The 72,089-nt window shown below is 36.3% G+C and overlaps 4 protein-coding genes across 6 annotated transcripts; 1 reads left to right on the top strand and 3 right to left on the bottom strand.

Annotated features, from left to right (window-relative positions):
• Positions 1-39,973: 39,973 nt before the first annotated feature.
• On the top strand, positions 39,974-43,609 carry LOC113308566 (GDSL esterase/lipase 7-like). Of its 3 annotated transcripts, XR_003339907.1 has the most exons (6): positions 39,974-40,223; positions 40,730-41,088; positions 41,339-41,642; positions 41,933-42,291; positions 42,542-42,854; positions 43,156-43,609. XR_003339907.1 is itself a non-coding variant. In XM_026557029.1 (5 exons), exons 3-5 carry the CDS (start codon positions 41,941-41,943, stop codon positions 43,305-43,307), a joined length of 816 nt encoding a protein of 271 aa, XP_026412814.1. In that variant the 5' UTR covers positions 39,977-41,088; positions 41,339-41,642; positions 41,933-41,940; the 3' UTR covers positions 43,308-43,609. The 3 variants fall into 3 exon arrangements, 2 of the variants coding, with proteins under 2 accessions (XP_026412815.1, XP_026412814.1); XM_026557029.1 differs by having other exon boundaries at positions 39,977-41,088; XM_026557030.1 differs by lacking the exon at positions 41,339-41,642 and having other exon boundaries at positions 39,975-41,088.
• Positions 43,610-44,714: 1,105 nt separating this feature from the next.
• On the bottom strand, positions 44,715-47,955 carry LOC113308871 (traB domain-containing protein-like). Its single transcript, XM_026557319.1, has 7 exons — positions 47,193-47,955; positions 46,800-46,832; positions 46,367-46,552; positions 46,189-46,251; positions 45,967-46,098; positions 45,533-45,778; positions 44,715-44,958 (listed from the first exon to the last, which is right to left on the bottom strand). The coding sequence occupies exons 1-6, from the start codon at positions 47,379-47,381 to the stop codon at positions 45,701-45,703; spliced, it is 681 nt and encodes a 226-aa protein (XP_026413104.1). The 5' UTR covers positions 47,382-47,955; the 3' UTR covers positions 44,715-44,958; positions 45,533-45,700.
• Positions 47,956-48,797: 842 nt separating this feature from the next.
• LOC113310434 lies at positions 48,798-52,762 on the bottom strand. Its single transcript, XM_026559122.1, has 4 exons — positions 51,806-52,762; positions 50,507-50,790; positions 50,179-50,406; positions 48,798-50,075 (listed from the first exon to the last, which is right to left on the bottom strand). Exons 1-4 carry the CDS (start codon positions 52,254-52,256, stop codon positions 49,554-49,556), a joined length of 1,485 nt encoding a protein of 494 aa, XP_026414907.1. The 5' UTR covers positions 52,257-52,762; the 3' UTR covers positions 48,798-49,553.
• A 1,450-nt stretch (positions 52,763-54,212) lies between these two features.
• On the bottom strand, positions 54,213-56,424 carry LOC113314204 (protein POLYCHOME-like). The gene is made up of 2 exons (XM_026562984.1): positions 55,862-56,424; positions 54,213-54,927 (listed from the first exon to the last, which is right to left on the bottom strand). The coding sequence occupies exons 1-2, from the start codon at positions 56,258-56,260 to the stop codon at positions 54,541-54,543; spliced, it is 786 nt and encodes a 261-aa protein (XP_026418769.1). The 5' UTR covers positions 56,261-56,424; the 3' UTR covers positions 54,213-54,540.
• Between the last annotated feature and the right edge of the window lie 15,665 nt (positions 56,425-72,089).

The following is a 72,089-nucleotide window of genomic DNA, read 5'->3' as shown; positions in this document are numbered from 1 at the left end:
AAATACCCAGAATGGATAGCGAATATGGTTATTGTCCCAAAGAAAAACAAAGGAATCAGGATTTTCATAGATTTCACTGATTTAAACAAAGCTTGCCCCAAAGATAGTTTTCCGTTACCAGATATTCCTCAAATGGTGGAATCCGCAGCGGGAAATGATAGAGTATCGTCTTTAGATGGGTACAAAGGGTATAACCAAATCCCTCTCGCTGAACAAGATCAAGAACATACTGCTTTCTTTGCCCCTAGAGGTTTATATTGTTACACGAAAATGCCATTTGGTTTGCAAAATGCGGGAGCGACCTACCAAAGAATGGTAGAGAAGGTGTTCGCAAAATGGATACACAAAACATTAAAAGTATACGTGTATGACATGTTAGTAAAGAGTAAAGAAGCTAAAGACCATGTACAAGCCCTGAGGGAGATTTTTGAACAAATGCGGCAGTATAACATTAAATTGAATCCTGAGAAGTGTACTATTGGAGTTGCATCGGGAAAAATTTTAGGCTACATTGTATCAAAGGAAGGAATACAGGTTGATCCAGAAAAAGTGCAAGCAGTTCGTGACATGCCAACACCAGCAACAATAAAAGATGTACAGAAGTTGAATGGGCTTCTAGCTTCGCTGGGGAGATTCATTTCGCGATCATCAGACAAATGCAAATATTTTTTCGATATACTCAAGAAGGGTGCGAAATTTAAATGGACTGATGAATGTGAAAAAGCTTTTCAGGGGATAAAAGAACATCTTATGAATACAACTATTTTACAAAAAGCAGAATCAGGAGAAGAATTATTGATCTATCTTGCGACGATGTCGCCTGCATTAAGTGCTGTGTTATTGCGAGTAGACGCAGGAGTGGAGAAACCCATTTATTACATTAGCAAAACTTTTAATACTGCCGAGAAGAATTACTCAAAGATTGAGAAGTTAATCTTAGCATTAGTTTATGCATCGATTAAGCTCCGCATATATTTTCAGGCGCATAAGATAAAGGTATTAACAAAAGTACCAATTGAATCAGTGATAAGAATTCTAAAAGATCAGGAAGAGTGGAGAGATGGAATGCACAAGTAGGCCACTTTGATATTAAATATGAAATTTTGTCTTCACCAAAGTCACAAGTTGTTGCAGATTTCTTGGCAGAATTTCCTTTAGAAGAACATGAAGCAGTAGAAGAAATGATGGATATAGAAGAAGAACACGGAGATCCAAAAGATTTACTAACAGAACCAAATAGATGGGAGATATTGGTAGATGGATCATCAAATGGAGAAGGAAATGGAGTTGGAATTTTTTTAATTTCTCCAGAAGGAATAAAGATGGATTTTTCATTCAGATTGGAATTTGCATCCACTAATAATGAAACGGAATATGAAGCTGTGATACATGCCTTAAAATTCACAATAGAAATGAAACTAGGAAATTCCAGGATCACTAGTGATTCGCAACTAGTTATTCGCCAAATAAAGGGAGAGTATAATACAAATGAACTATCCTTGAAGAAATACAAGAAGCTCGTTGAAGAATTGTCAGCGAAAATCCCAAAAATAAAATGGAGGCACATTTCAAGAAAAGATAACAGACTCGCAGACGCATTTGCTTTCATCTCAAGCATGATGACAGATCCAACTGCGAGATGCATAAAAATACAAACACTTCTGTCACCATCAATCAATAAAGAAGAAGAAGAAGAAGTGGACGTGATGATAATAGACAATGAAGAAGAAGAACAAACGAACAATATCGCAGACTGGAGAATGGAACTTCATGCATATTTGGCGAAAGGAGAAACACCAAGAAATAGATTGGAAACACACAAATTAAAAAGCCGTGCAACGAATTAAGAATTAAGAGATGGGTTGCTATACCGAAAATCCTTTAATGGACCATCACTCAGATGTTTGACACGAGAGGAAGGAGAAAAAGTGCTAAAAATGTTACATAGTGGGGATGCTGGCAATCATAGCGGGGGAAGATCTTTGGCACATAGAGCAAAAATGCAAGGTTATTACTGGCCATACATGCACGAATATGCCAAACAAATATCAAGACGTTGCGAAGATTGTCAGCGGCATGGAAAGAAAATACATGCACCTGGAGCACCACTATCATCTTCAACCAGTGTGTGGCCTTTTGGAAAGTGGGGTTTATATATTGTGGGACCATTTTTACCAGGTTCTGGACAAAGAAGATATTTAATAGTTGCAACAGATTATTTCACAAAATGGACAGAAGTGAAGGCAGTACAACATATTCGCGATAAAGATATCTTTACATTCATATTCGAAAATATCATTTGCAGATTCGGAATTCCTGCTCAGTTGGTATCTGATAATGGGAAACCGTTTGAAGGACAGAATATAGAAATGCTACTTAATGCATTCAAGATAAAATGTGGAAAGTCTATTCCTTTGTATCCACAAGCTAATGGGCAGGTAGAAGCAACAAACAAAACAATTGCAGATATATTAAAGAGGAAACTGGAAGGACATCACAGAGCATGGTGCGAACAGGTACACAATGCAGTATGGGCTTATAATACAACTAGAAGAGAAGCTACTGGAATGTCACCTTTTTGTTTAACATACGGAGTTGAAGCGGTGTTACCAACAGAAGTTGTTATTCCAACAACAAAAAGAGAAGCTTGGGAGAAAAATCTTAGTGCGGGTTTGATCTTAAATAAACTTGATAAATTAGAAGAAAGAAGAGAAAAAACTTTACAACATATGGAGAATTATCAGCAAAGATTAGCCCGAGAATATAATAAACGTGTCAAAGTACGCGAATTCCAACCAGGAGATTTAGTTCTGCGAGAGACACCAATATATCAGCGAGAAAATGGTGGAAAATTAGCGAAAAAATGGGATGGACCTTACATCATTAAGGAGATAGTTGGAACATGAGCTTATAGATTAATGGATCCAGAAGGCAGAGATGTTGGTCATAGACTTGATAGACCATGGAACAGGTTGTACTTAAAAAGATATTATCAGTAAGAAGCTTTGAGAAGTTATGGATTCTAAAAGAATAATTGCAAGAGTTTTCATATCAAAACAAGACCATGATGTGCGAAATTTTCGCAGAGATAATCACAGAACAATGACATAAAAGAAAGGGGCGAACCTTTATGGCGTACACCCTAGTTCGCGAATAAAATTTTGCAAGAGGCAAATGTAAGACCTAAAGTACGTCATATTAGGGGGTACCTGTTGCATGGCTCAGGAAAAGGCTACACCGACACCGGAACCTTAGTCATGGAGATTTGGGGTCAATAAAGCCCATCCGGGAGAGGCACCTTGGATTCTCAGCTTAAGCATATGACTTGGGTTGGGCGACTAAGGTAATAGGGACTCTCTCAAGGAGTGCATATATGATCAAGGCGTCGAGGTACACGGTTGAGTCAAGAGTGCCAGGGACGTTTGAAGCGTACCTTGCCATTCTTGACAAGTCTTGGCTTATACTGCACTCGGCCCGAAGAAAACCCCACTTAGGGTGCAGTCTCGTAACCATAATCCCTATAGTTAAAAGGGATAAGAGGCTGCGAAAACAACTGGTTGTCGTTAAGACTGGATGGAGGAGCTAACCTTGTATGGTAGAAGTACGCCTCCTTGAAGGGGCAACCAGGGGGAAGATAAGGGCGGCACCCTCCATTAGGGAGCTGATAAGTGTCTTAAGACGCAAATGTCATGAGGATTTATATTCGCAAGAGTATTAAGGCTTGTCATATTTGTGCAACAATCCTGAAGAGGCAATAATACAAAGAAAAATATAAGACGAGGTCAATGGGTTTTCGCATGAAAGTGCGAAGACGTCCTGCGATTTCGTCGCAAGACGGCAATGTCATGGGGCTTTATTTTCGCAAGAATATTTAGGCCTGTCATATTGTCGCAACATTCCTGAAGAGGCCATAATACAAAAGAAAAAGTTAAGGCAAGATCAATGGGTTTTTGCATGAAAGTGCAAGGACGTCCTGCGATTTTGTCGCAATGACAAGAGGTGGCATAATAAGACCTTTAATTAGGAAGGCAAAATAAGACCACATGATAAAACAAAATGTTTAAAATTATTCTTAACAGATTATTTTTTGCAAGAAAGATAATGAGAGGCAAGTATGGGAATCAATAAACAATAAGCATTATCTTTCTCATCAGCAAAATACTAAAAGGAAAAATTGATTCCAAAGTTGGTTGAAGAATATTATTCGCAAAAGTGATAAAAGTAAGACAATTCAAGAAGATAATTCGCCAATTTTCTCAATATCGCAAGCCTCTCCTTCATTTCGGTTCTGATCTTCGCCTTGACTAGCACCTTGATTATCGCCAGCAATTACCTCTTCAAGAGAGATTTCTTTCTCATTTTGACTAACACCAGCAGATGCTTCCTTAGAAGGAATTTCTTCTTCACCTTCCAAGAGATCATCCTCTTCCCCACTTTCATAATCATAATCACTATCAGCAGGACGAGGAACTTCATCATCATCTACTTCCAAAGGTTCAATTGCTGTAGGAGGAAGAGATTTGGACAATAAAATATCATTTACAAGGACTTCAGCCCGGAGATGAACTTGACGAAGAAGAGCTCTCTGATGATTCCTATCTTGAATATCCTTAAAATAAGCAAGATAATCAAGTCGTCTTTCTGCTGGGTCGCGAGAACCAGTAAGGGAAGAGACGAGCAATGCATTTTCTTTGCGAATTTTGGCATATTTAGCCTCCAAAATAGAAATGGAGGAATGAAGATTCTTCTCAGACTCTGCGAAAGGTAGAATACAAAATTTAAATAAGATGAAGAACTCAGAAAAATATGACAAAGAAAAGATAGTTAAGGCAGTCAAAATATTATGACTACCTTCCTTTTGCGAAATAAGGTGTTGAACCAAGGACAGACAACTATTCTCCCAACGGTCCATTGCGTCATCAAATTTATCTCCAACTAAACCTTTAAGTCGAGACTGAAGGTTTTTCTCTTTAGAAATAAGAAAGGCATTTTTCTTCGCAAGAGAAGAATAAGATTCTTCTAATTTGGAATATTATTATTTAAGTTGATTCGCCTTTACACTTAAAGCTATTCTACCTTGAATAAGTGTATCTCTTTCAGCGATAGATGACTCTGTTACTTCTTTAAGTTCATTTCTCAAAGAGCGAAGAGATTTCTCTTGGTCATCACATACTTTCTGAAGAATGCTAAGTTGTTGCGAAGATATCGCTATCTTGTTTAAACAAGTTCGCTTCTCTTGAGATAAGGTTTTATTCTCATCTGATAAAGTTTTCATCCCTAAATTAGCTTTAGTTAAAGAATAAGAAAGGCGAGATACTTCATTACTTAATAAATCTTGTCTCTGAACTAATTGGGTATTTTCATTGGTAAGATTATTTATATGATCAAGAGAATATGAATAGAGGTTATCTAATTGGTTATATTGATCCATCAAAATTTCTTTATCAACACGGGCTTCTTCAACAACAGATTCAAATTGATATCTCTCCATTATTCGTTTCTGATTTAAGGCTTAACACGCGAAAGAGGGATTTCAAGGATAATTAAATATGGGAAGGATAAAACCATTAAAAAGGAAAATTGAAGACATGGGTAAGAAAATCATACCTCTCAATTCATCATTCTTCTTGCGAAGATTGTCACGATCCAACAAAACATTCTGTAGCTTTTGATTTTCGAGACGAAGAGCATTACACTCTTTTTGCAAAGCTGACTGCGAAGCAGCTCTGTCAGAACCTAAATGCTTACTCAGAATTTCGCAAACATTAGACTTGATATGATCAATAGAAGACTTCTTTCCATCATCCAGGACTTCAGATAAAACTTTGAAAGCAATATCTATTCCTTCCACGGTTTCTTTCGAAAGAGGAAGAGACTCAGGTAGATAATTGGCAGTGATAGAAGGTTGAGAAACATTCTCAATAGGAAGAGAAGAAGATTCATTCATAGAAGGATCAACAAGGGGGTTTCAATCATTGAAAGGTCAGTTGAAGAAATGAAGTCTGGGGCAGCTTTTTCGCGAATGAGAGATAAAGGTTTATCTTGCGAAGATGTCGCAGGAGATTTAGAAGAGATGAGTAAGTGGAACGGAACGGAAGTTGGAACAGTTTTAATGTGGCGAGATTTCTTGAGAGGTTTATTGACATCCTTATCACCCTGCGATTACAATCCAGATAAGAAACAGAGGCAACAACATTGTTATTAGAAAAGGATAGTGTTTCTTACTACCTTCTCATTCGCAGATTTTCTTTTATGCGCAACAACTTTATACTGCGATTTGGGAATATTAGGGTTCTGAACTGTAAATTTAGTATTGGAGGCGCTTTTGCTGAAATAACAAGAGTATGGGAATCACATAAACAACATCAAATAAGGCAATAAACAAGATCAATTTCAGCAAAACCCATAAAGAAGAAAAAAGAAAACTAACCTTGATGAATCCATGGAAAACAGTAGCAGGAAGATTATTTTGAAGAAAATTACGAACGATGAAGATCTGTAGAAGAAATAGTATAAAGATGAAGAAGAACTTAAAAAGATTGAAGAAGAAAGAAGAAAAATTGCAATAACGGATTCGAAGAAGAACGATGAAGTTGCAGAGAAAATAAAAAGAAAGAAAAAGAGAGTGAGAAAGAATATATATAGAGGGAATTTTTCCTCGAGAAGATAAACACGATTAATACGGAAAAATATAAACGGTTAAAAAACAACGGTTACAAAAGACGTGTCAAGAAACAGATGGAAGAAAGAGTACGTGTGATAAATGCAGAATATGAAGAAATGAACAGCTGCGGCATTTCTCACATCATTCTCTACTTCGCAGAAAAGATATGAGAAGAGGCAAGATGTAGGATCAGAATCTCGCAACAGTGATATCTTAGCGAAATTATCAACAACACAACACAACAACGTCGCAGAACAATTTCAGAAATGATATAATAAACGACGTCACCTAAAATCATGAGAAAGATGTGATGGTCCTGCGAAAATTAGAGAGTTTATGAGATTAACATTTGTAAGGTTGCGAGAATGTCGCAAGCCATATTCGAAAATAAAGGACATATTAGCTGTCATCCACTATGTACTTCCCTATAAATAGTCGTTCAGTTGTAAAGGAAAGGGAGAGATCTTTTTGAGTAAGAAACGAGTAAATAGGAGAGAGAAAGTATAGAGCAGAGGTCATTCTTGATTCCTTTATCTTTTCTTGTAAGAACATTCAAAGATTGATCAATAAAATTAAGAGTGTAAATCTAAAAATGAGTTGAGTAATAATGAAATCATATGAGGGGTGTAGTGTAGGATTTCCTGCAACTACACTTGTATAGATCTTCGTCGTTGTATGATGAATCGCCATGAAGTGCTTGAGCTCAACTACACTTTTCTATCCTATTCCGAGACTTAGCTATGTAGGCTAGAAATCAAGACTTATAGTTTTGATCACTAATATTGACAAACATGCTTGAGATAGCAACGCATGCGAGGTCGACCGAGCTATGCTCTAACAATCTCCCCCTTTGTCAATTTTAGTGACAAAACTATCAATACATATGGAATACAAAAAAGATAAACTTTAGTGGCTCCTGTTCCATAGTCTAATCTTCAACGTTCCCTGAAATCTTCGTCCTTTCAAGTACTCCAATGATCCTAAAGGTTGTAAGTTTAGCATCACCGTTGTTGAAGATCCGTAGCTATAACAATGAGAGAAATCGATATTCTCGATCATTATTATACAGTGTCATAGTATTATTATGTAATATCAAAGTCCAATTGTATCACGACTTTAACAATAATACTACGGTGATATGTATCACTCCTCCTTAGTCAATACTCCATCTCGATCATGGAAACCACTCCCCCTTACACAATGATCCGAAAACCATATGTATTTGTAGTGTGAACTACATTATTTCTCCCCCTTTTGTCAATAAAATTGGCAAAGGTTCAAGAACGAGATCATAATGAAATTTCCACAAGAGATATTTCATAGACTAAAAGAAAAATACATACCAACTTAATTTAGATGCAATCATAAAGCCGAAGTAAATGCATTCATCAAGGAGTTTTAAGATACAAGATAACCCCTACAAAATTCCACAGCCGCACACCCCGTAAGATATTACCATTAAGCACAAGTTCAAAAGAACTCTCCCCCATTAGATGTCATTCCCGAAAGAACAACAAGAGCGACCTTAATTAAGAAAGAAAAAAAGGATTTTGAAAATGGACACTAAAAACCATAGAAATGATTTTCTATATCCAAAACTCAACCAAATTAATCACAAGTAAACCCATGATTAACTCAGTTGGAATATGCAACTAAATCAAACCACAAAAGTGATCAATTTAATTGAAGGTGCTCAACATAAGTAAACTTACGAAGCTACAACTAAGGTAATCATACGGAGATGACTAGCTTAATCGTTCACATACTCAACATAAGGAAAACCTTACGGAATATACGACTACATCAACCAATAGAACATGATTAGTATAGTCGTTCATATACTCAACACAAGAATTTGTGGAATATATGAAAACTCAATTAAACTAATTACAACAGAACTTATAATTAATCTAATTGGAATACTAACAACCAAACTAATTACAAAAGTAATCAATTTAATTGTCAAAAGATTTTGCTTGACAAAAGAAGACTTTCGGAGAAAATAACTAAATAACCAGCCTGGTTGATTAATTTAGTTCCTAATGCTCGACATGTAGCATCTTATGGAACAACCAACAAAGCCAAGGTAAATCGACTTAGTTGTAAGGTTCTCAACATAAGACACACAATGGAGCCTTCACGGTAAAACATAATAAAATGGATCAATGAATATCAATACCGTGGATAACATACAAGGATCTATTCTATTTTCCATCATAACGACATAATAGACTTTATCCTTGTCGAACAAAAGATTTTATCCTATTTTCCATCAAATACATGATTGCATAGGCATAACTTTTGTATATGTCAAAAGTCCATTCGTCCTTTCATCAATACGAATACCGATTCATGAACGACTTTACTTTTGACTGCAATATGGGACCTTCAAGTTCACGGACGCAAACAATACCTATCCCATAAAAATATTGCAATATGACAAACCATTAAAATACTGCAATAAACATCATCCTCCAAATATTTTTAGAATCTAATACCAATAAACCTAAAAAATAAACATAAGAAGATGAAAACAAAAATAGCTATGTGTAGTCACAATCATCGCTATTCAAAGCACTAATTATCCTTCCAACTAATCCAAAAAGAAGACATCCTAGGCGACAATGCCTTTGAGAAATTCAGCATCATTCCCGAACTCCTTGTTGTCAACAGCCATTGGAACATACGGTTCACGAAGATAAGAGTTTATATCAACGAAATGTCTTGGATGATTATGTCGTACCAGGGCTCTCTGAATATCTAAGGACTTTGACACAAAAGCCTTTATTTCATGAATCTCCTTTCTTACTTCCTTCAACTCATCAAGAACATCGGAAAACTTCTGAGGGTTAGAAGGCACAACCCTGGGATTTCTTGTATTCCTTCTTTTTATTTTCAGGGACTTAGAAACAGGAGATTTTTATTTTTCCTTGATTGAAGATTTAACCATCATGTTGACATCCTTTCCATCTGAAATGGTGCTTTGAGAACAGTTATAAACAACTGGATTTGTGTGATTGAATCACTTAACTCAACAAGCAATCTTATATAGGATATCAAAAAGGAAAAAGGAATGTAGGGTTCGAAACCTATTGACAGATTCGTATACGCCCAACTCTAAAACCTTATAAAGAGTAGAATTGTCGATAATAACCCTTTATTTTATTTGATAGACAGAAAATAAAAAATCTAAGAAAAGAAGGAAAAACTTTACTGAAGCCTGAATCAACACTCAATATTGTCTCTTTTCGATCAGGCACATGAGACAAGATTTTCCCAACAACACAATCAAGTTGTGTTGCGATGAACAACGATTTGTCCATATTTTTCCTCAAGGGAGGAATCTTCAGACTTCTGTCTATCAAAACGATTCGACCATACTTTCTTTTCAAATGTCTTATTCTATCCCTGGAAACCAACTTCTTAGACGAAGATAAGATCCTACATACCTCGGTGGTCTTCTGAGAAAGTTTCAGCTTCCTTGCTAATCGATCTGCTCTTTGTTGAAGTTTGCTGGCGTGCCTTATTTGGTGCTTGTACTTGTAACACCTTGATAGTTCATGTCCCTTCATCAAACAAAACAAGCATGTCAAACTTTGATAGTATTCAGGCATCTGAGATGTGCAAGCAGCTAGACATACAGTAGATCCTGAAACATTACTGACAGGGTTTCCAGTTAGAGAATCTTCCATCTTGATTGGGTTTCCTTCTTCTCCGAACCCATTGAGGTTGATATATGTATTGTTACAAGTATCAAAATCGATGTTCTCACCAAGGAGTCCTACACTTGATTTCCTATCTTCACCGGAATCATAGGTTTCATACATTTCATCAAGTGTTGCAGCTAGACATTTGTTCCTAGTGTATTTTCTACGATTTGGGCATTCATTAGAAAAATGGCCAAAACCCTTACACTTAAAGCACTGAGGCATGTCCTCGTCATCAGCCTCGTCAGCATCCTTGTTTTTAGGAGGTACGCGACCGTGAGGTTTGTCTGATGACCTAGGTTTGTCTCTTGAAAACCGTTTACTTCTCTTCAACAGAAGATCCCTAAACTGTCTTGTGATCAAGGATACCGACTTGTCAAGGTATTCATCTGAAAAATCATTCTCAGACTGATCATCCTCAGAGACATGAACACTTTTACCTTTGGAAAGTAATTTTGTGCTATTCTGTGCTTTAAAGGCAACATCCTTACCGACTTTGGATGTATCCTCATGGTCAAGGATCTTTATCTTCCCAACCAAGGTGTTTCTGGAAAGATTATTGAGGTTATCCCCCTCAACGATGGCATGTTCTTAGACTCGTATCTAGATGGCTGCGATCTGAGAATTTTCATCACAATGTCCTTTTCAGGAATAGTCTTACCCAATGCAAAAGATGCATTAACAATTTTAGACACTTTGTGATTAAACTCATCAAATGTTTCTTCATCCATACGAAGGTTCTCCCAATCGGAATTAAGGTTTTGAAGCCTATCTTCCTTTTCACTGGAGTTTCTTTCAAATACGGTTTCTAAGATATCCCACGCATCTTTAGACCTGGTGCAATTAGACACATGATGTTGAAGACTTGGGACAATGGCATGTATGATAGCATTTAACCCTTCAGAATTCTGCTTTGCAGCAAGAATCTCGGCAGCATTATATTCACCAATATTCTTGGGAACAGTTCCGTCTCCAGCTGCAACAACGGGCACATCATAACCATTCACCACATATACCCATGATTGAAAATCACGCGATTGAAGAAAAGCTCGCATAGAAATTTTCCACCATAAGTAATTGGAGCCATCGAAGACTGGTGGTACGTTAATAGAGATAACACCTCTGTCCATAGAGTCAGATCGCTACAAACACGGACTTGTTAGGTCTTAAACGTGTTTTCCTGCTATGATACCAGTGGAAAAGGCGGGGGGTCTAACAACACCACCCAATATTTCGCTTAGCAATCTGTATGGACTAACTCCGAAATACTTTGCTAGATAATCAACTAGATAGTCAGACTCAATCTAGATAAAAGTATCTCAAGGAGTTAATATCTCTCTCTTGATTTGATTTTTTACTCAAGATAAAAACAATAGCGAGTCTTTATCAAATACAAGGAATACTTGGACGGTACCAAAGACCAATGTCCAAGGATCAATCAATATCAATCAACAACCAAAGGTTGGATTTCCAATTGATGATCACGAACGCCCAACCTATATTATTTCAATTATATGAAAATATAATGCGGAAAAGAAATAACACAGACACCAGAAATTTTGTTAACGAGGAAACCGAAAATGCAGAAAAAACGTGGGACCTAGTCCAAATTGAATACACACTGTATTAAGCCGTTACAGACACTAGCCTACTCCAAGATAACTTCGGACTGGACTATAGTTGAACCCAAATCAGTCTCCCACCGATCCAAGGTACAGTTGTACTCCTACGCATCTGATCCCAGCAGGATACTACGCACTTGATTCCCTTAGCTGATCTCACCCACAACCAAGAGTTGTTGCAACCCAAAATCATAGACTTGATAGTTGAGTTTTCTAAACTCAGCAGAAATTCTCGGAAAGAGAACTTCCACCAGTTCGTGGACTTAGCACACAAACGAGTTTTGGAAAATCCAACAGAAATTCTCGGTCGAGAACTTCCGATAGTTCGCGGACTGAGTCTGCGGATTGGGTTCGCGGACTTGGAAAGCCAATTCCACAATCCTCCTGATTTCTCTTGATCAACAAAGTTCGAAAACTTCGGTTCAAGGAATACATGGTTATGTAATCTAAACTCTCATTTCAATCATTGAGACATTCTCAGAGGACGCTATGTAGCCGTTTTTTCAGACCGATTCACGTCAGAACAATTCTCAAAGTGATCGAAACTTTTTATGACTTTCGTCACTAGGTGAAAAAAACTTGATCAAAGCGAAACGCTTTACCAACACACGATTTCGAGATAAAAGATAAGCAATGAATGCTCAACTCGAAATGTCAAATGTCTATAATCTAGTCTATATAGCATACGACTTTTGTCTCATAAGAAGTAGGAGATAGAATAAATAGACTTTTGAGTGATAGATAAGTTCAAGTCTCCACATACCTTTTTGTTGATGAAGTTCCACGGTTCCTTGTATAGATCTTCGTCGATATATGATGAATCACCATGAAGTCCTTGAGATCAACTACACTTTTCTATCCTAGTCCGAGACTTAGCTATATAGGCTAGAAATCAAGACTTATAGTTTTGATCACTAACATTGACAAACATGCTTGAGATAGCAACGCATGCGAGGTCGACCGAGCTATGCTCTAACATTATGTCAATTACTGATGGAAGTTAGGTTAAAATCTTTTGTTTGCAAGGATTATGTCTATTGTATGTTATTGTGAAAATGGTGATGGAAAATAGAATGAATCCTTGTGTATTCCGCAGTATTGATCTTACCTGATCCATATTTTATGTATTACTACGAGGCTCCGTAAAGTGTCTTATGTTGAGCACTAAACAGCCAAGTTGATTATTTTTATGACTAGCTTTGTTGTTGTTCCGTGAGGTACTTTTTGTAGAGCATATTCAACTAAATTAATCATCTTGTTTGGTTATTTAGTTGTTGCTCCGTAAGGTTTCTTATGATGAGCATGACCAATTAAATTGGTTACTTCTGTGATTAGTTTGGTTGTGTATTTCGATTAGATTAATCATGGGTCCTCTTGTGGTTAATTTAATTGAGTATTTTGGATTCAAATTCATACTTGTATGAGATTTGTTATGTCCAAAGAAATCCTTCTTTTCTTTCGAAATTAAGGTCGCTCTTGTTGTTCTTTCGGGAATGACATATTATGGGGGAGATTTCTTAATTGAACTTGTGCTTAATTGCCAAATCTTTGTGGGGAGTGCGGATGTGGAATATTATAGGGGTTATCTTGTATCTTCATAAACTCCTTGATGAATGCATTTATCTTCGGCTATATGATTGCATCTAAATAAGATGATATGTGTTTCTTTCGTTTGGTCATGAAATGTCTCTTTCAGATATTTCATTAGGATCCCGTTCTTGTACCTTTGCCAATTTTATTGACAAAAATGGGGAGAATTAATATGTAGTTCACACTACAAATACATATGGTTTTCAGATCATTATGTAAGGGGGAATGGTTTCCATGTGAGATGGAGTATTGACTAAAGGGGAGTGATACATATCACCATAGTATTGTTGTTGAAGTTGTGATACAATTTAACTTTGACGTTGTGTAATGATACTATGACACTGTATAACAATGATGGAGAACTCTTGTTTTCTCGTTGTTATAGGTACGGATTTTCAACAACGATGATGCTGAACTTACAACCTTTGGGATCATTGGAGTACTTGGAAGTGACGAAGATTTCAAGTAATGTTGAAGATTAAACATGTGGAATAGGAGCTACAAAAGTTAATTTATTTATTTTTTGTATTCCATATGTATTGATAGTTTTGTCACTAAAATTGACAAATGGGGAGATTGTTAGAGCATTACTTGGTCGAACTCGCATGAGTTTCTATCTCAAGCATGTTTTTCAATGTTAGTGATCAAAACTATAAGTCTTGATTTCTAGTCTACTATAGCTAAGGTCTCGGACTAGGATAGAAAGTGTAGTTGAGCTCAAGAACTCATCATACAAGACGAAAGACTACTCAAGGAACCGGTGGATCTTCATCGACTAAAAGGTATGTGGATACTTGAACTTATCTATCACTCAAAAGTCTATTTATCTCCTATCTTGAGACAAAAGTCGTTTTGCTATATAGACTTTACACATTTGCTATTTCGAGCCGAGTTTATCTCGCCTATTTATTTCTCGAAATATGTGTTGGTAAGCTTTCGCTTTAGCCAAGTTCATCTTTACCTAGTGACGAAAGTCATGAAAAGTTTCAATAACTTTGAAAATTGCTTACTTTGACGAAAAATAGTTTGTGAATAACAACTATAGAATATCAATGCCCTCTAAGAATGTTTCAATGATTGAAATGAGAGTTTAGATAATATAACCATTGGAGGATATAAGCATTGTTGTGTAAATACATATATGTATAAGTCCTTATTCCTTGAACCGAAGTTTGTGAACTTTGTTGATCAAGAGAACCGGAATGGTGGCGTGAGCCAAGTCCGCGAACTCAGTACGCGAACTGGCGGAAGTTCTCGACCCGAGAAATTCTGCTGGAGTTTGTAAACTCCGTCCGGGAACTTAAGTCCGCGAACCCAGTCCGCGAACTTGAGTAGGTTATATCTAAAAACGATGTTTGTGAACTTATTCTTATATAAACTAAGGAATGCAAATTTCAAACCGTGGCTATATAGTTCATGAACCGATCCGAGTGAATCAAATCGTTTTTGCTTCGATTGTGTCTTGTGTAGTTACATAAGATTTCCTTGCAATTGAACAACTCTCGTTCATTTGAGTCACTTGAAGTAGTTATGGTGAAGAAGAATATGGTTGATATGAAAGTGATCATATGGCTAACCATTTGGTTGACTATTGTTGAACCAACAAATGTACCAGTTTGGGTACGGTTATACAAGCCTAGAAACGTGCATTTCATTTGTGTGTAACAAGCTAGTTTTCGATCTAACGGTTGAAAGATATTAGCTTGAATCTAATCAGGTTTTCATCTAACGTTGAATATTGAATGCTTTGTGACCAAGCTAACATTGATTGCAAACCCTGATTTGAAAGACTATATAAGGGAGAACTCTAGCAACTGGGAAACCTAATCCCCACACCTTCTGTGTAATACTACTTGTGTTAAGCTAGAGTCGATCCTCCTTTAACCTTTGGTTTTTTCTTCTAAACCAGGTTAACGACTTAAAGACTTCATTGGGATTGTGAAGCCAGACCGATACTACTTTCTTGTAGTTGTGTGATCTGATCTTGCTGTTTCTATCGTACGAGTACAATTGTAATAATTGGCTTGAGATTGATATCTCCAATAGGCAAGATATAAAAGTAATCACAGACACTTCGTCTCATCGTTTGTGATTCTGCAATATCTTTTTTCGCTGCGTCGATTAAGATTATTGTGAGGTGATTGATAATACTAGGCTGTTCTTCGGGAATATAAGTACGGGTTATCAATTGGTTCATGTTCACCTTGATTTATCAAAAGACGGAACAAAACTTGTAGGTATATTCATGGGAGACGGATTTATCCATTACCGTAGACTTTTCTGTGTGATACAGATTTGTTTATTAAAGTCTTCGACTTTGGGTCGTAGAAACTCTTAGTTGTGGGTGAGATCATCTAAGGGAATCAAGTACGTAGCATCCTGCTGGGATCAGAGATGTAGGAGCATAACTGTACCTTGGATCAGTGTGAGATTGATAGGGGTTCAACTACAGTCCAGACCGAAGTTAATTTGGAGTAGGCTAGTGTCTGTAGCGGCTTAATACAGTGTGTGTTCAATCTGGACTAGGTCCCGGGGTTTTTCTGCATTTGCGGTTTCCTCGTTAACAAAAGTATGGTGTCTGTGTTATTTCTTTTCCGCATTATATTTTGTTATATAATTGAAATATCACAGGTTGTACGTTGATCAATTAATTAGAATATCCGACCTTTTGGTTGTTGATTTAAATTGATTGACACTTGGATATTCGTCTTTGGTACCATCCAAGTTATCTCTCTAGTATTTGATAAAGACTCGCAAATTTCTATTTGCTTGAGTATATATCAAATCGAGAGATTGAGATATAAACTCTTTGATATACTTTTTATTTAGATTGAGTCTGACTGTGTAGTTGATTCTCTAGAAAGTATATTGGAGTTTGTCCATACAGATTGCTAATAAAAATATTGGGTGTGGTTTTTGTACCCCCGCTTTTTCACATCCATACGAATAGAATGACATATGACTCAAACTTAGACTCCTTACCAATTTCTCCCAGCTCGTCACTTTGTACAGGGCAGTATAAAACCACTTCAGACAGGCTTGCTGTAAAACGCCTATTTTGTGATTTTTGGCTATTTGCTTGCGTCTTGGATACATAATGAAGTATCTTGATGATGTTGCTTCACTTGACTTCTGAATTTTATGATTTCAACTTGAATTCCAGGCTTTGAAAAAATCTGACCCCTATCTTTGGTGCATTAGGTGGAAACGACGGGGTTGAGCATAATAAAGCCAATAATGATGATTCGAGCAACCTTGGGGTTATTGATAATGAGACAACCATCTCTGCACTTCATACCATGAGAAGGTTGTTGCTGAAACCGTTTAGGAGACCGAAATTCCAATTGTTGTTACTTTAGAGATGAAAGAAATCGGTCCAAGAGTAGAAGAGACAACCCCAACAATAGAAGAAACTGTCTCCATGACTGTTGAAGTTGCTCCAATGATCGAGACCCGTATGATTGTGCATAAAGATTCTACTGCAGGGATCGCTTTCGTTCCTCCATTTGATAAGTTACTCCTGTATCATGAACTAGTTGGCGGATTTAGCGTTCCTATTGTATATGCCGGCATATATGAGGAGCTATGGAATAGGTATGGTCACATTGTTGTTAAAAAAGACCCCAAACGAAGTTACTTCTTGACAATGAAAGTGGGAACCATCTTGCATGTTATAGACGATATATGAGCCAGAGCTAGAAGTACCGTCACTCCAGATGTACTCTTTGATTGGGAAGTACAACTTGAAGAATTCTGAGGAACTGTGTTTCAATGTGGGATGGCTTCGTGAGAGAATTGAAGCCATTAAGGAAGCAGTCGAGAAAAATGTACCCTTGAAAAGTGACGCTGTGATGAAGAAGGAGGCCAAGATCCCCCAGTTGATCGACGATTTGGAGCTGAAGAAAGCATCCTTGCGAGACCTGAAGATTGCAGAGGAGAAAAAAATATTTCTTTGATGATTTCATTTAGTTTTTCTTTTATGATCTCTTGAACTTTAAACTTCTGAGAGACGTGAGGTTTTACTTTAGGTTTTGGTTTTGATTGATTTTGAATAAGTAGGTGATTGAGGATTTGGTAGAGACTTTTTTTAAATAAAATGAACTTTGATTAATTACTGAATTCAAATACGGAATGCAAGTATTGCAAACATTTTGGAGGAATTGAAATACAGTGAAATAAAATCCTAAATACCAAATCCAGGTGTTTTGGGTGCTCGTGTCTTGAACATCCAATACCTCAAACGTCCATTGTCTCAGGCGTCAAATGCTTTGAGCCAATTCTCATGTATTATTTCCGCGTTCGTCTTTCCATCCATGTTGATCAACTTGTAATATCCACCAACCACATACTTAGCGATCGTGAAAGGTCCTTCCCAATTGGAACTCCTTGCTGAATGAAGATTGTGTTTAGCTTCTTTGAGAACCAAATCTCCTTCATGAAATTTGTTAGGCTTGATTGTTCTTGCCTTGAAGATCTTCTGCTGATTCGGCATTCCTCTGACAATGGGGTTCCATGCTCGTGCAGACGAAGCTCTGATTTTGTGGCACATATGGACACTTGTGCAAAATTGTTGGAGAACGCCCAAGATATTCTTGGCTATATTTGGACATCATTTCAGCAATGAATATCTCAGCGAGTTGCTCGATCCGGAGAGGCTCCAGATTCATCCACTTAGTGAAATATTGTTGTGGCGAAGCTACCCACTCATAACGTTTTGCAACAGCAGAGTTACTAGCAGGATTGAGTCCCCATGCTAATAGACCATGTGGGAGAATAGATGACATAGACAGGAGAGGAGTGTGACTTGCCTGATCGTGGAACTTTTCAATGAACATTAACGTATCCTCTCTGGGTTCTTGTTTTAGATCCATCAGGGTTTGAAACTCTTCCAGGTAACTCGAAGGAATGTTCACCAAATCAAAATCTTCCTCGTCAGGAAAATGAGTCGTTGGAGGTGCTTTCTCAGTAGTCCTCTTCTCAGCATGGATCCACGTTCATCCGAGAATCATGTCGTATCCCGGATCCTCCCTGATTATGTGAAATTTGGTTTCCGTCCAGGTTGAGCCAACTTTCATTTTGAGAGTGATGAAGCGGTATGCATCTCTGGGTACCCCTTCGTGATCTCTGATTGAGATAGGAGACTGAGTTGCTTCTTGACGAGTAATGCCTGCGGATCTGAGAGTCTTCAAAGGGATGATATTAACTGCAGTACCAACATCAACTAATGCTCTCTTGAATTCATTTTCTTTAAGGTGGACTGCGTTAAGAAGTCCCCAGTCATACATCTCCTTGTCTGTTGATGGAGGTTCAGGGAGCACTTCTTGAATATATAGGCGCTTCCCTGACACGATGTGATTCAGAGCCGTGAACATGTCTTTCCTTTGATCTCTTGACAGATAAAGCAATTCACATACATGCTCAATCAAGGATTGAACTGCTTCTTTGACCGGTCGTTCAGAAAGTGTAAAAGTTCTGATCGGAAGAGGATTTCTGTGTACCCCTTCAATCTCCATTTCTCCCGAGTCGGCTTTCTCTTTGAATATACGCTTCAAAATTCTGCAATCGCTTGTTGGATGATTGACAAATCTATCAAAGCGGCAGTAGCGCGGATTCTCCATTTCCTCCTCAGTTGGCTCTCTCCTGACAGGAGGTGATTTGATCGCACCATCTTGAATACAGACTTCCAACAACTCGACCACCTCTTCAATAGGAAAAATGAAAGTCTGGTTCTGTCTGGTCATTCTGCTGGCGTTGAGTCGGAGTTTACGCATTCCGAGATTGATTGTCCTTCCTTAGTGCTTTTGTGGGATGGGATGCTGGAGGAACGTTCTTGTGTTGTTGCGCCTCAGCTTTCCTCTTGCTCCCTTCAGCAACGTTTATGGAATGTTGGAGATTATACTTTTTGTTGATCAGGCTCCTGACACTTCCTCGAGTGTCTCGCGGCTCCTCAACCTTTGTAGCTTTTATTCTTTCCAGTAAGGCCGAAGCAGTGGTTGCTGAACGTTTGGCTGCTTCATGAAGCTCTGAGAAAGTATGGAATCGCAGATTCTCCAGTAAGGCTTTGTATACCGGGATCATTTTGTTGATGCACAATTCCACCAGCTGTTGTTCAATGAAATTTGGATCATGAAAATCCAAAGCTTAGACTCTGAACCTCTTCACACAGTCGTTCATATGTTCATTGTTCTTCTGAGACATTCTTCCTAAATCAGAGAGAGTAATCTGCTCTGAAACGAAGAAGTATTTTCGGTAGAAAGCGTTAACCATCTCTCCCCAACTAGTGATACTCCATGGTGCGATGTTATTGTACTAGGTGTATGCTCAGCCCGTCAGAGTTTTTGAAAACTTCTTCAGGCGTACAACATGGTTGTGTTCATGTTCACCTAGCGCTTCCAGGAATCGAGAGACATGTTATAGAGCGTTCCCCGTTCCATTGTAAAGTGTGAATGTTGTATAAGTGTAGCTCTTAGGGAGAGGAACTCTTTCTGTAGCAGCGGGATATGGAGGTTGATGACGGTGGACAGATGGTGTTTTGTCTTTTCCTCGATCCTCCATAAAGCGTCCCAGGTCTTTGCGAGTGATGAAACCTGCAATTTCCTTCGTTGGCGGGTTATCTGCATTTTTGCGGACTTCATCATCATCTACTACATGGATCGGAGTAACTTCAGGATCAGCTGCCGGAGATGTTTCTTTGGCTTTTCCCTTCTCCTGAGTTTTCTCCGACATCTTGTCAGTGAGAGTTTTGAGATAATTACACGACTTTTTCTGTGTTGCAGCCATGTCAATCTGATTTTTGGCGAGAGTTTCTAGCACCTTCATGAGAACACCCATGGTAGGCGGATTTCTTCTGATTTCTTCAGGAGACCTGCCGAACAGGGGATTGTCTCCGATGTTGGTTTGCGGAGGAGTGGCAGCATCGATGTTGGAAGCATGAGTGGTTTCTGGAGTATCACCATTGTTGCCATTGCTAGTGTTGATTGTGTTAGGATTTGTAACTGAACCTGACCTAAGATCAACCATCTTTGTGAAAATTGGGATTGCAACCGAGAGAATGATCTCCCACTGTGGTCGCCAATCTGTTGATGAGGAAAAACGATTTGTTGGTTTTCTAGGAAATAGAGAGACGACCGTGCGGATGGAGACTCCTCAACCAAGCGAACTGCCTAACCTCAAACAGATGCACTGCACGAGAGTGTTTTGAGTTCGAAAGATCAATCTGTAGGACTCCGGCCTAAAACAAGAAATGGTCGTTCCAGAGTCAATTCGGTCGCAAAGAGGGAAGGGGGTTGAACTGTAGGAGGGAAGCTGAGAAGTGTGTGAGATCAATGGTGATCAAGGATTGTGAATGTGTTGTAGGTTTCTGCAAATGAACTGCTGGGTTCGAATAAGTTTGAATTCTGCTCAATTGAGAGAGAGAGAGTTGCTCACACGATGATTCTTGGTTAGACGATATATGTTGTCTGTCAGACCAAAAACTTGTATCTCGTGGATTTCTTGGATTCTTATCCCCTCAATCGTGAACTCAAAGACTTATATATTATCAGATAGACACATTGATCTCCAGTAAAAGTGACGGTTGCTCGAGTGAAAGAGTGGGAAAGTGGGAAATCGTGGTTGCACCAGTTTCTCGTACGTGAGAGGGTTGGTTTATTGTCCACCCACTACTTTGCTAACTCCCTCAACTTCTTGCACGACTTACTCAGATTTCTCATCGTGGATGGACACACGTGTCGTAGGCCGCCAGACCAAAACCCTACTTAATATTCCCTCATGTGACACGATTGATGTCTCATGATTTGTGCAGTCTGCAAGGCAGACGTGTTTTTAACTAGTCACTGATTAGACGATGGGTCTAAGTATGGTTCAGTATAGCATGATTGATGAATGCTCTATGATTCCTAGACTGAACATTCTGCTGGGACGTATAGTTCTCGAATCAATGTTGATAATTGATCAACATGATGAATATTCATGGATTGAGAAAATATTACTCGTATGATGAATTGTTGAATATCGATAGTTGAATCAATATTGATGGACTGAGCAAATATTGCTCATTTGAGAAATTACTGAATATTATATTGATAGTTGAATCAATATTCCTCGTGTGAGCAAATACTTCTCATTTGATGACTTATTGAATATTGATAGTTAAATAAATATACCTCGTGTGAGCAAATATTGCTCGTTTGATGGATTATTGGTAGCATGACCAAATAAAATATTAATTAAAATATTGGCAGCTGGGCCGATAATTAATTGAGATATTGATTGCTGGATCAACATAAAATTATTAGTGTTTGAACTTGCTCAGAATTATGATATGCAGAGCATTCAGTTCAAAAATCTAATTTTGATCGATTGATGATCAATTGATGACTTACTGGAAATAGGTCACTGAGTGAAGGAGGGACCGGCTACATGGGATGATGGCCGACCATGTAGTGCTCAGGTGCTCGAGTGAGCATGCACCATAGTCCTTTGTTGACCAGTTGGTGAAAGGATGATCAAATGTTGGTTTAATCATTTATTTAAAATAGTGCTCGTCTGAGCGTTAGGTGATAAAACCTAATTATGAAGAGATAAAACCAGTTGGTGAAAGGATGATCAAATGGTGGTTAGTATGAAGTTAAGTTTTTTTTTAATCAAAAATTACCTAATGGTTCTAAAAGTATTGTCGATAAATTTTCTTGGTTTACTTTGTACCATATTGAAGCGAATAAACATCAAAAAAATTTGTTGTTTGTATTGGTGGAACACTGGTGTCTATATATTTTGAACTATAATTACGAAAATGTAAACGAAATTAAGAATGTTAATATTTTTACAGGAATAACACCATTAGCTTTGTTCTTCCCACTTGGATACCTTGTGGTTTTGGAGATGATGTTCCATTTGAACAAGATGGTTGGTCGGCATAAGACGGATATATCAAATATATCTCATACTTTCACATAGGTTAAGCTCTTTTACTCTTGCAAAAGAGGAGTAAACTATTTTGAGAATGACAGTTTTGGATCTCTCCATGATTATATTTTTCGTGAATAAACTGCTACAGGATTTCGTAAGATGTTCTTTAGGGATTTACTTATTTCCTTGATTGTGTCTCCACCAGGGAATAAGTGGTAAACTTTAATCTCTATGTTCGTACATGGCTAGAGAATTTATAATTCTTATGTTGATTCATATCGCACTAATTGTTCATAACTGGCGTAGAGAATATTTTGTGTTGATGATTTTTCTCACGGAAATATTGTATCTTAGTGCCTCCACCATTAAGATCGTTATTTTTAACTTCTTTGTTCGTAGCAGCCGAGAAGAGAGAAAAATATTATATACAAATTTATTTTGTTCGTAACTGATATTTAAAGTCTAAGAAAATCTTTCTCTTGTAACTAGAGTAGGTCGCATTTTCGTTCTTTCGGGAATGACATAAATAGGGGAGAGTTCTTTTGAACTTGTGTTTTATGGTAATATCTTTGTGGGGAGTGCGTATGTGGAATTGTAGGAGATACTTGTGCCTTATGTCTCCTTAATGCAAACCAAAATTTCTTGGTTGAAATCGTCTAAACCAAAGGTTGGTATTGAAAACGCGGGGTACAACAACCACACCCAAGTTACTGAGCTCAATCAGGATATATATTAAAGAGCTTTATGTCTTTCTCAACACAATACGTTAGAGCATTGCTCGGCCAAACTCGCAAGCGTTGCTATCTCAAGCTTGTTTGTCAATGTTAGTGATCAAAACTATAAGTCTTGATTTCTAGTCTACTTATAGTGATGTCTCGGACTAGGATAGATTGTGTAGTTGAGCATTAGGCTTCACAACGTTCATCATTGAAGACGAAGAATTACTAAGGAAAGCCTGTGGAACTTCATCAACAAAAGGTATGTGGAGACTGAAACTCATCTATCACTTGGAAAGTCTATTTCTACTCTATCTCATATATTGAGACATAAGTCGTATTACGATATAGTTTTCGTTTATACACATTTGAGATTTCGAACTGGGTTTAACTCGCTTACATATTTCTCGAAATATGTGTTGGTAAGCTTTCGCTTCAACCTAGTTCATCTTATATTCTTGACGAAAGTCAAAAGATGATCATGTGAAAATTGTCGAGTAACATCTTACATGGTTTGTATGATACAATCATTTGGTGTAGACTTAGAATGTTTCGTTATGATTATTTCAATATCTTGAAAATTGCTTTGATGCCAACAGTGTGTGAAAACGGCTATTGTAGTCCTCTAAGAAAGTTTCAATGATTGAAATAAAGTTTAGAACAATTGGATTTGCACATAATATGCATACTTTCATATAAGTAATCCATGTCCGGGAACCATAGTATGCATACCTGTATGCGTACCTGTTGGTTTGTGAAAGTCCGGGTACCTAAGTACACATATCGGTACGCGTACTTGCGTAAGGTATAGGTCCGGAAAATACTGTTGGAGTTTGGAAGTGTTAAGGTATGCGTACCCGTTCGCATACTGGCGAACACAAACCCATACCGGTCACTAAGGTATGCGTACCCGTTTGCATTCCTAATTGAATCATGTTCTAAAATCGGCTTGCTTATGAACTAATATATTTATATAATAAGGAATACAATCTTTGCAAACCGTGGCTATAATGTTCATGAATTGATTGGAGTGAGTCAAACCGATTTTTCTTCAATTGTGTTCTTGTATACTTCTAAGAGAATATAGCAATTGAACAACTCTATAACTAGTTTCATTTGAGTCATTTGAACTAGTTGTGGTTAAGATGAATAAGGTTGATATGAAAGTGTTCATATAGCTAACTTTGGTTAACTACCGTTGAGCCAATCTAGTGTACACGTTTAGGTACGGTTACTCAAACCTAAATGAGGGTACATTTCATTTTGTATAACAAGCTAAGTTCGATATAACGGTTGAAAGATATTAACTTGAATCTAATCAGGTTTTCATCTAACAGTGAATATTGAATGCTTGGTTACCAAGGTAACTTAGATTGCAAACCCTAATTTAAAAACTATATAAAGGAGAACTCTAGCAACTGGGAAACCGAATCCCCACACCTCATGTGTGTTACCAGTTGCATAAGCTAGAGTCAATTCTCCTTTAACCTTAGGTTTTTCATGAAACCCTATAGGTTAACGACTTGAAGACTTCATTGGGATTGTGAAGCCAGACCCAACTATTTTCTCTGTAGTTGCGTGTTCTGATCTTGCCCTGTTCTATCGTGATTGAGTACTATCTTCTCTAAGATTTTCTCGAGAGTGATCTCCGATAGGCAAGATAAAAAGAAGTCACAAACATCTTCGTCTCATCGTTTGTGATTCGATAATATCTTGTTTAGTTTCCATACGATTAAGATTATTGTGAGGTGATTGATAATACTAGGTTGTTCTTCGGGAATATAAGTCCGGCTTTTCAATTGGTTCCTGTGCACCTTGATTTATCAAAAGACGGAACAAAACTCATAAGTATTTCTGTGGGAGACAAATTTATATATTCCAATAGAATTTTCTGTGTGAGACAGATTTTTTTATCAAGTCTTCGACTTTGGGTCGTAGCAACTCTTAGTTGTGGGTGAGATCAACTTAGGGAATCAAGTGCGTGGTATCCTGCTGGGATCAGAGACGTAAGGAGCGCAACTGTACCTTGAATCAGTGGGAGATTGATTAAGGTTCAACTACAGTCCGGTCCGAAGTTCATTGGTAGTAGGCTAGTGTCTGTAGCGGCTTAATACAACGTGGTGTTCAAATCTGGACTAGGTCCCGAGGATTTTCTGCATTTGCAGTTTTCCTTGCTAACAAAACTTCTGGTGTCTGTGTTATTTCTTTTCCGCATTATATTTTGTTATATAATTGAAATATCACAGGTTCCGAATCAATCAATTGGGAAATCCAAACTTTGGTTGTTGATTGGGCCTTGAACATTGGTCTTTGGTACCGTTCGAGTTATTTTTATTATATTCAATCGGGCTCACAAATTCCTATCTGCTGATTGCAGATTGAATTGAGAGATAGAGATATAAAACTCTTTGATATACTTTTCTATAGATTGAGTCTAACTGTCTAGTTGATTCTCTTGAAAGTATTTTGGATTTTGTCTATTCAGATTGACAAACGAAATATTGGGTGTGATTGTTAGACCCCCGCTTTTTCACAATCAGTAAATCAAACAGATAGAAATCCTTGAACCTGATTTTTATGAAAATAACTTAGATGGTACCAAAGACCAATATCCGAGTGTAAATCAAGTCTTATCCAACAAAAAAGGTTGGATTTATCAAAAGTGATTAAAATACGCACAACCTGTGATATTTCAAATATTTAAAAAAAATATAATGCAGAAAAGAAACAACACAGACACCAAAAATTCTGTTAACGAGGAAACCACAAATGCAGAAAAACCCCGGGACCTAGTCCAAACTTGAACATCATACTGTTTTAAGCCGCTATAGACTCTAGCCTGCTACAAGCTAACTTCAGACTGAATGTACTTGAGCCCTAACCAACTCTCACACCGATTAAGATACAATCGCGTTCCTTACGCCTCTTAAATCTCGCAAGACTTTGCGCACTTGATTCCCTTAGTTGATCTCACCCACAACTAAGAGTTGCTACGACCCAAAGTCGGAGACTTATAAACAAATTTGTCTCCCACAGATAAGTCTATTCTGGTTGTTGTTTCCATCTTTAGATGAAGATCAAGGTGTACATGAAACTCAACTAATAATCCGGTCTTATACTCCCGAAGAGTAGCCTAGAAATATTGGTCACCTCACAATAACCTAACTGATTTACAAAAGAAGTTATTGCGGAATCACAAGAGTCTGAGACAAAGAACTGTTGTGATTACTTTTTATATCTTACCTATCAGAGATAAATCTCGAGAAAATCTTAAAGAATATTAAACTCAATATGATAGAAAGTGTAAGATTAGGATACACAACTATAGAGAAAATAGTTGGACCTGGCTTCACGAATTCCAAATGAAGTCTTCAAGTCGTTAACCATAAAATGGTTTTTCAAAAGAACTGAAAACCTATGTTAATGGGGAATCACTCTAGTTTGCAACTAGAACACACGGAAGTGTCGGGGATAGGTTTTCCAGATGCTAGAGTTCTCCTTTATATAGTCTTTCAAATCAGGGTTGCTTAGTAACAAAACAATCAATATTCATCGTTAGATGAACTCCTGATTTAAGATTCAAGCTAAGTATGCTTAGAAAATAAGCAATAATCATTCTCCACCGTTAGATGGTATTAGCTTGATACACACAATTGAAATATACTTATATTTATATATGGGTGAACCGTACCTAAACTTGTATAACAAGTTGGCTCAATAACAGTTAACCGAAGTTATCCATATGAATACTTTTTGCTTAGCCATATTCATCCAACACTTCTAGATCAAATATGATAATTAATAAATCATGGTAGATAATCAAATGAAACTAAATGTGTTTCAAGAGATTTGTTCAAATGTTCACTATCTCATAGAAATAACCATGAACAATTTAAAGCAAAATGGTTTGGTTTATAATTGTACGAAGTACTTACACAAGAACCAATTCATGAACATAATGCCACGGTTTGCAAAGCAAGTTCGCATACCTTAAATCATCAAAGTTCTAGGGACTTTAGTTCGCAAACGAACCTGAGTTCATGAGTATGAGTTTTCATACTTCCTAACTACTGTGTTAGCGAACCGAGTACGTGTACCACAGTTCCGTACTTTTCCTAGTTTTGTCGTTCACAAACCTTGTTCGCGAACCACAGTTCCGGACCTATCACAGGTAAACCCGTTCGCAAACTTAGTTCGCGAACAAGAGTTTCAGACCTGAACTAGTACTTCACAGTTCGCATACCAGGTACACATATTGTGTTGTATCCAGACATTGGTAGTAGTTCTAAAACTCTTATTCAATCATTGAAACATCCTTAGAAGACAACAATGGTAATCTTACACATGGCACTAGCTTCGAGTAATTTTCAAGTGATCGATTGATCAATACGAAACTTCCCGAGTTAAAATCAAATGATTGTCTTACACAAATTAGATAAGATGTTCAAGGTAATTTTCACATGATCATCTTGACTCAATATTTAGTTTCCAACAAATAAATTTTTTATCACTAAACTTGTCAAGTAGATGATGAAGTTAATCCAAAGCTAAGAAAGCTTCCAACTCGTATTTCGAGAAATATATAAACGAGATAAACTCAGCTAGAAATTTCGAATGTGTATAACACAAAGTCTATATAGCTATAACACTTAGTCTTAAGATAAAATAGAATAAACTTCTAAGTAACATATAATTTTTAGTCTCCACATACCTTTTGTCGAAGAAGTTTCTCCAAGCTCTTCAGTAGATCTTCTTCTTCAATTGGTGTATGGCGTGAAGTCTAAAGCTCAACTGGACACTTCTATCCTAATCTGAGACATACTTATAAGTGGACTAGAAATATATAGTTTGTATCAACTAAACTTGACAAACAAGCTTGAGATGGCAACGTTTGCGAGTTTGACCGACCAATGCTCTAACAATCTCCCCCTTTGTCAATTTTAGTGACAAAACTATCAATACATATGGATTACAAGATAAATAAACTTCGTAGCTTCTGATACATCATGCTTGATTTTCTTGGCTCTTCAACTTCCTTGAATTCTTAGCTACTTCAAGTTCTCCATCGATTCCAAAGGTGTTCAACTCAACATCATTGTTGTTGAAGATCCGTAGCAATAACAACATGAAAACAAATGGTCTCAATCATTGTTATTCATTGTCATAGTATTATTATATAGAATCAAAGTCCAATTGCGTCACAATTTTGAAATAATACTACGGTTATTTGTATCACTCCCTCTTAGTCAATACTTCCATTTTAGAATGGAATCTACTCCCCCTTACATAATGATCCGTAAACCATGCGTATCTAGTGTGAACTACTAAATAATTCTCCCAGTTGTTGTCAATATAAATTGGCAAAGGTTCATAGTTCACGAACGTAAACACACATATCCCATAATATATTCTTGCAATATATAAAACCAATAAAGATTAATACTGCAAAATCATCTTCCAAATAACTTAGAATTTAAATAAATAAATAAATAAATCTAAAACATTGAAAAGTGAAAATCGTTGGCAATAGCTATGTGTAATCACAATATTTGCTATTCCAAACCCTAGTTATCCTTCTTAAACACAAGAATAAATCTCATAAGAAGTTTCCTAGAAATTGTAGAGCTTTCTCAGAGCATCTACTGATAATTCCTTCTCATTATTGAAAAACCCATTGTTTATGGGATCATTTAATTCCTCCAGATCTTCAGAGATATCAGTTAACTCACTAAGTTCTCTTTTCAGTTCACATAAGGTGTTCTTTTTCAGAGATAACATTTTTTCATAGTGAGCTATATTTTCCAAAGATAAGATGATTTGAGATTTTAAATCATTTCTTTTGCTGATGAAATCCTTCACCATAGCACTAAAATTATTATCATGATGACAAACAGATAAAAAATAGTTAGAAGTAGAACCTTTTTCATCATTTGTAGACCTATCCCTTTTCTTCCTTGAGGAATGGATTCCTTCATATAGGTACACATTAACTGCTTCAATTGCATCCCTTTTTTTGGTACCTCTATTTACAAGAGCCATGATATTGTATGTTTCAAAGAAAAGAGAGTAAAGGGATTTTGATCACAAAGGAATATAAATAGATTACGGAATACCAAACCCTAAAGAGTTTTCAGGAAGCATTTTGAAAAACTATTCATGGTTCACGATCCATTAACTAATTTTTGTAAAGAAAATATTCACTTTGCAAAACATAACTTATATAACCTTAAGTAAATTCTAGGATAAACAATAAACTATTACACAAGACTTGGGCAACCTTGATGCAATCCTCACATTCTCAAGTTAATAATGAGAATTCACGCATAACTACAATTAGGTAGTGATGGGGTGAGCAGAGTGCTCACTTTTTGTGTCACATGATGACATCTCAAGGTTTATTGGATAAACAAACTGCTTGCCTCGTCTGACTATGGTTCTTTTAGACTTCTTCTTGTGTTTAGGGATTCCCTGTTGGTTACCCAGAGCCAGACTTATTCTTTGCATGTCACCTTGAAGTTTGGAAATTCTTTTATTGTTCCTCTTGAATTTCCAACACTTACTTTGAACATGATTCAAATTTCCATAAAACAAACAACTCATGGAAGAACTTTTGTTTTGCTGATTGGCCTCTTGTTTATCACAATCTTCTATATCCAGTTTTCCAGAACCGGCTGGAACGAAGGAATTGTTAGTGATCACAGTCTTGATTCTGAACCCTAAACCATTTGTGTTCCCAAAAGACTTCTGACCAAATAACATTGTTGAGATCTTGTCAGAGCTTCCAGATAACCTTTGCAGGTCACACTTAAGAGTGTCTATCTCTTTATCTTTTAGAGATAGGGTTCTGGTGAATTCATCATTAAGACAACTAATCTCAAAAAATTTCACCTGAAGTGATGATTCAAGATTTTTCACCTGAAGTGATAATTCAAGTTTCTCCAACAAACTTTTCAATTAAAGATTTTCTTGATGAATTTCTTCATTTTTATCCAAGAATTTCAAAATCTCAGTGTCAGACTCATATTCGGAATTAGAATTTGAGTTAATGGAAGTTTCTGCTGAGAGAGCAGAATTTTCACTGCAAACTTCAGAAGTATGCATATTCTTGACAAACTGACTTGATTTTTCTTCTTATATTGAATCATCCGAATCATCAGAGATAGAGAACCGTTTCTTAGGTCTTTTGCTTCTCTTCACAATATCCTTGATCTTTTGTGTAATCAATGATATGTCAAGATCAACATGATTTGGACAACATTCATCAGCCCAAGACAATTTAGAAGATTCACTTGTATTGGTCACAACATTGAACACAGATGTTCTGACTGTGTTCTCATCATGATCAAGTAATTTTAATTTTCCAACAAAAGAGTTTCTGGAAAGTGTTCCAAGGTTATTTCCCTCAACGATGGCATGCTTCTTAGAATCGTATCTAGCTGGCAGAGACCTGAGAATTTTCATCACAATGCAAAAGATGCATTAATAATTTCAGACACTTTGTGATTAAACTCATCAAATGAATCTTCATCAGTCATACGAAGGTTTTCCCAATCAGAATTTAGGTTTTGAAGCCTAGCTTCATTTTCAGAGGTATTCCCTTCAAATACGGTTTCTAAGATATCCAAGCATCTTTAGACCGAGTGCATGTAGTCACATGGTGCTGAAGATATGGGGTAATGACATGGATGATAGCATTCAATCCGTCAGAATCTTGCTTTGCATCAAGAATCTCGACTGGCTCATACTCACCAATATCCTTTAGAACAGTTACGTTGTTTACAGTAACCATTGGAGGATTATAGCCATTAACAACACGAACCCATGATTGAAAATCACGCATTTGGGGAAAGGCACGCATAAAAATTTTCCACCATAAGTAGTTCGAGCCATCCAAGACTGGCGATACGTTATAAAGATAGCATTCCTGTCCATAGAGTCATTGAAACATTAAACTATTATACAAGATCATATTCAACACATCAAATGCATTCTAAACCTAATTAAATTTCTTTATTATACCTTGAGTTAGTTTGTTAATGAAAATCTATGAAATTACTGCCAATAGAACCGCAATACGAACAGGTAATAACCCCTTTAAGAGTTCGGGTGAAAATAGGCCATAAACCCTGTCAATCTCGACATGCGAAAAAACAAGTTTTCGCTTGAGAAGAAGAAGAAAAAAAGAAAAATGAAGAATACACGCCTCCAGTGAGTTTTCAGGGAAATTTTGAGGTGACTTTCCATTTGGCGTGGCGATTAACCATTTGGCATTTTGACCATTTTAACTCGATCATGCGCTAAATAATTTGCCATAATTGGACTCTTTTGAGAAGCGCCAAATCATTTGGCGTCCCACGACATCAGGTTTGGTGTTTTTCCTATGAATATTGAATCTGATAAGGATTAATTAAACGTAAAACTTTTGTAACGTGGCACTACCAAAATGTTGAATCTTGACCAACGATAACACATAGACCAAGCACTATGGTGTGATATATCCCTTATTTTCCCCTATTTGTAGAGAAGGGATATGTGTCACAAGGACCTTTTTAACCTTCCCTTTGCTGCCATGAAGGATCCTGCATGATTACGAATTAGAACACCAATTCCATCAAGTAAACATTTAGGATCTATTTTCAGAAAACCTAATGGAGGAGGATGCCAAGGTAAATTCACAATAATACGACGATAGGCAGTAATAGAAGTGTTTAAGTGATGCAGATTCACATATGCCCGAACTTGATGGATAACATTACTAGTATCCGCAGAAGCATTACTAAAGATAATGTGACATCTATTTTTATAAGGACTAAAAGTTATATGCAATGGTATGAATGAGGTTAGTTGAATGATAATTGTTGACGTTGTAATCTTGTTGCTTCCAAGTTTGTATCCAACAAAAATAGAAGAAAAACTCATCATAGAGAGGTATATAGTAGGGAATAGAGTTCTCCAAACATTGTTAGAGAAGGGACAATGCAACATTAAGTGATTCAAATATTCATGCTGAGAGCTGTAGCATAACATACAACACTTGTCAAAAGAAGCAGATTGTCTAAAAATCTTAGTCTTGACTGGCAAAGCATTCTGAATAACCTTCCACATAAACAGTTGCAGCTTGTAAGGCATTTTTAGCTTCCATAATCTCAACCAAAAATTTTCAGAAAGAGAAACTGTTGAAGTTGGAGGTTGTTGTTGATTGCAAAGTAAACTATAACTAGATTTGGTTGTGAAAATCCCAGCTGAAGTATAAGGCCAAATAAGAGTGTCCTCTTGATCCAGTTGATTTGGTATTATGAGAACATAATTTACTTGTTAAAGAGTAAACAACTGACGAAGTAAAGTCACATTCCACTGAGCTGTTCTATTATTGATTAATTGAGAAACCCATTGATAATTACTTACATTTAGATCTTGCCAATCTTTCAAATCTATCTCCAAAAAAGGAATCCAATTTGAAGTCCAGATCTTGATAGAACGACCATTTCCAACCTGCCATTTAGCATACTTAAGAACAATTTAAAGACCATGTACATACCCAACTTACACCTGAATGAGGGTTTTAAACTCGTACGAGTCACGCATTGACTCGTACGAGTCGCTTCAATACTCCAGCGAGGTCAACCACTGTGTCGCGCTTCAGTTTTTTATAACTTCAAGACTTATTTTAAATTTATATAAATATTATCTTCCTACATTTTATAATTACCACTAACAATTATTGTTATTTATAAGAAAGCATCCGTTTCAAACATCAACCATGAATCTACGCTTCACGCTTCAACATATTAGTAATACTGGTTTTCTTTGATGGAGATGAATGTTTTACTGAAATATATAGTTAATTTTTGCATATTGATTACCTGACCTGATGCTTGAACAAAAATGTAAAGTAACTTCTGAAGATGGTGCATATGAGAGTTATTAGCTTGAAAAAACAGTAAACAATCATCTGAAAAAAATAGATGATTAATTGTTGGGCTATGTTTTACAACTTTGATACCATCGCTTAATTGGGGCCCCGAAAAATAATTAGGGGCCTCGCACTAGAGGACAAAAAAGGTCATTAAAATCTAATTTGAGTCACCCCTTATCCAATTTTTTTAAAATAGCTAAATTGCCCTTAAATGATTAGTGTTAATAGGTAAGTGAGTTAAGTTAATAGTATGGTTAGACTAAAATCAAACTTTAGAATTAAAATTTGGGGAAAAAAGATAATTTTGTGTGTTTTTTGAGTTGAGAAGAAGAAGAGGAGGTTTTAACGGGATCATAGACACTATGTCACAGAAAGAGTCGTTAATGTCGGGTTCTATTCCCTGCCGACTCCTTAATGTCGTCACTATATTGTCATAGAAGTTGACGACTCAAACCTGCAATTTTTGCAGGTTATGAAAAATCGTCAAGGTATTATTTTATACCATAACGACTCTAATCATCATTTTATCATTTTGTCAAATAAGAAAGAGTCGTTAGACCACATTTTATCGTTATCATTTTTGTCGTTAACATTTTTCTTTATACATGAACGATCCTTTATCATTTTTGTCATTTAGTGGACAAATAAATAAGAGTCGTTAACACTTTTCTTTATACATGAACGACTCGTTATTATTTTTGTCATTTAGTGGACGAATAATAAGAGCCGTTAACATTTTTCTTTATACATGAACGACTCAACCAATATAGTCGTCATCATCTATGGAATTAAGATGGCGACCCTTTCATTTATTTGGTCAGAGAGATAGTTTTTGGTCATATAGAGTCGTTAATGTATAAAAAGGGATCGTTATAGTAGGATCGTCAATTGATTCTATAATATATTGACGACTCTATTCTGGGAAAAATCTTAAACCCAGAAAAAGGATCGTTATCTCCTACACCTTAGACATCAACGATTTTTCATATAAATAACATGCAGATGAAAAATCGTTAGGGTATATAATTATCGAGGTTGACGACCCTTAATCTGTAACTGCTATTTTTCAGTTAAAAATCGAATTTTGCAAACAAAACATCAAATAAAAAGCAAATAGGAAGTTGTGACGGAGAGTCGTTAATGTAGTTGTGATGGAGAGTATAGAGAGAGGGGAGGAGAGGACTGATTATTTTTTTGGGTTTAAAAATGAAAATGAGTTTAAAGTTAAGGGTTAATAAATTTTTAGTTTTAGATTTAGTGAAGGCTAAAACAGTATTTACACTATTTTTTGGGGTGGGAATAAATCACTTGGGGTGGGAATAAAATGGTTGAGGCCCCTAATTATTTCTTGGGGCCCCCAACTAAGCGGTGTTTGGTACCTCTGAGATGAGCTAAATCAATCTGATTTTGTAGGCTTTTGTTAACTTGTATACCCGTATACATGTTAAGATTTAATAAAGAGATATTTTATTTCATTGGAAATTGTGTTTTTTTGTCTAATTCTACTAGAAATTGGTAAAAGTCTAGAAAAAGCCTCCATAATGAAAAGAAATAAATACGGCCACAAACGGTCTCCTACCTCAAATATGTGTAAAAGTAGCAGTTGGTACACCATTAATAATATAAGTAAGGTGATGTTGGCGGTGGAAATAGACTGTTCTATCATCGGAAGGCCTAAACCTTGATGTGCAGAGAAGTTTGAGTGTTTTGTAGCAACGTATTTTGTCAGAGAGCTCACTTGAGTCCACCACGTCACCCCGTGCTTCCTTAAATTGTGGGGCCAGCTAGATGAATAAAGGGTATTACTACTGTATAAATAGTAATACTAGTGCAGTAAAATCTATTTTCTCCACTTTCTTTTTCATAAAAATATCAAAAATATGCCTGGGAAACCGGTACGTCTCGAATACCCGGATATACAAAAAAAAAAAAAAAAAAAAAAAAAAAAAAAAAAAAAAAAAAAAAAAAAAAAAAAACCAAGAAAGGTGCAAAGGAAGAGAGATAGAGGAATACTCCAATTGAACCAGAGTTGTTTACCTTGTTTGGCCTTGATAGTGATGGTGATACTGGTGATTCTTCTCTCCTTGTATCTGTTGGTTAAACTTCAATATAAAAGTCACTAACAAGCTGGTTAGGACAAGATTAGGAAATTGATGTAATCCTAAGGGAATTAGAAGTCATCTAGTTCTAAGAAAAGGAAAGACATGTAATAAGGTAATATGACTAGGAAAAGAAATTCATAGTTCTATATATATATATGATCACCAAAGTTGTGGTTGATCATATGAGCAAGATTAGAGCTTGTGTTTAGTTTTGAGAGATTTTCTAAACATCAATAAAGAGAGTTGTCTTTATATAAGCTAAGTTTCATCTTGCAGTTGCCACTAATTGGTATCAGAGCTTGTTTCTGAGCCATGGAAAACGAAACCACCATTGTGGGTGCAAAACAGTTCACGCCACCATCAATACAAGTTCCAATCCTCAACGCCACAAACTACACAGTATGGGTCATGAGAATGAAGGTACTGATGAAAATCTACAAAGTTTGGGAAACAATTGATCCTGGTACATTGGACCCGGACAAAAACAATGTTGCCATTGGATTACTCTTTCAAGCAATACCAGAATGTCTTGTTCTACAAGTTGGTGAACAGGAAACTTCAAAGAAAATTTGGGATGCAATAAAGGCACGTAATCTCGGAGCTGATCGAGTTAAAGAAGCCCGTCTGCAAACCTTAATGTCTGAATTTGAAAGAGTGAAGATGAAAGACACTGATACTATTGATAGCTTTGCAGGAAAGCTATCAGAGGTAGCCTCAAAAGCTGCGTCACTTGGACAATCCATTGATGAAGATAAACTGGTAAAGAAGTTTCTCAATAGTTTACCAAGATCCAAGTATATTCATATCATAGCTTCTCTCGAACAAGTCTTAGATTTAAAGAAGACTAGCTATGAAGATATAATTGGAAGATTGAAAGCATATGAAGAGAGAATCCTTGATGAAGAAAACAATGGAGAAACTCAAGGAAAACTCTTGTACACAAACTCTTACCAACAAAACTCTGCGAAAAGAGGAAGAGGTCGTGGAAGAGGTGGTAGAGGAAACAGAGGCCGGCGAAGGGGAGGAAGGTTTAACTCACAAGATAGAACAACAAGTCAGAATGATCAAAACCAAGGGAAAGAAAAGAATGATAGATCAAACATTATTTGTTACAGATGTGATAAACCAGGACACTTCTCCTCTGTATGCCCTGAAAGAATACAAAAGATGGAAGAAGCAAACAAGAATGAAACAAGGGAAGCAGATACATCTCTTTTCATGCACGAAGTTGTATTCTTAAACGAAGGGAAACTAATACCAAAGAACTACGAATCAAAGGATGGAGAAGAAGGAATCTGGTATTTAGATAATGGAGCCAGCAATCACATGACTGGTAAGAGACACTACTTTTCTGAACTCAATGAGAAAATCAAAGGACGAATGAAGTTTGGGGATGGATCTTCTGTAGAAATTGAAGGGAAAGGATCAATTCTATTTCAGAGCAAGACCGGAGAACAGAAGCTTGTCACAAACATCTACTTCATCCCAAACTTACAAAGCAACATTCTAAGTTTAGGACAAGCTACAGAAGTTGGATGTGATGTTAGAATGCGACAAGATTATCTAACAGTTCATGACCCAAGTGGAAGACTTTTAGTTAGAGTCTCACGCTCACAGAATAGACTCTACAAGATAAGTCTCATGATTGGAAGGCCATTGTGTCTGAATATGAGACTGGAAGATCAGACATGGAAGTGGCACGCAAGGTTAGGACACATAAGCTTTAGAACTTTAAAGGCAATGTCTCAGAACAAGATGGTTCGAGGACTACCACAGATAAATGATGAAGAAAAATCTGTGAATCATGTTTAGTTGGGAAACAAACTCGTCAAGGTTTCCAAAAGCAACAACATTCAGAGCCTCAAAGCCATTAGAGCTTCTTCATGCATGATGATGTGGTCCTATTACACCACAAACCCTTGCAAATAACAAATACATATTTGTTATTATAGATGACTTCTCAAGATATATGTGGTCTATTCTTATGAAAGAAAAGAGTGAAGCATTTGACAGATTCAAAGCTTTCAGAAATCTGATAGAAAAAGAGTTAAAAGAGGAGGTCAAAATGCTTAGAACTGATAGAGGAGGAGAGTTCACTTCCTTAGAGTTCAACAAGTTCTGTGAGTCAAATGGAATCAAAAGGCAACTCACACACCATATACACCACAACAAAACGGAGTGGTGGAGAGGAGAAACAGACTCTAATGGAGATGACAAGAAGTTCTTTAAAGGCTATGCAGGTACCTAATTATCTATGGGAGAAGCTGTACGACACTCCACATACCTAATAAACAGGATACCTACGAAAGCTCTGAAAGACATGACTCCATATGAAAGTTTGCGAAAGAGAAAACCAAACATAGATCATTTAAGAGTGTTTGGTTGCAAAGCATACGCAAAAGTTGATTCTGCAACTCTTAAGAAACTGGATGATCGATCTCAGACTCTTGTGAATCTAGGAATTGAGCCTGGATCCAAAGCTTACAGATTATTCAATCCAACAACGAAAAGAGTGATAGTGAGTCGAGATGTGGTATTCGATGAAAAAGCAAACTGGAACTGGAAAGAAACTAATGATGGACCAAGTAGGGATCCAGGAATGTTTCACATGAGATGGGGTCAAGTAATTGATGAAGGCGAAGGACCCATAATCATCAATACCAATGGAAACAATGATGTTAATCAAGAAGAAGAAGAGAATAATGAAACACTGAGAATAACGAAGAAGTAGAAGAAGAAGAAGAAGAGCGATGAAATAACTCAACCCATTCCACTGCGAAAATCAACAAGACAGATACAAAAGCCACAGTATCTGGAGGATTATGTTCTTCAAGCTGCAGAAGAATGTGAGATTATGCTACTTTCTGTTAATGATGAACCAAGGAATTTTCAGGAAGCAAAGGTCTCGACTAAATGGACACAAGCATGTAGAGAAGAAATTATTTCAATCAACAGAAACAAGACTTGGTTTCTAGTTGATAAGCCAGGTGGGGTAAAAGTGATTGGTCTTAAGTGGATCTTCAAAATAAAACGGAATGCTGATGGTACTGTCAACAAATATAAGGCAAGACTTGTAGCTAAGGGATACGTTCAAGAATCAGGCATAGACTTTGATGAAGTTTTGCACCAGTTGCTAGACTAGAGACAATTCGTCTCTTAATAGCAGAAGCAATCAAACTCATGGGAAATTCACCACTTAGACGTTAAGACAACATTCTTACATGGTGAATTGCGAGAAGATGTGTATGTTGAACAACCAGAAGGTTTTGAAGTAAAAGGACAAGAGCATAAGGTTTATAAGTTATCAAAAGCTCTATATGGTCTAAGACAAGCTCCTCGAGCCTGGAATACAAAGTTAGATCAAATCTTAAGAGAAATCAGATTTGTTAAGTGCTCTAAAGAAACATCAGTATACAGAAGAGAAGAAAAGGGAACGCTTCTTGTGATTGCGGTCTATGTAGATGATTTATTTTTGACTGGCAACTCCCTTAAGGTTATCAATGAGTTCAAGAGAGAAATGTCATCAAAGTTTGAGATGTCAGACCTCGGAAAACTCACTTATTACCTTGGCATAGAAGTCCATCAAGGAGTAGATGGGATTCAGACTAAACAAGAAACTTATGCAAGGAGAATTCTGAATGAAGCAGGACTTGAAACTTGTAATCCAACTAAGATACCAATGGAGTTTGGACTTAAAGTTTCAAAGGAACAAGAAAAAGCTGAGATTGATCCAACGAGTTATAGAAGAAATGTTGGATGCCTTAGATACTTGTTACACATAAGACCAGACTTGGCTTTCTCTGTGGGAGTAGCAAGCCGTTATATGCAGAGTCCATGCAAGTCTCATGGTGATGTAATAAAGCAGATATTAAGATATCTAAGAGGAACAATCAGCTGTGGATTGAAGTATGGTCGAGGAGGATCAAAAGGAATTGTTGGGTATAGTGACATCAGTCATAATATTGACCAAGATGATGGAAAAATTACAACTGGTCATATATTTTATCTAGGAGAAGCACCTATTACATGGTGTTCACAGAAGCAAGACACTGTAGCCCTCTCATCCTGTGAAGCTGAGTTTATGGCTGCAACAGAAGCAGCTAAACAATCAATATGGCTTCAAGAACTGTTGGGTGAAATCAAAGGAAGAGAACCTGAAAAAGTTCTCATCAAGATTGATAATAAATCTGCAATTGCACTCACTAAAAATCCAGTGTTTCATGGGAAGACGAAACACATTCACAAAAGGTATCATTTCATACGAGAATGTATCGAGAAGGAGATCATCAACGTTGAACACATACCAGGAACTGAGCAGAAAGCAGATATATTGACAAAGGCATTAGCTCGGATCAAGTTTGAAGAAAGACAATTGATTGGAGTACAAGATATGTCACGGGTAAGGTTGAAGCTTAACGGGGAGAATGTTGGTTAAACTTCAATATAGAAGTCACTAACAAGCTGGTTAGGACAAGATTAGGAAATTGATGTAATCCTAAGGAAATTAGAAGTCATTAGTTCTAAGAAAAGGAAAGACATGTAATAAGGTAATAGGACTAGGAAAAGGAATTCATAGTTCTATTATATATATATGATCACCAAAATTGTGATTGATCATATGAGCAAGATTAGAGCTTGTGTTTAGTTTTGAGAGATTTTCTAAACATCAATAAAGAGAGTTGTCTTTATATAAACTAAGTTTCTTCTTCTCCTTCTTCTTCTTCTCCTTCCTTCTTCCTCTTCTTCTTCTTCTTCTTCTTCTTATCATCAAAGATTTCTTCGTTTTTCATGATGGGTGATTCTTCAGTCAGTTGTGGTGACAATGGTCACAATCTCCTGTTTTCTTCTTCTTCTTCTGATGTTGGAAGCAGAAACAGTCATTATTCATCAAAGATTTCTTCGTTTTTCATAATGGGTGATTCTTCATTCAGTTGTGGTGATGGTGGTCACAATCCCTTCTACTCTCTTCTCCGCCCAAATACTTCTTTATTTCCTTGTAATGGACCTCCGACACGCCTTTTGCCTGATTTTCTTGGCAAACCTCTCTCTCTCTCTCTCTCTCTCTCTCTCTCTCTCTCTCTCTCTCTCTCTCTGTTTCTTTAAGTCTTATCTTGATTCTTCTTGTAAACCTTGAAATAATTTCAAGAAATGTTATTTAACGAAATCTTTATTGGTGATAAAATGTGGTTCTTGACTGAAAAATGAAAACCCTTTACTTTTTTGGGGAGAACAATCTAAACCCAGTTTTTGATGCAAGAAACCCTTCAGAATTTAGATCACCTTTTTAATCTGAATACCCTTATCTCTAAACACCCATAAAATTCTTTTACCTTTGATTATTGTTTGTGTTCTTCATCTATTTTTTGTATCTGTATGTACTCACTCCTTTGGTCATCACTTGATTTCTCAATTCCAAGATGATGAGAAGTTAGTTTGACAAAATGCATAACATCGGCCAAATCAAGAGTGTGCTCAACAATTTTGTTTTTGTTTCTTGTGCAGCTGAGAAGATGGGTTTGCTGAGGATTCCAGCATTTCATGCTGATAATGGAACTATTGAAGGGCTAGAAAATGGTATAAACTTTGGGTCAACACAAGCGACAATCTTGAGCTCGCGCAGGCTAGGCTTCCAGGCATTGAACCAACAGCTATGCCAGGCATATGAGACACTTCAATTGTTGCAGCTGCAGTTGGGACAGGACAAAGCTCGAGAAGTTATAGAGTCATCCGTGTTCTATCTTTCTTTGGGCAAAGACGACTACATTAATTTCTTACACCCAGATTCTTCTGGTGCTAGGTACAGATTTAGTAAAGAAGTGTTCACACAGATTCTAGTCAACCGGATGATCCGGGTTGTCAAGGTAATTTCTTATCCCTTCTTTATTATTACTGGTGCATTTAGTGGGTTGGGGAATAATTGAAACTGTAAACATATTGCTCGTAGCCATTCCAACCCCCCAGTTTGTGTTGTGTCTAGTATATAATGATCAGCATCTCTTGCTCAAACCCTAGTTTAGCTATTTCAGTCTGCCTATGTTTTCCTTCCAATTCACTACAATGGTTCTGGGGTACTGAATTGTGTTTTTTCAATTGGTTTATAATGGATTTAAGGACCTTTACAATGCAAATGTGAAGAAGATTGTATGCATGGGAATTGATCCTCTTGGATGTGTATGGGAGTCCTCTCGTGATAATGATAGTCATCATCCTAGTCACACATCATCAAATTCTGGCGCTGGCAGTGGTTGGCAAGACTGTATGGAAGATGTCAATGACTTTGTTCTAGAATATAATTTGTTGTTGTCAGATGCTCGGATAATTCTGGACCTAAATTTTGAGTTTCCTGATGCTCGGATAATCTTCTGCGACGTGTACCAAGCTATGATGGATATCATTTCATTCCCTAGACGCTAGGGTACGTATCTATTTGCTGTTGGTACATTAAAGGAGTGACTCTTAGTTGTGTCATGCCGTGAATGTCCCTTTGGCCTGACATGTCTCATATGTTAGGGTGCTTAAATCAGGCCTAGATGCTAGAGAGGACAATAACACTAATTTTTCATTCTGTTTTTCGTTTATCACCAAGCCTTTCATTCATCACTTGATTTCTCAATCCCAAGATGAAGAGAAGTTAGTTTAACAAAATGCATAACATCGGCCAAATCAAGAGGGTGCTTAACACTATTGTTTTTGTTTCTTGTGCAGCTGAGAAGATGGGTTTGCCAAGGATTCCAGCATTTCATGCTGATAATGGAACTATTGAAGGGCTAGAAAATGGTATAAACTTTGGGTCAACACAAGCAACAATCTTGAGCTCAGGCAGGCAAGGCTTCCAGGGATTGAACCAACAGCTACGCCAGGCATATGAGACACTTCAGTTGTTGCAGCTGCAGTTGGGACAGGACAAAGCTCAGGAAGTTATAGAGTCATCTGTGTTCTATCTTTCTTTGGGCAAAGACGACTACATTAATTTCTTACACCCAGATTCTTCTGGTGTCAGGCACAGATTCAGTAAAGAAGTGTTCACACAGATTCTAGTCAACCAGATGATCCGGGTTGTCAAGGTAATTTCTTATCCCTTCTTTGTTATTACTGGTGCATTTCGTGGGTTGGGGAATAATTGAAACTGTGAACATATTGCTGGTAGCCATTCCGGCCCCTCAGTTTGTGTTGTGTCTAATATATAATGATCAGCATCTCTTGCTGAAACCCTAGTTTAGCTATTTCAGTCTGCCTATGTTTTCCTTTCAATTTACTACAATAGTTCTGGGGTGCTGAATTGTGTTTTTTCAATTGGTTTATAATGAATTTAAGGACCTTTACAATGAAAATGTGAAGAAGATTGTATGCATGGGAATTGGTCCTCTTGGATGTGCTGCACCTCGCGCCTTATGGGAGTCCTCTCGTGATAATGATAGTCATCATCCTAGTCTCACGTCATCAAATTCTGGCACTGGCAGTGGTTGGCAAGTCTGTATGGAAGATGTCAATGACCTTGTTCTAGAATATAATGCATTGTTGTCAGAGCGGCTTCTGGACCTAAATTTTGAGTTACCTGATGCTCATATAATCTTCTGCGACGTGTACCAAGCTATGATGGATATCATTTCATTCCCTAGACGCTACGGTACGTAAATTTCCCTTTGACCTGACATGTCTCATATGTTAGGGTGCTTAAATCATCAGGCCTAGATGCTAGAGAGGACAATAACATGTACCATGTCACTAAATTTTTTTTTTCGTTTATCACCAAGCCTTTCTGTTCGCCCTACCTCAACATGCTTGAAATAGACCAAAAAAAATTGAAGGATATTATGATTTGAGTTGAAGTTTGTTTTCGATGAAAAAATACTACAGGTAAACTGTCGTTTCTCCAAGCAACTACTGAACTCTTGTTGACAGAGTTCTGTTACTTGTGTTCACTGCAGGATTCGAGAATGTAAATAGGTCGTGTTATGGAAGTGGTAGATATGGTGGTATGGTAGGGTGCCAAGCTATTGAGATGGCCTGCGACGAGCCATTGACCCGTCTGGTGGGACTTCCACAGCCCTACACAAGCTGTGCACTCATTGCTTGCTGAGTCTGCTTGGAGCAGTAAGGCATTGGATATTTGCAGACCAATCAGCATTGAACGACTCTCAGTTTCGTACTCAGTGTAAAAACTACATCATTGTACTTTCTACAAGGGCTGAACCATTGAATTTTACTAGGCCTCACGTTTCTCTAGTGGTTTAAGGTTCTTGAACCTGAGTTACTTTTCTTTTTCATTTACATTTTTTTTTGTTGGCAATTATTGTCCTGTAAAGTTGGTCAATGTAAATCCATTGTCCTGTAAAGTTGATCAATGTAAATCCAAATGTGGTATAAAATCGAAATTTTGCACGTTTTTTTTTTTTTTTTTGCATTTTTGCATTTTTGCCTTCGGGAACAATTCCAGTGCAAGGTTGTAAGAATAATTTGAGCATATTACTGACAAGGAGAATTGAATTAAATAGCTTAAGCACTTACTGAGTTATTTCACTTGCAGGTTTTACATTTTTATTTCCGTTTTCTGGTAATAGGTGTTCCTGCATTACATGAGGATAGAGGAACGGTTATAGGGGAGAAACACATGGTCCCCCCCCCCCCCCCTACTTGCTTACACATTTGTTTGTGAAACTGGTGCTTGAAACATGAAATTTCCAGTTCACATGCAGTTTGCAGACGCCCACCCCTAGGCATTTCCTCCCTCAGTGTTCAAGACAGCATTCCAAGCATGCTGATAGATAGAGAGAGATCAGGCGATCATCACCCACAGACACAGATCACAAGTTACAGAAGCGCCAAATTCACCAACTTACATGTAAATCCTCTTTCAATTTTGCAAACCGAACGGAAATACAAAAAAGCAATGCACGGAACATTTTTAAACATTTTTAAACAAGCATCAGAAATAACTTTAAGTAGAATCTGATTTTCACAACTATTTCTAACATATAGGAAAACCATTCATCTTCTGCACCATCTGGGGTAGAAGACAATTCGACTTACAAGCAAAATAACACCTAAATGTTACTTCTAAGTTTCAGCTTCAAGGGCCTCAATCTCATATCTGACTTCATCCAAGTGTTCATTTATATTCGTTACTGCGTCTTGCACACCTCTAATGGCTTCCTTCAGTGCACCATCGTACTCTGCATATTGAAACATTGGAGTGAACTACACACAATCACATAATGTACTTGACCGCAAATTTTCTAGCTAGTTATGATTATTGAAGAGAACATTTAGATGATTATTGCGTCTCATCTACATCGCTGTCTATAGAAATTGCAAGCCTTCGAGACTGTACGCATGACATCATCTCCAGTCCACAAAAATTAGAGAAACTGATAATATTGTCGCCAGTACCAAAAATTATAGAAATTAAAAGCGCGGGCTACATTTAACAGAAGCCTTGAAAATTCAGAAACCACGATAATATTGTCGCCCGTATTAAAGTTCATCGTTGAATCAATGAAAATGGAGTTCCAATGTCAGTATGATTCAAAGAGGACAAATTTAGTAGTGTTGACATGTGAGAAACCCAGAATTAGCATTTCAACAATCTATACGAATATCTGATTACATTGCTGGTTAGAAGAAGTATCAGATGAAACCAAAAACTTTTGTTTTTCTCTAAAGATGCAAGTTCCAGATTCTCCCAAAAAAATTAATCTTCACACCAACCACTCTACCCTGTCTGTATTAACCTGTCATCAAAAAATCAAGCCAAACTAAGAACCTCAGTTATACAAATTGCAAGATGGAATGCAAAATATAGAAATATACAACTGTAAGTGGAATGCAACCATTTATAGATTATAAATGCAATACTTTATGACTTGGGTTCTTCCCCTGGCAAATGCAATAAAATGAAAGGTACATTGTCAATCTCCTCGTCTCCAATCCAGACTATACTACATGGTCAAGCATAACCCACAAGGCAGGGACTTGGTTGGTTGTTCGAAGGGTGTTAAATATATGAACTAAACTCCACTAATCAAATCACTTAGCTCTACAGTATCCTATCAGTGATAAAGTCTTGTGCCGTGTCAATCATAAGGCATATATGCAGATATACAAGGTTGCTTATAACCTACACTTGTTTCAAAATATCCGACACAATGTTATTTAAAGTCGTACCAAACTGATCAAGACAAAGAAAGGATGTCATGAAACTAAAAGACATGAGACAAGCAAGTGTACGTATAGTATCATGCAAGTGATGTATGCCGCAAAATAACGAAGGAATAAATAGATCAACGGCGGTGTTAATGAGGTTACCATGGCTACCACTTTTTTTTTTCCAATGACGTTGCTTATTGTGTTTTTTCTTTTTTGATGAGAGAGGTTTTTTATTACACCCTCTGCATTTTTCTTTTTTTAGAAGCATATCCTTCTCTGCATGTTTCCACAATAATTCGATTCCATCCATGTGTTCCATCCCAACCACTACCACAACTTTTTTTTTCTAATAGTTCGAATTTTCTCAAACATAAACTTTTCTCTATCATCATCGACCACCTTCATCTGCGAAATTTGATTAGGATTCAGATATTTAGTTTTTTATATTATCTCAGGAGGAAAAAAAAGAACACGATAATAATTGCACAGTGAAGGAGGTAAATATTCATGTTTCTTCTTGTTAAACCGAATAGCCTTTCCTGTGATGTTTCATTTTTATCGGTGTAGACTAGAGTGAGAAGATAGAATCTTACAAATTCCGGATATTGTTTTTTCTCGTTAGCCTTATCTTCCCGTAAAGATGCTCTAGTGTAGTCGACCTCAGCAAACAAGTGTTCCCATAGCAGAACCCAAGAGAAAACTTTTGACATCTTTTCATAGGTGACCTGCCAAAAAAAAAAAAAAAATTATCGTTCCTGTTATAGAAAAAAGATTACCCAACAAACTGAAAGCAAAGAAAATTGAAGATAACTTACATCAATATCTTCATCAATGAAGAAACATCTTGCTCTGATTTTAGAAGCCTCTTGCATTGCAACCTGAAAAACAAATCTAAGGTTGTGATATGCAAAGCCTAGGTGTACCGTCCACAAATAACAAAAAACTAAGCTATAAACAAGTTGATGAGCATTTCACAGTTTATTCAATAATTACCTTAAACTCCAGGCCTGAATCTATACAAGCAGCTTGTAACCGTAATTTCCAACAAGCTTCAGCAAAGAGATGAATCTTCATGGGCAACTTCCCAGGACGGAGCATGCAATTGCAAAAAACCTTAAACAAGTTAACATCCTCCGTTTCAGAGTTCTTTAAATCGGCACGTTGCTCGCACAGCTCAATCTGCAAACAGGCATTGTCATTTTACTTCTTTTAATTGGAAATATATTGAGAAAAAAAAGAAGAAGATAAGACGATCTCAAAGTAAAAAACATTAGTATCATGCTATGAAAATATCATTCAATTTGAGCTGGCAATCATAATGACTATTTAAATGGCTATCAATTACGCATGTAAAACACTAGTACATCCCGGTTATAAAGAATTAAAAGAATCTCATAAGAGAATAGTTGTTGGGAGTGTTACTTACCGCCACTGCATTAGGCCTGACATAGTTGATCACCTACATTGCAAAACAAAATTTCAATTAGCAATTTACACGGGGAATTCGAACAATGATAAGTTAATAACCATATTCATAAGGGATCGAATAAGTAACAAATATAGTAGTTTTTAGGGAAGAGAAAAGAAACCAGCATAAATGTAACAAAAAGCACACGCATCAGTAAGTACAGGACAACAAACTAAAAACTACTAGTATGATTTAGTGAATCGTAGCAAATATTCATGTTGAAGCTTATTTTTATCCTACACTGCATATATTCTTATCCTGCACCACATCATAAGAATACAAAACAAAGTAACAAACCCTAAAAAAATCAAGGTTATGGCAAAGAAAGAAAAAACTTAAACAAAATTATACCTTCTTGACAGTATCAGCGCTCTCCTTAGACATATGATTAGTTCCAACAAGGTAGACGTTAGACTTCAACTTTGAATTTTTTAGTAGAACAACTTTTCCATCAGTAGGTATTCCAGGAATGCCATGCTGGTAATGACTCGTATCATCGTCATCATATCTTTCTCCGAAGTTTGTTAATATAGCGGACATGTTGCTCTCTTTTCTACTTTTAGTTTTCTTTTCTACCTTTAGTATTTGGATATAAACTGATAGGATCCTACACTAACGAACGGATCCTAATACCAGCAATAGATTACACAGATTCTTTGATTGGGGATCAACCACCTCAAATAAGCAAAGCTCAATCGTATTGAATGAATAAAACGCTGATAACCAGTATATATAGGCTATAATAAAAACTCCTAATCCTAAAGAAATACTGAAAGAAAGCATAACAAATACATATTCCTAAACAAATACTCCAAATCCGATTTGGAGTACTAAACATTAACAAATTAAAACTCTGATTTGGGATCAGTATCCAAAAATCCGACCCATCTTCAAGTTTAGCTTGTCCTCAAGCTGCAAAGGTACGGAAGCGACTAATGGAATCAGTAGCATCTTCCCAAGTAAAGTAGACTAATTTACATAGCCACAAAATCAATGACTTATTAAGTTGATGCTTATCCTCCTGAATTGGTACGTCTGGCTCAGTTCTGATTGTATTTTTTGGTCTCTTGTTTCCACCTTAGAAGGATTATAAAAGAGAAGAATGTTACTAAAAATCATAAAATATTATAGAGAAGCTTAATATACACATCCACAACCACAAGTGTGCGGCTAACAGATTTTGGATGTAGCATCCACGTCCAATCCACAAAAATTACGGATTTTATATATCTGCCCGGGGCGCGGATCCTCTATACCAAAAAATCCCCTATCTCTCTGTTCCCTCCTATCATAGGGCACCAAACACCAGGATTATCCGCAACGAATCTTATCACTGTCCATCCATATGGGAAAATAACCACTGTATTTCTCAATGGTGGGTTTTCAAATTCAGCTGCTTCCCATGTTTGTCCTCGGAATACATCCCTTCACCATATCCCAAAACCCAGAAATCATGCCCATGTAAATGCCATGGATGTATCTCACTCACATTTGCAGCCAATGCATTTGTGTTTTGAAGAATCACATCGACAGTAGTGTTGAACTCAATCTTACACCACTGCTCTGCGTCGCATTAGGGTTTTAATTACTAGAAAAGGTCTCTGGTGGGCTTTTATTATCAAAAGCACCTTTGAGTTCATGTTTGAGGGAACCCAAATTAGGAGTTGAGTATTTGTGGGGGGTTATGACCGTTAAATGATGAACTATGAGGGATGATTATAGCGCCAAGCGATATAAAGACTATTGCTAACGCTATAATGACCACTGAGCGATATAGAGACCATTGAACGATGGAATCTCTTCCGCTCAGTAGATAGTCTATCGCGTATGCCTATACGGCATATTTGACATTTAGGCAGTCACGATTTGCTACTTTGCCATACCCATAGGCCATAGTGGGCGCAAAAGTGGCAAACTATGCCATCCACCGGTGCATAGGAACCAGCCTAAGGATCATGAGGAAGGGTGATATACATTCTATTAAGGCATTTACAGATTCAGATGGGCTTCTACCCAAAAAAAGAAAAAGAAAAGAAGATTCTAACGGACTGGATGCCTTGACACGAGAAGGTTTACTTCTTTTGTAATTTTTATGGAGTTTTTCTTCGATTTCTTTGTTATGTCCACAATATCAAGCTCTTCTTCGGATGCTGAATATAACTGTTTTGTGATAACATTAGTGCTACTTTTTTAGCTTCTAATTCTGCCCAGTAGTTTATTTGCAGGTCAACCATGTTCCGTCAGAAGCTAACTTACAGACCTGTCCTGTTTCAAATAAAAAAAAACAAACTTACAGACCTGTTCAGTAAGGGTCTTTGTCTCCCTAATTTTTCTGCATTGCCAAATAACTGTTGAACTTTTCTACTGCATCTTGTGTTGCTGATTCTTCTTCAACTGATGCTTCATCAATGGCCTTCCTTCTTGACTGATTAACTATTGACTTTGACCAACTGTGTGTCTGTAATGTAAATACTCTATTACATAGTCTTGTACTAGTATTAAGACATCATTCTCTCTCTTCATAAGACAGCACAAACCTCGGTCTGGCTCTCATATTCAAACCTAGTCGATGGACAACAATGGATGTTATCCAACTGCTCGCAAATCTCTTATGTACATCAACACTCAAACACGGTTAATTATTTTCTAATCAAGCTAAATATTCAAACTGTCTAATTTTTTTTTCCTTTTCTCTCATAAAAAGGTTACAATTCATACCCAATTAGTTGAAACTGAAAAGTCATTGAATCTGAATGATACTTCCCCGGCAGTGTCTCTCTGTAAAACCTTAACGTCAGAAGCTACTTCTGCATGAACTTTATTATCATTTGTAGGTTGTGGAGGTCCCTGAGGAAGATGAATTTCTTGAGGAGGAGGTATGGCCATAACAGGAGGCGGCGCTGCAGTTGTTACAGGCTTATTATACTTCCCAATTTTACTGACAGAAACCAAAGATGGATCCCAAACAAATACGTGAAGTAAAATTGGGCGTAATGCATGGCGATGCAGAGAAAGTTTTTGACTAAGTGAGATAGTGTCGTAACATCGAATAGCTCCAGTTGAAGAAACCATCCAAGGCAGTACCTTCTCATTTGATACTCTCGAAACGATTAGTAGTTTTGATGCTTTCTGTGCCTCTTTGTATAAATAAGTAAGTCCAGAACGGGTTGATGGCGTTGGTCCAGCATCTTCCTTTTCATCGCCATCAATTACGGAGGAAATGTAAATGAAGCCCTAACAAGAGGAAGAACACTCAAAATTAACATTCATATATTTAAACTTAAGCAAATAAGCACGTAATTGGACTTGGGTTTGAATTCAAATTATTAACAATTACCTCATCAGTGCGACTAATGGCGAAACCGAGTTTTAGGTCTGTTTCTTGGAGTTTAATCTCAACTGCCAACTCTCCACCAAATGGAGCGTACCATAGACGAACAGCTCTAACAACACCAATATCAACCCCATGGTAGTCTTCAAACCCATACAAGCTTACATTTGCAAGATTCGACAAATCAGACAATGATCCCGCATTCACCGTAGCTGAAGCTGTCTCTCCAGATATCTAATACATTACAAACATAAACTTCAACAAACTCTTTCTCATATTACATTTAAAAACATAGCAACACCCTTTGTTAAAAGAGTTGAGAGCTTGTATATACCTTGGTAAGAAGGGATTCAGTTTGTATGTTCAAGAACACAATAGGGACGCCATGTGCTTGAGAAGCAGCAAGCCAGGCATTTGCTCTAGAAAGGGTATCTTCGAGATCATTATATTGAGCACCACCAGAGTCCGAGGCCTTTGGAAGGAGGAGTAAAGAGAGAAAACAACTTGAATTAGCAACTGGCATCAAATCTTGCATCTTCTTCTCCCAAGGATATCCTACATAACCATCTTGTAGTTTAGCTCTTCTTAATGCAGTTTCCACTCTGAAGCTCTTTGAACCTGTAGATTAAAACACAAACCTCGAAATTTTAAAAATTCCTTCACATTGCAGTATATACAAGCTAAACGACTTTTTATACAAAATGTCTTTTAATAAAATGTGAATGTAAAGATTCTTCACTTGGTATTGTTTAGTCAAATTAGGGAGGATTGACAATCGTGGCATTTTGCGATGGGTTAAGTTCTTCTTGGCAGAGGTTAACTATAGATTGACTATGTATAAGACCAGGTAAAGTCTACGACTAACCAGAAGTAGTTTTAGCTTCACCCATGAGCCAGGTTTCCAAAACCCTTTCATGTCAAAGGTCCAAGGAATTAGCCTAATTAAGCACTTGAAAAATATGCTCCAGATAGAGAGAGAAAAAGAATCAATGTTGTGGCACGTCTTCCTCCTAAGTCCTAATTGCAGCTTACCAAATTCCAAATTCAACCCACATCATCGGCCTATTGATTCAAAGTTCAAACGCATCTCGTTTAAACTAGGTTGCTTTTAGACTTATGTCGCACCAAGAAGACCCCACCATTAATTATGATTAGTGAGTGGAAGCAGCCATAGACCGGACCCTACCTTCCTTTTGACCAGAATGTTAGATCTCTGGACGGTCTGGTATAATGTGGGGTGAAATGTGTCGGTAAGATACTCTAGCTGATTGGTGCCATCCAGAGACTCTCAGGAAGCTTGAAAACCAGAGCATGCTCAAGCTTCATATACACTTAACATTCATTTGCAGCCAATTTCACCTATACAAGTGTTATCTAAAATGTGCCATCCGATACAGATTTCTAGGAATTGCGGATACTTTAAAGCAACAGTTTTGCATGAAGGCACTGCAAGATGCGGTCTACGTTTGGTCGCGGACTTGGGAGTCTTTAGATCTGTAATATACTCAAGCAGCTCAACAAAGAAGTCTGGCCTATGCTTAGATATTTTTGTAGATGAAAAAGATCTATTTTGACCTAAAACGAGCTGATTTTGACCCTCTTATCAGAAAGAAAAGAAACAGAAGTTACTAACCTTGGACAGCCAGGCAATCCTCCTCGGTACGATCAGAAAATCCAACGGTGTAATTAGGATCGTCAATAGATTTTAGCATGTACTGTTTTCTCCCAGATGACGATTCATTGGGAACAATACATGCTAATAACTGAATGAACTCATCTTGACCACGTCTAACTCGGACATGAATGGAGGTTTCATTTCTCTTGTATGATTCACGAAGAAGTTTCTGAATACCAGTTGTACCACTCTTGAATGGTGAAGGAACACAGAGATAATTACCAATTTTGAGTTCTTCAACAATATCGCCTGTTTGTAACATGTTTTGATTCCATTCATCTGCTTTTGAACTTCCTTTTAAACATTCAATTGCTAATACCATATTTGATTTTGTTTCTGGTGAATTACTTCCTGTTGATGATGCTGATAATCGATCCATGGTCATTCTTTTGCTTCTTGATTTTAACATCAAATTCGATTCTTCTCAAATTCAAGACAAGTTTAAGAAAAGATTATCTCAAATAATCTTCCGATTCTTCTTTCAGGTTCTTAACTCTGAGAATATCTGTTCTTCAAAACTAGAGCTGAAAATTGGAAAGAAGATACTCGGAAATTTAACCATCTAAGAGAAACATAAATGAGAAACAGAGAAGTTTCACCTATAAATAGAGAAGTAATTCTGTACGGAAGATTGACTTGTTTGGTTGGTTGATTTTGTTAGGCAATAGTAGCAGTAGTAGAGGTAGAGCTGAAAAAAAAGTCAAGATTTCTGTAAAAGAAGTTTGATTCTCTAGTTTTTGAATTCCTCTGCAAACATCAGAATTTGAAGAAACTTAATTTATAAATGAATTATACTCTCTGAGAAGAGAAGATTGTAGAGATCTGGGATGACCAACATGAGAGACTTGGAAATAACCTGAGAGAAGAAGAAATCAAAGGTTTCGATTTGAGTAGTATTTAATTTTGAAAAGTTGGAAAAATGTATAAATGAAGTCGTTGTGGTGGGTGGGAAGGGTAAAATGGTGAGAAAGATGATATTTTTGTAACTAGAAGCTTCGGGGTGAAATTAGGCCGCTCGGTTAACTGTTAATCTGACCTACTGAACGCGGTTGACTTTGAAATATACGAAAGGGAGTCTTGGCCTGCTCTGTTGGACGGAATTGGGTTCACAGTTCACTCCATGTTGGACATTTTGTGACTTTTCTCTTCTTTTCCTTTTTTGATTCACGAGACTTTTCTTCTTCTTCTTTTTGTCTTTTTTACGCTTTCGACTTCGAGTCTTTGCTTCTATTGGTTGTCTTGGTGCGATATTTTTGGACGATATAGATAATTATTAATCATAGCTTTCAAACAATACTAATCAAGTGAAAACAAGTTAATGCTGAAATATTGATAAAATTTGATGTAAATTTAATCTTTGTAGAAAGTTGCTGTTTACATTTGATAGGAGCACCCTAATTTATGTGCGTGTGCCCGATGTAATGGTTCATTTTTAATGAACTACTTGGTTGTTAAGTAATGAAGAAGTCTAGAAGACACGTGTGATTTTTAAACTTCCACTTGCAAGTAGGGTAGTAGTGTGTACATTCAAAACTCGGTTAAGTGAATCCTTCTTACATTCACACGGTCACACGACTCACACATGGATGAATAATTCACAAGAAAAAGCCAAGCGCCTTTTCTGAATGGCCCGATAATGTAAGAGAATGATTATAGGTAAAGAACAGGAATCAAAAGATCAAAAGTAACTATTTTGATTTTCAAAAGTAATGATCGGAGAAGAAGGAATTATAAAGCATAATCAGTCACAGTGAGTCGCACTACCTAACTTGAGACTGAGAATGAGCAAGAAATAGAAAAGGGTAACTAAAGTTTGCAAACGGCCTTTATAATCGTAGACCACTAACATTATCTTGCGGAGCTGAATTCACCGGAATGACTGTTAAATAGGTCATTTTTGAAAGCTGGTAGAAAGACTTCACTACAGCAAAGGTTGGGAAGAGACAACAACAACAATGTTGATTCAGGCTTCAGACTTTGGAGACTCGCCAGTCGTCATGAAGTCAAAATCAACTAAGTTCAGATGGCAGGGTTTTGTCTACCCAGACTCTTTAGAGAGCAATTGAAGAAGACACATGAAAGGTAGAAGGAGTTAAGGTTGAAGTTGAATCGGTTGACACAGTACCTTGGCTGATCTGGGCATGAGGATCTGTCAGACTACTCCAGTGAGCTCCGCTTGATTGGCAGTAGTCAGTCCACAACCATGTCTAGGACAGGAATTGGAACCAAGATCATACTCATAAGGCACATGCCACAAACACTAAGCACAGGATCAAACAACTACATTCGTTGTTCGAAATCAGCAACTTGACACTTAGAAACAAGCAAGATAAGGTAGATAACATCGATATATGTATTTAGGCGAGTAAGATATTCATCCAATTATCTTCCATAGTAAAAACTAGAGAATGCCATACTATACAGTTGGTTACTAATCCCAGACCGAGGATTTTCAGCAAGAAAATGATGAACATGGAACAAAACATGAGCTTACTAGTCTAACACAGAGACTTTCAGCAAGGATTAGACTGCAGAAACAGAAAAATTTGTAGACCTACTATTACCAGTGAAATCACCACAAAGTGATCTTGTTACCCCATATGTAGTTGTAGTTATTTCCCCCTTCTTTTTCTCCTTTACACCATTAGTCATGTCTCATGGTACTGCAAAATTCAGGCAGAAAATGGTTCCTGTCATCGCATTGCCATCAATTTCCGAACTTTGTTTTCTCTCTCTATCTTCTTTGCAATGGGTGTTTTTCTAATTCTCTGGAATTCCTTCATGACAATTTTCTCAACCTCGTCAATTGAATTAAGAAGTTTCTTCTGGGGAGTTAGGCAATCCATTTCACCAAAAGCCGCATTTTTCAGTGAAATCATTTGTGGACAGTGAACAGCAGTTGATTGAGAAGCCTTCTTGGAAGCCTCAGGAAGGTCTGAAGAAGTCAGGGACAAGTTGTGCTCGAGCGGAGCACCAGCAGTAGGTAATGTACTGTCCTGAACACTTATTTCCTGAGGTGACACGCTGGCGAGTCTATGTTGCTCAGTCTCTTTAAGACGATTTCTTCTCCTTTCAATGGCCTGGAGAGAATAAAGTTCAATTCATCAAGGTGATGAATACCAAAAAAGAGAAATGTGGAATACATAAAACTAAAAGAAAACTTGTCCACATGATTCCAAAGATTAAGCAACCAAAATTTGTCAGCAAAACAAAAATACACCATACCCATCAAGGTTTCGCAACAGTGGACTGAAGAAGCTTGAAAAACAGAAATAAATCTACATTTCCTAGCTACAAGAAGCGAAATTTGAGAGCATTTTGGCATAGTTAATTCTTTATAGGTATGCAAACATAACACAACATCTAATAGTATACATCATAATCATTTACAAGTACGTGAAAGAGCATTCAATACCCACGATTTAATCAGAAATAGATTCATAGTAATTCGCCAGCAGTATTAACCCAATAGTTCATTAACAACTATTATGATGAACAATTCATAAAGGGCCTCATTTACATCAATTGCCGCCCTAAAAATAGTATTTCTGTTCCACTAGATGTTCTGAAATCCTTTCCAAGAATCTCGAACTACAAACAATTAGCCTAATGATCAGCAGTGAACCATAAGATTTATGCTCTAATTTGATCACTTGGTTAAGAAAACAATTACCAATGAATCTCATCTACTTTGTTTCATAAAACACATGAACACTACCACCAGGGGTAGGCTAAAATTCTGAAGGAAACTTAGATTTCTCCTCAAATCATAATAACCCTAATTTCAAGTCTACAACAAAAGAAAATTAGGGGATTCCCAAAAAACCATAGTATTTCTCTAGCACAATTAACACAATGGTGTCATCTATTTCGTTTCACAACACATATGAACAACACAATCAGAAGGAACCAAAACCCTAAAGGAAACCAAGATTATCATTCAGATCATAAAAGCCCTAATTTTAAGTCTACTATAAAAGATCAAACAAGGAAACAAAGAAAAGAAAAACTTACATCGACGATGGCAGTGATATCCTGAAGAGGCGATCTTGGGTACCAAGAAGGAAGTATACTCTTCTTTACACCTCCTTTGCTTCGGCGCTCACTCCCCTTTGGACTAACATTCTCAGATCCTATAGAAGAAGAAATTCTACTGTTACCTAATCGATTATTAGTGCCAAATCCGACCCTTCTCAGAGCAATATTTCTTGAACTTGGTATCGCTATTAAACCCATTGGAGAGCCACTGAAACCCATCGGAGAAGTAGTTTGAGATGGTGACGCCGATCCAAATAAATTTCTTTCACTACCAGCAGCAAACCTAGACATACCTAAGCCCAATTTTGGAACAGATATGGGAGTGAATGGATCTTTTTCTTCTTCTCTGACCAATCTATCTCTTGATTCGATCATTGTGATTATCTTATGAAGGAAAAATTGGAAATCTTATGAAGATTTGAACAAAATCAGAAAGACCCTTTGATCAACTTCTGTTGAAAATTTGGGGGTTTTCTTTGTTATTCTATCCTATGAAGAGAGGGAGGAATGATTTTCAAAGTTGTGTGGGCGTGGTATATATGAAGATGAAGGAAGGGTTTTGTAGAGAGAGAATGTGAGATTTTCAAATAGGAAAATGGCGGACTAGATGTAGAATTTGAAATTCAAAATAAGATTCTTTATTTTCTTGGCCGTTACGAGGAGAGCATTAATTACGGATAAATACGGACTATGGTAATTGCGTGAGCCTTGGAGGCCTGTTTTTCTTGGCTTTGGCCGCATTGTAGGGCCTGCAGTAAAATATTGAACTCTGGAGAAGCTATTATCGTTATATCGGCCGAATTTAGGATTTGGTTTGTCCGACTAGATAGTCAAAATTCTAATTTCAAGATGATTTTCACATACATGTATTTTTATTTTCGATGCATCTATATTATTAGAGATAGTTTAACAAGTCTAGTCATTGGAGTAATTTTTTCCTTAGTCTACGATATTTGAAAACTCCGCTTGTATAACTTGAATCATAGTTTATTTGAATAACAAAATTGTAATCAACTTTGTTGATTTGTTTACCTAGCTATCATTTGAATATCAAAGGTTTTGTTTTATTCTTAAATTCGAATTCGGCTATTTCTAACCGAATTCAAATTGTCCTCCTTTATCCGTATTTGGCGGATTGTGTTGAAATCAATCTAACAAAATTCAAAGTAATCGTCATAGATGAATAAGTTTTTTAAAATCAAGATAATTCAATTTTTATAGTCCTGTTTTTAAATGAATAAGTTTTTTAAAATCAAGATAATTCAATTTTATAGTCCTGTGTTTTTGTTTCTAAAGAAATTTTATCAGATTCGACATGCTGGCGCTATAAATAACCTAACGAAATGTGAATTTATTCTTCACTTTACATGTAAAAGAATTAGATGAAAATTTTAATTTATTGTGAATGACAATGAAATCTAGGGTTTATATAAGGAGGACAGATCCGTTGACAGCCTTATATTTTACACGGTTTAACAGTCCAGTATGAATCGTAGAATTGAAAACCTCTGACGCTCCAGATTATTTATGAATTAAAATGGGCAAGCTGAGTTCACTTGCACCCAGAATGGATAATATATTTCCTGGCTTCTTTTGTCTCTTCTTCCTCCTACATGAAACTACCCCAAAAACAAAGTTAGTGTACTAAAGAAAGATTAGAAATTTTCTTAAGTTTTTGTATTATGGGTATTAAAAACAGAACATGATTGAGCCAATATTATTCAAGCCATGAAAAAACATGTTAATGAAATTAGATTTATATGTTAGATCCGTAAAAGAAATTGAAAGTAATAAGATATAGGAGATTTTGATTATACGTGGTGAAAAATGGAAAAATTGGGATACGAGATTTTAATTGAGAATTGAATTCGATTGAAAGTGGAGCGAAAAACCCTAATAACTGGAACTACAAAACTTTCAGACGATTTCAAATTCCAGATATAAACCCTTGGATGCAGGAAATTAGTTAACTAGGTCATGATTTCGTAGTAAGTAATACATTATTGAATACCACGATAAAAAAATCAAACTTCATTAAGTAGAAATGAACAAAAAATCTCCATGAATCAATGTATCTGTAGTCTATTTTCTTTGGGAGAGAAACGGGGTAGACAAAGTAAAGTGTTTGAAGTTCATATGGGTCTTGCAAGTGATCCGGCTTGCCCATTTTGTTCATTTATAAACTAGAACATTTTTTGTATTAGAAGTACATTATGATCCAACGACTCATATCGGACTATCAAACTTGTAAATTATGAGGTTGTTAACTGATCCTTCCTCTTATATAAAAGAGGACTTATAATTTATAAAGCTTAGTTTTTTCTTTAACGCTAGGTTATAGGTTATCCCTTATTATACACCCTAGATTAATGTTACTGAATAATTCTCAAATCAACTATGGGGGTTCCGAAAAGTTTGTATTGTGCTTCAAAGTCCGTTTATGGTGAAAGTAGAGAAAAAAATAAACTTCTTGTATAACCAAACCTCAATAAATAAATATTTAATAAAATAATAATCTCGTTAAACGAATAAATTTTTCGTGTGTTATAAATGGCTTATAATAAATAAGCCCATCTAAAAAAATTGATTTCTTAAATATCCAGTGAAAATTTGGTACTAATAATTACTAAATCCAGTATTTAGAAAAACCAAAATACTTTATCTTTTCATCTAATCCTAAATGAATTCAATTTTTATTATTTGTAAAATGCATGCATAACTGTTAGACTATTTTGCACACGTCGTAGAGTTATTTATTTTTCTATTGCTCGAAAGGTCTCTTTTAGTCACCCATTTGCAATGACAAAACTATCATTCAGTTCAGCATCATTCGCGTCACCACTTGAGTGTTCATTATTGACTAAATATTTGTTTATTTTGTAGAAAATTGTATATTGTATTATATTTGTTGGGATAGTTCAAAATACGTTCGACACCCATCACATTTTTATGGGAGACCAAAACATGATATTAGTTAACCCTTAGATATCATTATTTTAATAAGTGAACAACTTGTAGTTCAAATATGTTTTTTGTAACGAAATCTTGCAATGTTGGAATAATTTACAGTTGTTATCGGCTTCACATTAAATGTCTAAGGAATGGTAGCATAACTAATAACATGTAAGATATTGATTTTCTTCTTTTTTCCAAGATATTAATCCAATCATTGTCTTTTGGATTCCAGTGATGATTATCGATCTTAATCTACACGTAAAAATAATTGTTGAATAAGTAGCATGAACTCCTGATCCACAAATAATAATATATGGTGTAAGAATAATACAATTACAAAACAGTATATTCAAAATATTTCGCACTTTAAAATAATAGATAGTCACATTCATTTATCGATAAATAAATAACCTCGCTAAAACACCTTTGTTTGGTTCTAAAATCATACGTTTGTCGATGTTTTACTGTATAAAAGTGTTTTTATATAAGTCTTACTTGATATTGGTGGATTTTAGAATGTTTGTGAGTGTGCTTTTCAATTTTTCATCTCGTTGTAAGTGCGGTTTGCTAATTAGTAAGGTTTATTATGTTTATAAGAGCAGTTCCAATAGGAGTATTTATATTTACCATTTAAGCATCCACGTGGATGCACAAGTTCCATTCTCTACAATGAAAAATGCAACTCAGCGGTAAAGGTCAAATCGGGCAGTCTAAGTTTGGTCGATTATATTTTATAACCGTTAATTAGCTGATCAGTCAAGCTTTGGCCGATGGCTACTTTTTATAGCCGTTTCCTAAATGCATATCTTACCTTCTACCTATATAAATTCCCACATCCCATAATTAACTCATACAACTGCTGCTTATTTTTTTAATTTCACAAAAATTTTCTAATTTCTCCGACATATCACTTGTTTTTCAGTATTTCAACAAATCTTATATTTTTGATGGATCCCAAATTGGAAAATAATGAGGAAATGGACATAAATGTGCTAATCTCTATTCATGCAATAATTGGATCAGATTAATGAAGATTCGGACGAAGATAGAATAGCACGAACACCATGCTACAATTATATATAGGGAAAATACCTCAAGTTCAAGAACCAAGAAAAGTATTGACAAGAAGATAGACCTGGAGATTTCGAGAAAAATACCACTAACAGATGATGCGTGATTGTTTTATCGACGGACGTGTGTATTCTGATGAACATTTTCAACGTCGCATTCTCATATCGTTTATTAGAGCATTTCTCGGTCGAACTCACAAGTGTTTCTATATCAAGCTTGTTGTCAAATTTAGTTGATCAAAACTACATCTTGAATTGTAGTCTACAATTAGTCAAGTCTCGGATAGGATAGAAGTGTGTAGTTGAGTACCAGACATCATTGCGTTCTACCGTTTGAAGGCGAAGATCAACCGAAGCTTTTGGAGAACTTCATTAACAAAAGGTAAGTGAAGACTGAACCACCTATTACTCAAGTTTTCATCTTTCCATCTATGAGACTATGTCACATGACTAAAGTAGATTTTACATGCACAACAAAAATTTCGAGTCAAGTTTATCTTGATTAATTATTCTTGAAATATGTTGACTAAGCTTAAAAACATTTGTTCATACTTGATAAATTTGGTTATGAACAATTTATTTTTTATGACATAAATTATGATCTAAGTTAATCATTTGAAAATATCCTAGATCAGTGATATGTGTCATTAATGTTATTCGAGAATGTTTTCAAATTGATTATTAGAGAGATATAGAACTACTGTAAATCTGGATACAGGATTGTACACGTACCATCTTACATATTAGCGCAACTATTATAGATCCGGAGCCGCAGTACATGTACCTAGTACACGTACCGGCGTAGCTATAGTTCGGCAACGACTTTTGGTACACATACTAAGTATGCAAACATAAAAAGTTCTGTGAACTCCCGAACTTAGGTTGGTACACATACCTAGTATGCATACCAAAAAAGTTATGTGAACTCCTGAACTCGTTTTTGTCTTAAGTGTATACAAACCCGGTACACGTACCATGACAAAATAATTCACGAACTGGAAGTAGGTACAAGTACTTACCCTGTCGAATATTTTTAGATGCATCTGAATTATTCTATGAGATAGTCGGACAACTCTCTAAAAAACACACATATATATATATATATGTTCACATTATAACCTATGGTTGTGACTCAAGATTAAAGTCTTAAAGTTTTATATGAAAATGGTTAAGCTTTTAGTTCGTCTGGATAGTTTCGGCTAGCCTTTTGTGAACGAGTCATTTACACGGTTCGGTTATGGTCCATCCTAACCAGAGTGTATATTTGTTGTGTAATCTCAAATCAAACGTTCATCTAATGGTGGATATTGACTGTTTGATTCCAAAGCTACATTAGATTAAATCTAAATCAACCTTTGTTTTGAAAGTCTATATAAGAAGAACCTCAAGCAACTGGGATCTTTGAATCCCCGACACTTTTCTTGTGTGTCCTAGTTGTAAACTAGAGTCGTCTTCTCCTCTAAACCTTTTTAGGTTTAGCGACTAAAAAGACTTCGCTTAGGGATTCCTGAACCCGGGTCTAACTATCTTTATGTTGATAGTTCGTGTATCATGATCTTGCTACTGATTGTTGAGTCTCACTCCGATCAGGAAAGATAGATATAAATCGCAAAGTTTCTTCGTCTCAGACTTTGTAATTTCACATGTATATTCCTCTATAAAGATTCTTTGTTGAAATAGGAGTAGGTTTTACTTGTGAGGTGAATAGTAATCTAGGCTGCTCTTTGGGAGTCGTAAGTACCGAATTTTGAGGTTTGCTAGACTTTGTTTATTGCAAACGATTTTTTATCTCACATTGATCTTTGATCAGAACGAAATCACATATAATCTTACCTGTGGGAGGCAGATTGGTTTAAAGTCTTCAATTGAGTTGAAGCAACTCTTAGGCTGTAAAGGACGTCAACTAAGGAAATCAATTACGCAGAGTCTTGCGAGATTAAAGATGCGTAAGCGCGACTGTAACTGAATTACTGTAATGGTGAATTCAGTCTCAACTACATTCCAGTCTGAAGTTTTGATAGTAGGCTAGAATCTGTAGCGACTTAATACAGTTTGGTGTTCAGATATGGACAAGGTCCCGGGGGTTTTCTGCATTTGCGGTTTCCTCGTTAACAAAATTTCTTGCATCTGTGTATTTCTTTTTCCGCATTATATTATTTATCTTTATAATTGAAATATCACAGGTGTACATAAATCAATTAAAGTAGATACGTCCATTGCAATTGTTGGTTACGACTTGATTGATCTTTGAATCGTCCAAGTACTCTCACAGTATAATCAGGCTCATTGACTTGTCTCCATTTACATATTGGTTGTGAGAGAAAGAGATATAAACTCTTCATATAATTCCTGATTGAGATTTATTAAGTTGTAACTCTCGGAATTGTAGTTGAGTTTAGTCCTTACAACGTTGCCTAAGAAAAGTTGGTGGAGTATTTTGGTACCCGGCATTTTCATTGTTTCACATGATAATTAGGATTATAGGAGAGGTTTGTCAAGTAAATTCTAAATTCATTTACTAATTTGATGTATTTAATATGCCAGGACACAGTCTTGAACAAAAGATCTTGCAGCCCCGCGGATTATATAATATGGGCTGCCGATGGACGCTATTAATGAGTATATTAAAATGGGAAAAACAACTGCACACGATAATCACAATATTTTTTGCGAAACTATAGTCAATCATTTTGGTCCATTTTTTTTTTGAAAACTATAGCAAGATATTATTGAACGACTGCTCAAAGAAATGCTAAGAAGGGCTTCTAGGAATGCTGAGTATCCTTAATTGTATGCATTGGTGTGGTAGATATTAAATCATTTCTTGGTTGAACCCATTGGGATTAGTATGTCAAGTTAGTTGCCAAATTTAGATGTCAAAACGCATACTAGATTAAGTTTAGGTATTATAATATAGAATCAAGGGTATCCTTAAAGACTAGAGACCAAGGTAGTTTTTATCAGTGATACATCGTTAGAACTAGAAAATAAAATATTTATAAAACCATAGTAAAAAATAATAAGAATCATACATATATCTCAAATTTCAAAAATACAAGGTGGTTTATCAGCCAGCATTGTGATTGTTGTCCTATTATGCTTGTAAATCTTTCTTATTATGCTTCATTTTATGTTTTACATTTTCATGCCTTGCAATTGAAATATGGGTTCCATCTTTTATCCTACCATATAATCATTGATTTTATATCATAAATATATTAGGACTTTTTACCTTCTCCGATTGACGTTGTACTTGTTTGTAAAGACTAGATGCATATTGATGGAAACTTTATTCACTAAAACCGATATTATCGATGTATAAGTAAAACCGATATATCGATCTGTACCGGCATGTACAAACGATAATATCGTTTCGTCTTTGTACCGCTGATATTTTCAATATCGTATAGGTATTTTCCTATACCCGATAAAAACCTGTAATATCTGCCTGTATAACCGGTATTGACTACCTTTCTAGAGACTGAATACATCTATGGAGAGCTTAAATTATAGTTACTAACAAATACTTGATTATCTTGTTTATTCTACCTCTCTATTGATTGAAACAAAGTACTCACTCTTTACGATGGTAAATATACTTTGTGCATACGCCCCGAGGAGTTTTTGAGTCTAAGACTTTAGTGAGGATAACCATTGACTTTTAAAAAGTCTTTACATTTTGGTAAATGAAAATACGAATTTAACAAACCAAAAATCACTCAATTCCGAGTTACAACGAAGAAGTTATGAATGATTTACTAAAGTTGCAAAGTGTGGTTAAAGGTTCAATTCGTGAATAGGAGAGTAAACAAACTTTTAATTGAAAACGTAGGGTTACCAAGTACACACTTAACTTTTTTTGTTCGCAACCTGTATGGACAAAACTTAATACAATTGCAAGTAGACCAACTGAATGATCCTTGAAAATGTGTATATAGAGTTTATATCTCTAACCTCTACTCAATCAATATGTATATAGACATAGAGTCCGTGAACCTAATTGTTAAGTAGAGTACCTGGACGATCTCAAAAATCAATTTCCAAGATCAATCTAGTCGTATCCAGATAATTCAATCGGAATTCTGCCAAGTCATTAAACTTGTTATCTATCTTTCAAGATACGAATTCTATAAAAAAATCTAGTCTCGTAATCGATTCCAGTTAAGCGGACGTATCTACTTAGATTAAATACATACAAACATGTGAAATCGAATTATAAAGATAAACAATATAATGCCGAAAAGGAGAAACACAAGACACCAGAAGTTTTGTTAACAAGAAAACCGCAATAACAGAAAAATCCAGGGGACCTTGTGTAGATTTGAACATCAAACTATATTAAGCCACTACAGACACTAGCCTACTATCAGACTTCAGACATGAATGTAGTTGAGACCGAATCCACCCTCCAAGTGATTCAGTTACAGTCGCGCTCCTTACGTCTCTTGAACCTCGCAAGGCTCTACGCAATTGATTCTCTTAGCTGACATCCTTTACAGCCTAAGAGTTGCTTCAACCTAAGTGGAGACTTTTGATACCAATCTGCCTCTAACATATAAGACTATATTTGATTTACATTTAGATCAAAGTGAGGAAATCTGTTTGCAATAGACAAAGCTAGAAAACCTCATAAATTCGGAACTTACGACTCCCGAAGAGCATCCTAGATTCTTAACCACCTCTCAAGAATAATTTTCAAAAGATCAATTAAAATCAGTTTCCAGATATTTATCTTGAGGAATTACAAAGTCTGAGACGAATAGAATTTTGTGATTACTATTTATCTTGCATGAAAGAGATTTCAAAAACCTCGATAAAAGAAAAGCAAGATCAAGATACACGAACTATCAAGGTAAAGATAGTTGGAACTAAAGTAGTAAATATCGTGTACCGGTATCGTATCAGCCGGGTCCGATACACCTATACAAAAGGTTATATCGGTTTTTATCGTTGATACATCATTAAGAACTAGAATTTTAAATATTTATAGATATCGCAATCTAAAATTTTTGGTGCATATGATACATTAATTCTCGATATCAAAAGATTCACAATACAAGTTCAATTATGAAAAAACGGGGGTCTAACAACCACATCCAATATTTCGTTTAGGCAATCTGTATGGACTAACTCCAATATAATTCCAAGAGAATCAACTAGACGGTCAGACTCAATCAAAGAAAATATATCCAAGAGTTATATCTCTGTTTCTCAATGTAATCAGCAAATCAAACAGATAGAAATCCACGAGCCTGATTATTATGAGAAACAACTTGAACGGTACCAAAGACCAATGTTCAAGTGTCAATCAATTTCAACAACAACCAAAGGTTGGATTTACCAATTGATTGAACTACGCACAACCTGTGATATTTCAATTATATAGAAAATACAATGCGGAAAAGAAATAACACAGACACCAGAAGTTTTGTTAACGAGAAAACCGCAAATGCAGGAAACCCCGGGACCTAGTCCATATTTGAACACCACACTGTATTAAGCCGCTACATACTCTAGCCTATTACAAGTTAACTTCGGACTGGAATGTAGTTCAGCCCTAACCAATCTCACACTGATTAAGGTACAATCGCATTCCTTACACCTCTGAATCCCAACAGGATTCTGCGAACTTGATTCCCTTAGCTGATCACACCCACAACTAAGAGTTGCTACGACTCAAAGTCAAAGACTGATAAAAAAATCTGTCTCACACAGAAAAGTCTATTAGAATAGATAAATCTGTCTCCCACAGAAATACCAACGAAGTTTTGTTCCGTCTTTTGATAAATCAAGGTGAACAGGAACCAATTAATAATTCGGTCTTATATTCTCGAAGAACAGCCTAGAAATATTAATCACCTCACAATTACTTAACTATATGGTAGTAGAACAAGTTATTTTGGAATCACAAAGAATGAGACGAAGAGCTTTGTGATTACTTTTTATATCTTACCTATCGGAGATAAATCTCAAGCAAATCTTAGAGAATATAGTACCCAATACGATAGAACAAAGTAAGATCAGAACACGCAACTACAGAGAAAATAGTTGGGTCTGGCTTCAGAATCCCAATGAAGTCTTTAAGTCATTAACCTATAATGGTTTTAGGAAAAACCTAGGTTAAAGGAGAATCGACTCTAGTCGCAACTAGTATCACATAGGAGGTGTGGGGATTAGGTTTCCCAGTTGTTAGAGTTCTCCCTCATATAGTCTTCAAATCAGGGTTTGATAACTTTGGAACAAAGCAATCAATATTCACCGTTAGATGAAACCTGATTTAAGATTCAAGCTAATATATTTCCACCGTCAGATGGTCTTTATCTTGTTATACACAAATGAAATATACCTTCATTTAGATATGGGTAACCGTACCTAAACGTGTATATTGAGTTGGCTCAACAACAGTTAACCGAAGTTAGCCATATGAACACTTTTCTCTTAACCTTGTTAATCTTAACACTTCTAAACCAGTTGATAATCAAATGAATCTAATTGTGTTACTCATAGAGTTGTTCAATTGTTTATATTCTCATAGAAGTATACACGACGCAATTGAAGAAAAATCGGATTGATTCAAAAGAATCAGTTCATGAACATTTTAGCCACGGTTTATAAATGTAGATTTTCATGAGTATGAAATCATACTTAACCGATTTAAGAACCTCAACCACTTAAGTTTGCAAACGGGTACGCAAACTTAAGTTCCGGACATTGGTCACAAGCCGATAGTTTGCAAACGGGTACGCAAACTTTAGCTCCGGACCGAACTCAGTTGAAATTGTTTGCTAACGGGTATGCAAACTTGGTTCCCGGACTTCAACAGTTAAATCAGTTTGGGAACGGGTATGCAAACTTAAGTACCCTGACTTAAACAGTTGAATAAGTTTGCGAACGAGTATGAAAATTTCTGGTCCTGAATTCCGGAAAAAAAAATTCGTACACTAAGTACACAAACCGTAATGTATTCAGACATGGGTTTTAGCTCTTAACTCCCATTTCAATCATTGAAACATTCTTAGAAGACGACAATAGCTGTCTCACACAAACTATTAGCTTATAAGTAATTTTTCAAGTGATCGAATGATCGATACGAAACATTCCGAGCCTACATCAAATGACTGTCTCACACAAATCATGTAAGATGTTATCAGGTGATTTTCACATGATCATCTTTTGACTTTCGTCAAGAATAATGATGAACGTGGTTAAAGCAAAAAGCTTTCCAACACATATTTCGAGAAAGATATAAGCGAGTTAAACTCAGCTCGAAATATCAAATGTGTATAATGTAAAGTCTATATAGCTCTACGACTTTTTGTTTCAATATGAGATAGAAAAGAATAGACTTTCGAGTGATAGATGAGTTCAAGTCTCCACACACCTTTTGTTGACGAAGTTCCACAAGCTCTCCTTAGTAGTTCTTCGTCTTCAATCGATGAACGCCATGAAGTATGAAGCTCAACTACACATTCTATCCTAATCCGATACATAGCTATAAGTAGACTAGAAATCAATGCTTATAGTTTTGACAACCAAACTTGAAAAACAAGCTTTAGATAGCAACGCTTGCGAGTTCGACCGAGCACTGCTCTAACAAATTACATTCCACCATCATTAAGAAAAATGAAATAGTTGAAAATTTCTTTAGTGAATTGAATTGAGTTTTTAAGGGTATATAGGAAGAATACGGTTAGGAGGAAGAGTTTTGTTTACAAATTTTCATATCTAATAATTTACTTTACCAAGTTACCCTTGTCGATATTACTAGTGTACCGGTGAACCGGATATATCGCTTTGTACCGGCCGATACGAGCGTTTTTATCGTTTAATCCTTGTATCGCCGATATTTTAGATATCTTACAGATTTTTTCCGATACACGATAAAAACCTATAATATCGGCCGTTACAACCGATATTAATTACCTTGGTCGGACCTGGCTTCACGAATCCCCAAAGAAAAGTCTTTTAGATCGCATACCTGATTATGTTTCTCAGAGGAAACATAGGTTTATAGAAGAAGACTCTAGAATCAACTAGGACACAAAGTGTCAGGGATTAAATTTTCCAGTTGAAAGAGCATCTCTATTTATAAATTTCCAAGGACTAGGGGTTGCTTAGAATTCAAGCTAAGATATCTTGAGAATCAAGAAAATACTCTATGTCTTGAAAATGCAATAAAAGAATATACAATAGGAACCGGTTCTCGAACCGTGTATAATGATTGTTCGGTTTGGAAAGTATGCCAAAGAACTAAAGAAATTTGATGTTCATTAAAACACCTACGAGTTTAATCATGATGCACAAACATAAGTGTTTGACTGGTCAATGAAGTCTTAGAAGTGTTTGAGAGAGTTATAGTAATGCTAAACATATTTAAAAGATAAGTCTTTGAGCATACTAAAATCTTAAACTGGAACAGTTGGTATATCGGTTAGTGAACCGTTGGGCTTGTTCACGAGTCAGGGTGCAGCAGTTCGTGAATCGGGTTCGCCAACCCTACAAGACCACCGAGCTCAGTTGACCACGGTTTGTGAACTGGGTTCGTCAACAGCTGGCCTTTAAAATCAACTTTCAAATTCCAGTTCACACCTGTTTGTGAACAGTCTCCAACTAAACTTGCGGTTTGCAAACTAGTTCCCCAACCCTCCTGTATTTCTAAAACTCAGATATCTATGATTTACGATCTGGTTTGCCAACCTACCCTGAAAAGAAATATCAGAAAGTTCAATATTTCTCTCTTATGATGTTTGAAACATTCGCGCATGATAAAACCATTTGCATGGGCAATTTTCGATTGATCCACATATTAATTCACACAATAAGTTGTTTAGAACTAATTATGTTAAGGATCGTTGAACATCTTTGCTTAGAATCATATTTCGATATTTTTAACAAGACAAGCTTGACTCGAAACTTATTTTGTATAAATCTACTAGAAGTCATACGACATCGTCTCGAAAAGATTGAATGGTAAGATAGTGAGTAAAATAGAATGGTTCAGTCTTCACATATCTGATAGAGAAATTCTCCAAATGTCATCGTCGATCTTCAGTCTTCAAGGGTGATGTCTGATACTCAACTACCGAATTCTAACCTAGTCCGATATTTGACTTGGTAGACTAAAAATCAAGACATAGTTTTGATCATCTAACTTGACAATAAGCTTGAGATAGCAAAACTTCTGGATTCAACTCATTGTAGCATAATATGCTCATTGAAATCAGCTCATTTAGTCTTATTGTCTGTAATAACGTCTGTATAATATTTCCATCTTTTTTCTATGCTGAGGTCAGCAAATATGTCACACTCAAATGAGGAAACAAGCTTCTTGTTTCATTTTGACAATTTCTATCTAGTAAACCATCTGTCAGTTCATTCACTAATTATTTTGTGAGAAATTTTTTATAGGGATATCTTAAATGTATTGCTAGTGAGGTCATTGGCCGCTACCATTTTTAATTATTTAAATGCAACTGAACTGAATTTGCTTCAAGTTTTGACCTCTTGTGCTCTTCCTCTTGCTCATTAAAATTTTTAGGAGATGGTCGAGTTGGGCACTGCAACCAGGGAAACAACATGTACCTATTTCCAGGGTTAGTTTTCTTTTACTCTTTATGAGAGAAAAGTATCTAGTTTCTGGCCTCGCCGCATACCTACATAGCGCGTATTTCATCATGCATGATAGGTCTTGGTACACTGTTATCTGGATCTCGTATCGTCTATGATGGCATGCTACAGGCAGCTGCTGAATGGTATCTTCAAAAACTTATTTTCTTGTAACTGATATCTTACCAAACTGATGCTAGACCACAATATTTTGATATTTTCTAACATTTTGCGTTTCTTTATGTGCAACTTGGCAGCATATATTACAGAGAAAGAGGTTCTCATCGGGATAATTTTTCCTTGTGTTTCCAGGTGATTTAATAAATCATATTGTGCATCAAATAATATTGTTGATGTGGAATGCTAACCTAGTGATACTTCTGAATTATATGAAATATGTAGCATCTGTGATATTACTAAACAGGTAGCGGCAGCAGTTGTTAAGGAACCAATAAAAGAAGATTTGGTAGAGGGATACCGTGATATGGATGCTCAAGAGATCCAAAAACTAAGTCATGTAATTATTCGCCCTTTGGTGCTCAATACGTAACTGATTAAGTATCGGGTGATTATCTGGGGTTCAGATATTATTACTTTATGTGACCATTCAAGTTTATTTTGAGGCCATCGACATTTTTGAAGTAAAAAACGATTTTGGTGCAGGCGGAAATTTTAACGTATGTGCAGAACTATGGTATACAAAAAAGACAGGTAACTCTACATCTTTTTCTGAGTCTGCTGGTAACCATGGCGGTAGTAGCTAGGATGTTATCTCGGTTTCGTCTTAAAACTCCATCATAAAAACGGTTGTATATTGTGATTAGAAACTAAAGCTGTGGTTAACTTCTTAGGCTTATTTTATAAACCTCTGGAAAATGGTTATTATTTATGCCTCATACTAACTTCCGAAATATGTAAATGCAACATGCTAGATGTATTATCCATCCACTATCTGGTTTGGAATGGATAGATGTTATTGGCCATTCAATTGGTGGAAATGTTGCGTTACAGTATATGGCGAGTGTTGTGCTTGTGGGGATTCTGGTGAATCTGCTACTTTTCCTAAACAGGTAATATATTTCATGTTCTACTTATGTTTATGTGATATTTATATTCTGATGATTCGTCGCACTATAATACTTATATGTTCATCATTCCTTTAAACACAAATATTCATACCATTTATGAGTATATAGTAATGTGGTGGTTTATTCTGTTCATTTTTTTTAAAACTTAGTATGTTTATCATCTCAAGTATTTTTGACTCGATCTATTTTTTTTTTTGATCAGGTGCTGCTGCAATAGAAGTTTGGGTTGGCTTCCTGCATCAGGATCAAGTGCGCAGCAAATTCAGAAAATTGATATGTTAAAATCAGTCATAACTCACCTCCGTGATTCTGAGATTATCTTCAAGTCATACGTGTATTAGTTCATCTTATTTGCTTTTACAAGTTCATGAAAGTATTTAAATGTATGTCAATCTTTGATCTTTTGCAGAGAGTATAAGTTGTATGTAATCCACGTTGGAAAAGAGAATATTGTAAGAATTTGTTGCTGGATTTAATGGAGCAGTTTTGTAATACTGGATTTTTGAAATGAAAAATTGTATTTTTTTTTAATTTCTCAGTAAAATTTTTGTAACGTATATAGAAGTTGCTTTAATTATTTTTCCGTTGCTTAAATTAGAATATCCGTTGCACAAATTGGAAAATAAAAAGTTGAAAAAGTAACTGAGCAACGTTTATACATGTTGCACTATTTAATTTGTGCAGCGGACGATTTACGTTGCACAAAAATGTGCAACGCCGTTTTACCAACACTTATTACCGTTGCACAAATTGAGTGCAACGTTTATAAGCGCCACAAGATGGTTGTTTTGGTGTATTGATCTTCTAAAGAGAATCAAAATTCTGCTAGAAGATTTACAAAAGACAACTCCTAAAGAGAATCAATGTTCTGCTAGGAGTCTTACAGGCACACGCATACAACTGAAGCAGGTATTACATCTAGTCTGAAATCTGGTAGTAGTTAATTGGTGTAACAAATCAAATCCGTATGTGTTCAATATGTACTAGGTCCCGGAGTTTTTCTACAAGTTTATAGTCTCCTCGCTAACAAAACTTCTGGTGTCCGTGTTAGTTCTTTTCCGCATTATATTGTTCTATATTAAGAATTGAGATATCACAGATTGTGCATTGTTAAACCTAAATAATATTAGCTCGACTGTAAAGAACCTACAAAACTCGTTGTTGTTGAATTCGTTTCTTGAAGCATATATTACAATATATGTTCTTTTTGGAAGGTAGTTCGAGTAAGTTTCGTGACCGAACGTATAGATTGTACAAGTGTAGATGGTGGATTTTCGACAAGGGAAAAATCGTAAAACCATAATTATACATACTCCGGATCCGACAATCGGATGAGTATTGAGACTCATGTCTCTCAATAAAGCGTGAAATCTCATGCCATAAAACCTCTGACTGAGAAGGCTGTCTCTCAGAGTATATGTGGATATGTAGTATCTTAGCTGAGGCCACGGCGCATCTCATGAATACTGAGCAATTTCAGTAATT

Source organism: Papaver somniferum, chromosome 9 (genome assembly GCF_003573695.1).
Source record: "Papaver somniferum cultivar HN1 chromosome 9, ASM357369v1, whole genome shotgun sequence".
Classification (NCBI taxonomy): Eukaryota; Viridiplantae; Streptophyta; class Magnoliopsida; order Ranunculales; family Papaveraceae; genus Papaver; species Papaver somniferum.
Note: the sequence above shows the minus strand (reverse complement) of the source record. Positions and strands in the feature narration are given on the sequence as shown.

Bases quoted from the DNA above. Each gene is read 5' to 3' on its own strand.
- LOC113308566 (XM_026557030.1), top strand. From the start codon at position 41,941: ATGGGTTTGCCAAGGATTCCAGCATTTCATGCTGATAATGGAACTATT. The intron at 42,292-42,541 runs GTAATTTCTTAT...AATGAATTTAAG, and splicing joins AGATGATCCGGGTTGTCAAG to GACCTTTACAATGAAAATGT. The intron at 42,855-43,155 runs GTACGTAAATTT...TGTTCACTGCAG, and splicing joins TTCATTCCCTAGACGCTACG to GATTCGAGAATGTAAATAGG.
- LOC113314204 (XM_026562984.1), bottom strand. From the start codon at position 56,260: ATGATCGAATCAAGAGATAGATTGGTCAGAGAAGAAGAAAAAGATCCA. The intron at 54,928-55,861 runs GTAAGTTTTTCT...TATTCTCTCCAG, and splicing joins ATATCACTGCCATCGTCGAT to GCCATTGAAAGGAGAAGAAA.
- LOC113308871 (XM_026557319.1), bottom strand. From the start codon at position 47,381: ATGTCCGCTATATTAACAAACTTCGGAGAAAGATATGATGACGATGAT. The intron at 46,252-46,366 runs GTAATTATTGAA...TTTGTTTTTCAG, and splicing joins ATTCAGGCCTGGAGTTTAAG to GTTGCAATGCAAGAGGCTTC. The intron at 45,779-45,966 runs GTAAGATTCTAT...CAAATTTCGCAG, and splicing joins AAAAACAATATCCGGAATTT to ATGAAGGTGGTCGATGATGA.
- LOC113310434 (XM_026559122.1), bottom strand. From the start codon at position 52,256: ATGTTAAAATCAAGAAGCAAAAGAATGACCATGGATCGATTATCAGCA. The intron at 50,791-51,805 runs GTTAGTAACTTC...TTTAATCTACAG, and splicing joins GGATTGCCTGGCTGTCCAAG to GTTCAAAGAGCTTCAGAGTG. The intron at 50,076-50,178 runs GTAATTGTTAAT...TCCTCTTGTTAG, and splicing joins CCATTAGTCGCACTGATGAG to GGCTTCATTTACATTTCCTC.